The following is a 72,089-nucleotide window of genomic DNA, read 5'->3' on the forward strand; positions in this document are numbered from 1 at the left end:
AATACGTACTGCACACTGCAGTTTAATGTTGCAAAGCACCTCTTTTTAACTTCAGTGGATATTATACATAGTTATGCTCAGGATATGTCAGCCCATTTCTACTGGAAATGCCTTTTGGTTAAATTTTTATAAAGCTTTAATGTACATAAAAACCAGCTTCTTGTTTAAGTGAAAATAAATGGAAGATTGTCTTTTTGCGCTAGTAATGTTGTGGAGTTGTATTTTGTCTCGCATCAATTATATCGTCAGTTATATCGTTATCGCAAATTTTCAAATATATATCGTGATAAATATTTTTGGCCATATCGCCCTGCTCTAGCTACATGTAGCACTTGGTGCACTTTAATTAAATCCTCTCAAGTGCTGGAATGGAGAATATTTTAAGTCAAAGTGCAGCAAATCACAGAATATGAAAGAAAAAGAAATCTGCAGACAAGGATACGTTTTAACATAAATGAAAAGTCTAAGATTAAATCAGTTTAAATTAGTAATTAACAGTGTTGGGACTAACTATTAAGTAACGCGTTACAGTAACTACGTTATTATTGTGGTAACAAGCACGGTAACTAGTTATTATGCCAAAACCGGGAACGCGTTACTCATTACTGGGATTTAAATAGGCTCGTTATTCGTTACTTTATGTGGTGGCTATCGCGGAGCTTCCACAGATTCAATAACATTAGCAAGTGTTGGAGGCGAGCAGGTGGATGAAGGAAAACGGAAGCAAGAGGAGAGACCCGAAGCGGCTGCTGGTCCGAGAGTGTCAGGTGAACTGAACTTCAGGTAAGAAGTTATAACCTGCAGTCCATCTGGGTCAGATATGAACCAAGTTTAGGTGGAGTTTATTTTCGTTATGCTGACTTTTTCGTACTGCGTGCTAGCTAGAATGATGGAGTTTCTACAGCTGGGTGGGTGCTATGTTACTGATGTTGAACTTTATTTTGTTCATAAGGTTAATTATTAGAGTTGCCAACCGTCCCGTAAAAAACGGAATCGCCTCGTATTCAGAGAAAATATTACGCGTTTCGTATTGAGGTGAAAAGGAACACAGTTTGTCCCGGATTTCAGCTAGAATGGAAAAAGACACAAAGCTGGAGTTTTTCTGCATCTTTACGCTGTCAGCTGCCTCTTCTCCTCTCATTCTCTCACCCTCCCTCTCCTGTTTCTACTTCAATCATGAAACTGATCAATGATCAGCTGATCGGCTTTTCTCTCTCGTTTATTTATCGCCCACTTTGCGCCAGAAAGAGGAAACCAGCGGATGTCGCGGTAAACAACAGCAGCACTTTTAAGCTTGATCAGCTGTTGTTAGAATTTATTTCATATTACTTTCTACTATCAGCTGATGTTTGCTGGAGCCACAGCTGTAAACCTGCTGGTCATGATGTCGGTTTGGTTATGTGGTGAGAGGGAAACATGAAGATGAAACCAGGAGATGTCCTTACTGAATCATCAGAGCTGTGATGGAGAAACAGGTTTACCTTTTAGGTGACATGAATGAGTTGAAGAGAAGTTATGAACTGTTTCTGAGAGACAAATAACACCAGGATCCTTTTCTAAGTAGCTGACAGCTGGTAACTGTGCAGGGGCGGGTCTAGCAAAGTGTTGCCAGGGGTCCATGTAGGGCATTAAAAGGGAAAGGGGGGCACAAGGAAATAGTTTCTTATTCTCATTTAAAATGTCTCACTTTTAAAAAAATAATTATCTGAATCTTACAACAAACAATTGATAAATTGATACATATATACCATCAGAACAGTGTACATCACTGTCACAACAGCGTTTATTTTCATTCAAAGGCTTTATGATTTTTCCTATAATGGTGGCCCAGTCTCTAGTCAAAATGCCCGGGATGATTTTTTTGTCCCAGTCCAGCTCTGTATGCAGCTCATCTGCAGTCTGGTGTTACCTACATCTTCCTATTCAGAAGTCAGAATTTCCGAGTTCTGAGTACAATCGAAAGCACCACGACTGCAGTTTTTGTGTTGAATGTAAAAAGGAGGCTTGGATAGAATCAGGTGTGGGATTTCTCTTGTGGAAATGTGCACATTATTTTTTCCTTTCTATAGGTGGCACAGTGCACTTGTGGCAAGTAAGCAAGCTAGAAGACTGGCAAACTTGCTGGGTATCCAGTTACGGAAGCAACACATTAACAAGAGAATTCTGAGTAAAACCAAAGCTACTTTCCAAAGTAACTAGTTACTCTGAAAGTAACGAGTAACTTGAAGTAATTGAGTTACTTTTGATAGAAGTAACTAGTAATGTAACTAAGTTACTAACTTAAAGTAACTTACCCAACACTGGTAATTAAACAGGTTATTTTTCAAATCAGGTGAACAAAACAAAGGCAACAAAGAGAACAAAATAATTATTGTAAAATCTTAAAAATATGAGGGAAATGTTATTGAGAAGTAACTATAAACATTAATAATAACATTTGGGTAAATGAACAAATATTAATATGAATATTAATATTTTTTGTAGTAACAGAAACATAAATGCTTTAAAGGTCACGGTCTACGTCAGCTACATGCCATTGGTGCCACATTCACAGACTATTTTTCAGAGCAGCTTCAGTAAAAGCTAAACTAATAATGGAACAGGAAGCCTCCATCAGTACATATCTTTCTCAAATGAAAAATGCATGGGGAGTGTCCAGCACACCCACACATTTTCACCAAGTATATTTTGAAGGGGAACAAAGGGGAAAATGTCTTCACACCAAACTGTGACTGTTGGTGTGATTAGTATTTCAACAGACTGAAAGTCTGTTGACAGTCAGACAGTCATAGTCATACTCAGTAATCCTCATGCACTACTGAGTTTATTAATCTTAATACATATTGATGGACATTGTTTAATCTGTGACATTAAAGGTAATAAAGTTATTGCTGTATTATCTGCATGTATGAGAAAATGTATAAAAACTAAACTTTTTCACTTTTTAATGGGCATGCTGCAGAATTTCTCCAATCAAATATTAACATGTTAATAACTTTTCAACAAGGTAGCTTGAAATTGCTGACATGAAACAAAATGTTTGACATATACAAAACCAAACCTAATAAATTATTCTCAGAAGCTTACAGCTGCAATTTGTTTGAAGTTTGTTTGAAGTTTTTCCTTCTATCATTTAACAGAATCTTTTGAACCATTAGATGTAAAAATAGAATTGACACAAAAGAAACTGAACTGCCCAGACTACCAAGATTACTGAAGAGGAAGAAGACTAGGGGAATGTTTTGCTGCAACCATGGTGAAAAAACAAAAGCAAAAACATTTCACATACTTAGCCTTTCTCATTTAGACATAGTGAAACCCACACTTACACACAAACACTTGATCTGTGGTGCTTCAGCCATTAATCTTGTACAAACACAGACAGAACACTAACAAAAACATAAATGCTATAAAGTTCATTGTCTTTGTCACTGCACATTTGATTGATGTCTCATTGTCAGACTGTGTTCCAACGCTACAGATTATACAATAGGTTTATTAATCTGAGCTGTTTAATGTTGATGGACATCAATTAGCCTATGACTTTCAACTTGTGACTAGGGCTGGGCCATATCATGCCGTTCACGGTAATACCGGTATAATGTTGGGCAATGATAAGAAAGTGAAATATCACGATAAAATATGGGTAAAACGCACATGCGCAGTGCCTTTGTTTTCATATGCACATGGCGGAAAAAGCATGGCGGCGAATGAGAAGGGCGAAAGTGGATCATAAATGAAACGGATGAACCAGAATTGGTTTGTATAAATGCTGCAACTTCAGTGGTGTGAAACTGTTTTAGCTTTCGTCTGTCAGATACACAACAAAGCACTATTTTTGGTAGAGCATGCTAGCGGCCGTCGTTATTACCGGTTTTTTTTGGAAAATACAACACACTTAAAATCAATCCTTTGATTTTTCTGAAAATCGACAGTGCCGCTTCTGGTTGTGTTTACTGACCTCGAAACAATTTTATGTACATGGCGCTCGAAAATCTGTAAAATGTTTCAGTACGATTTTGCTAAGCTACGAAGCCGCACCGCTTGATGGACTGTCGTAGGCAGGAGCCTCGCGGAGTGATACGTACTGCGCTTCAACATAATATTACTGTATTGTGTGTGTATAACCTCCTTAAGTTTTGTGGATGTTATACATGGTTATGCTGAGGATAGGTTGGCCAATTTCCACTGGAAATGCCTTTTGGTTAAACTGTCAGCAAGGAATTTGCATTTGCACTGTTACATTTTTATATAACTTTAATGGACAAAAACAGCTGCTTGTTTAAGTGAAAATACATTGATGTTTTTTCTTTGCACTAATAAAATTGCGGAGTTGTAAAGTATTTTGTCTCGTGTCAATTATATCGTCAGTTATATCGTTATCGCAAATTTTCAAATGTATATCGTGATAAATATTTTTGGTCATATTGCCCTGCTCTACTTGTGACTATTGTATTTTCTACAGAATGTATGATAAAAAGCATGAAGATAAATTACATTTTTGCTGCACACTTTTCAAAATCAAATAAGTATAGGTATATAGCACCTTGTTGCTTTGTCATCTTGAAGTGGTCATGTTAACCACGGCTACTTTATTCTTCCTCAGCCAAACAGCAGCACCCATGCGATTGTTTTGCCCCTTTAACCCCAGGTGTTGTGCCAAAAAGTGATCGTCTGCCAGAAAGTGATTGCCGACCGTGGGAGCGCAGCTGCACAAAGCTGTAGCGCCCAGATTACTTACGTAGACAGCTACTTCGGTGCAACTGATATAAGGTGTGGTAAGCTGAAGACAGCTTCAACTGTCTGTTTGTTGAAAAATAGTAACGTGACTGCCCCGCATTTTCTTGTTAGTAACCTTGACGGCGTTGTAACGATAGAAAGAGTAATTAATCAGAAGATTACTCGTTACTGAAAAAAGTAACGCCGTTACTTATAACGCTGTTATTCCCATCACTTTACATAAATAGCACAATAACAGATAGTTAATAGCATGATGTACAAGATGGCGCCGAGTATGGCAGCCTTGTCGCGAGCTCCCCCAAGCAACAGCTTTTTTCTGTGTTTAATTTTACTTTTCCTTCATTTTTTCGCGAGTAGCACATGTCTCCTTGTGTACGACCGACAAACCTTACTGGACATAAAAGACGGTCTTTCTTATAACTTTCCGGAGTTCAAGTTTTGCAACACGGACGCTCCGTTTGCAGACCCCCCATTCATCTCACCTGAGACGCCTTTGTTCTCTGGCCCTGGAGGCCGCAAACGCCAACGCAGAGGGAGAAGATCTGGCGTTCTGGTTCGACTGAGACGGCGCACTAACAGACCACCGTTACCCAGTTTATTACTGGCTAATGTGCAGTCTCTGGAGAACAAGCTGTGCGAGCTTCGGGCACGGATCTCATTCCAGCGAGAGATGCGGGACTGCTGCGTGATCTGCCTCACAGAAACCTGGCTATCGGACAAGGTACCGGACTCCGCAATACAACTGCCAGGGTTCTCTGTGCACCGCGCGGACAGGTCACAGGATCTTACTGGGAAAAGCAGAGGCGGTGGTGTGTGTTTCATGATCAACAACAGCTGGTGTGATTATGCGAACGTGCACCCGGTCAAATCCTCCTGCTCACCGGACCTGGAGTACCTGATGATTAAGTGCCGGCCATTCTGGCTACCGAGGGAATTTACAGCAGTGATTATTACGGCTGTTTACATTCCCCCACAAGCCGACACTGACCGTGCACTCAGGGAACTGTACAGCGCGATCAGCAGCGAGGAAACCGCACACCCAGAGGCAGCGTTTATCACAGCTGGAGACTTTAATAAGGGAAACCTGAAGAAAGTCTCACCCAAACTCCACCAACACATCCATTTTAACACTTGTGGAGATCGGCTACTCGACCACTGCTACACCTCTTTCCGGGATGCGTACAAAGCCCTCCCCCGCGCCCCATTCGGCCAATCAGATCACCGCTCCATCCTGCTCCTGCCCGCCTACAGGCAGAAGCTGAAACAGGAAGCTCCAACCCGGAGGGCGGTGCACTGTTGGACGGACCAATCGGAGTCTGCGCTGCGGGACTGTTTTGATCACGCGGACTGGGAAATGTTTCACGTGGCTGCTAGGGACATTGATGAATACACAGACTCAGTCTGCGGATTTATCAGGAAATGCGTGGAAGATGTCGTCCCATCCAGAACAGTTAAATCCTTCCCAAATCAAAAACCCTGGATTAACGGAGATGTTCGCGCGGCACAGAGCACCGCCTTTGCCTCCGCGAACACATCGAACTACAAACACGCACATTACCAACTCCGGAAGACGATCAAAGCAGCCAAACGTGAGTACAGGGACAGGGTGGAGCAACAGTTTGACAACCCTCGGAGTATGTGGCAGGGACTAAACACGATCACAGACTTTAGAGGGAAAACCAGCACACCGCAGACCACGGCCTCTCTGTGTGAGGATCTAAACGTATTCTACGCTAGATTCGACACAGCGAACACCATGAGACCGGACAGTGTGCGCTAGGGCTGGGTATCGTCACTGATTTCTAGAATCGATTCAATTCCGATTCACAAGGTCCCGAATCGATTCGATCCACGATTCGATTTAATTCGATTCGATTCGATTCAATTTAAATCTGGGAAATTTTGACAGTCAGAAATATAATTCAGATCAGTACATTTACATATTTTTGTATCTATAAAAAGGAAGCTGACACTCGCAAGACTTTATCCAAGCTGTGAGCATCACAGCAGATGCCTTTGTGTCAAAGTAGCTGAAGATAAAACACAGAAAAACATGTAGGTGATTTTCCTGGCCTGGGATTTTATAAAAAATATTCTGCAGTACATCAAAAACGAAAGAAAACCATTAATTAATGAACATTACCTCTGACGTTACAGCAGTTTTATTAGAGACACGGCTAAGCATTTTGCATTTTGAATAATTTTAAAAAGTTTAAATTTGTTCAGTATTGAACAGCAGAAATGAGGTTTTCTTTTCGGAAGAATGTAAAAGGGAAAAAAACAGCGGCCGACAGCGCTGTAAACAACAGTAGACTTGTGCGTAACAAGCAAGCGAATAATGAAGAAAGCAAAACTGTTCGAGAGAGAGAGAGAGGGGGAGGGAGAGAGAGAGAGAAAGAGAGAGGGAGAGGGAGAGAGAGAGAGCTGCGCATCGCAATGGAAGCAAAACAGTAAAAGAGTGAATTCATGACGATGTTTATGTGAAGCGTTTGGATCTTCTTTTGCTGCTGGTTCGGTCAATATTGTTTGGAGAGAGATCAAACTAACAGCCTTAGAATCAGCGCATAAAGGGCGTAAACACAAAGCGCGGACCCGGATCAGCGAGCTGTCGGCTTTCAGCCCCGACTGTGAGAAAGGCGACATCTAACTGATTCTGATCCGCGGGTCACGCCCTGTGTTTAAGTCTATGTGAAGAATCCCTGTACCTGCTCTCATTTACTGTTTGGTGGTTCTTGAAATTTTGTGAGATGTCACCAGAGATTCTGGCATTTCAGACAAAATAAATTTATATTAAAAAATCGATTCAGGATTTTAATGAATCGATTTTACGTTATCCAAGCCAGAATCGATTTTAATCGATGAATCGATTATAAAAACCCACCCCTAGTGTGCGCACCGCGGATGACGTCAGTGCGCACACTGTGTCTGAGGAGGATGTGCGGAGGTGCTTCAGGAAGGTGAACGCACGCAAAGCTACTGGTCTGGACGGGATTCCCGGCCGCGTCCTCAAGTCATGCGTGGCTCAGCTGGCTGGAGTGTTCACGCACATCTTCAACCTTTCCCTCTCTCTGTCTGTAGTCCCAGCCTGCTTCAAAATGGCCACCATCGTCCCTGTACCCAAATCCTCCACCATCTCCTCATTGAACGACTGGCGACATGTAGCCCTGACCCCCATCGTGAGCAAATGCTTCGAGAAGCTGGTCAGGGACTTCATCTGCTCTGCACTACCCGACTCACTGGACCCTCTACAGTTCGCATACCGCCACAACAGGTCCACTGATGATGCCATAGCCCTGACACTACACACTGCCCTGTCACACCTGGAGAAGAGAGACACGTATGTGAGAATGCTGTTTGTAGATTACAGCTCAGCATTCAATACCATCGTTCCCTCGAAGCTGGACAGGAAACTGCAGGATTGAAGAAAATATAATCTGATCAAACATTATTCAGCTTTAAATATTGTTCAGCTTTAAAGTTACTGTGCAACTGTGTAATAAAAATGTGCTCACGACTTTGGCCTTGAGAGCGATAAGAAGCGATCGCCTCATCCTGCAGGCGAAAGATATCTGCAAGCGAAGAGGCTAGAACACCCAAGGCCGCTTTCCTTTTATGGAGTTGTTTTTCTGCTAATGCAGCACTTTCCTCACAACCCCCTCCTGTAAGTTTTAGAGAATATATACCCATCCTCACAGCAAATATTGGGAATCTCTTGATGTGAGCTGTGTTGAGAAGTTGTCTCTGTCTCAATAAAAGTTCACTGATTCCCCATCTGCTGCAGGTGTCCGGTTGTCTTCATTCTCCGCCAGCCTGGTTAAGTCAATTCCTCCTTAACATCTAAAAGAACCTATTTAATGAAGGAAGACGGTTCACTTTGTGTTTAATATTATTCTATTGCTGTTGTTGTTTTTTATATCCTTCAATTGGCGTCACGGAACAGGATCCGCTCCAGGCCAAACTGGAACGGGGGGGAGGACATCAGCCGTGGTCTGAGTGAACGGAGTTTGGACAAAAGCTGTGTGCACACAAAAACAAGGTAAGCAGACCTTTTATTTCTGCTATATTGAACATTATAAAAATACTTAGTGTCCAAACTCCTAGTAATTCATAACCAAAATTGTCTGGCTTACTTAAGGCTTGTTGAGAATCAGACAAGTGAATAAGAGATAAGTGAATAAGAAATAAGTGAATAAGTGAATAAAGATAAGAGTGAACTGAGGTCTGACCACGGTTGCAGCCGACGGGTTGCTCTCCGGTGTCGGATAAATACCTCAGTGCAGGTCTGGGACCTTGAAAGGGTTTATTAGTAACGCCTTTCTAAACAAATTAAAAGGTTAAAGGCCTTGAGAATATTTTTTAGTAATATTCTCTAAACTACAGAAGGGTTAGGAAGGCCCAGAGGACTTTATTAGAAAAGATCCTCTAAAACTTAAAAAGGAGAAGTACTGGTTGGAGTCCAAAGGAGGGGTCCCTTTGATCAATAGGAGAAAACGGATCTCTTCTTAAAACCCCGATGATTTTAGTGTTTTAAATGTTTTGATGTTCTGTTTGATATTGGACACACATAAATACACGCTGAATGCTTGCTGTGGAACACTGGGCAGGACAGTTTGTTCTCCGTTGTTCACAGATTACACAATTAAAGGAACTAGGTTCCTCTTTTGGTTAAAATAATACACCACACATAGAATTTTTTTACACATTTATTACATACATAAGGAGGGTAATGAGTGACTGCAGGTAATGTATGAAGTGTGAATGAGACGTGTGAACAAGGTGACAACCAACTAGCACCCCTATCAGGAAGCTCTAGGCAAGGTTACCCGCCAGACTCCGGTTTGGTAGAAGCTTGGTAACACCTGAAGGGATATTTCAGTGCTGACTCACCTTTAAAGCAGCGCCCCAGCTGATTAGTGCCTAACAGAGGCAGAAACCCAGCTGGCCCAAATTCTCCTTTAAAATCAATAAAAGAACACTCCTCCATTGACAGTAAAATGGATGGAGAATTAGATCGACAAACTAATGATGATGGTTGGGGTCCCGGTGTTATTCTTAGCACATTGGGAGAACAATTAACATGTGTTGAGACAGTCATCAACTCCACACACCAGCCTAAAGAAGCAAAAAAGCAGAAAGAGTCACTGAGGAAAACAGCTGAAAGGTTAATGAAAGAAAAGGGAAAGAATGAGGGGAGTAGTGGTAATTGGGGAATAATTTGGCAGAATAAGGCTATGCAGGCAAAAGAGAAAGAGGAAGAAGCCAACTCAGCAGCAGCAGGTGCAGGTGTGATAAGCGGGGTGAGACACAGAAAGGAAGCAGATAAGCACGCAGGCCGCAAAGCTAAATTTAATCACTGGGTGTGTTTATGGGAAACTGCAAAACCACACATGAAGAAAAATAGGTCTCAGCCACCTCCCTATTCTGCCTCAGTCCAGACTCCTCCCTCAGCAGGCATATATCCGGTACTTAATATCTCTGGTGGAATAATGACTATTGGAGAAGAACCGCCCGTAGCTCCAACTCCCATAGATACCAAGCATTTTTGCCCAGGAAGCTCCTCTCTGTCGGCGACACCCTCAGCTAGTAGTAGAGCCCCCTCTTCCATGTCCCATTGTTCTGGAACCGGATCTGAGGGCCTAACTGACCCATTTGCGAGCGCACCATTTGCGGTTCGAATGAACAGACAGGAACCCACTGAACAACAATTAACTGATCTAGAAGCAGCATTACGCAGCTGCTTAAATGAACATAGGTCAGTGGTCCAGGTGAATAATCGTGTTGCGTCAGCCCCTCTTTCCCGGTCCAACCCCTTTGCCAGCACTCCTGTCGCTGTTAAGGGAGATCTGACCGCTACTGCAAAAACTGAGCCTGGCACTTCACCAAATGTCACAGTTACCATGTCTTTGGTGGGCCGTCAGGATCCGGAAACACAGATGAGTTTAGCCCACGTTTTTGCTGACACTGCTACCCCACCAGGCGGGGGAAAAACTGAGGATACTGATGATGAACTCAGTGACCTTAACAATACACCCCCCTCTACCCCTCACAGTTTAGGATATCAGACTAGATCTAAGGGCCCTGTGCCTCAGCCTCCAGGCATGTTTCCCCTGGTCCAGACTAAAGCGCAACGTAGACCAGTGTATCAACCTTATTCATTCGGAGATGTCCAGGCCCTAGTGGACAAACTCCCTGACATAATGGAGGGAGGGAATGCCTGGTTGGCTGGTTTGGATAAATACACAGCTGGACAGGACCTCGCACTGGGAGATTTTAGAGCTATTATAACTAGGTGCACGTCCCGATCTCAGGCAGCGGACCTGGAACAAAATGCGGGTACTACCACGCATGAGAACGAGGTGCCACTAATGCAGGCCTTGAGGTTTATTGGACCGGCCCTGCGCAAACAATTCCCACCCAAAAATCAAGGCACCTTACAGAAATTTAAATGGGAGGGAAAGCAAAATCCCACCCATTATCTAAATCAGGCTGTTGAAGACTGGGTGAACCATACAGGTCATCACCCCAGTAGGACTTGTTCACAGAGCATGTGGTTTAGAAGGGCGGTGCTGAGGGGCATTCCGGAGTCAGTAAGCCAGAAAATGGAGGATAATCCTGATTTGCAGGACTGTGACTTTGCAATCTGGAAGAAACATTTGATTTTTAATCTTAACAAAGTGCAGATTAAGTCTGATGATAAAGCGGAGAGCGTCGAAGATTTACAGTTGCAACTGTTGAAGGTTCAGCTGCAGAAAGCGAAAAACGACCTGGGTGGAAAAGGTGACAAGCCTAAAAAGCAGCTTGTGGCCGCTGCGGCTCCCCCTCCTGGTCCAGTTGCCCCTGATTTGTATCCGAACCCGTGGCCAGCTGATCCACAGCCCCCCCAGTATGGTGCTTATCACTCCCCGGCCCCTTATGGGCAGAGAGGTTCCCCATTTGGAGGAAACAGAGGTGGTTTCAGGGGAAGAGGTCAGATGGGAGGTGGTAGGGGAGCCCAGATGTATGTTTGTTTCCGGTGTGGACAGCCTGGACACTGGGCTAAAGCGTGCCCTTTGAACCCGGCTGCTGGAAGAGGCAGGGGAGCCCGTGGTGGGCCCTATCAGCATCCTGGCCACAGAGGTGGACCTCGTGGTGCTTTAGTTGAAGTGCCCCCGGCCCCACAGATGCCTGTGATGGGGTGGGAGTACTACGAGGGTGGTCCCCAGCTATAGGACACCCCACAGACTGCCCAGGACAGTGAAGGGACAACGGCGGACCCTATGCTGTCCATAACTGTAGATAAAAGAAGAAGCAGCTTTTTAGTGGACACTGGAGCTACGTACTCCACCATTAGGGATGTTGCTCGTGGAAGACTTACTGACACAGTGATTACAGTGGTGGGCATATCTGGGGAACCTAAAACTCTGCCTTACACCGTGCCCCTCCCCACAACGGTTGGAGATCAGACTTTGTTACACAGCTATGTTTGTTCAAAACAGGCGCCTGTGAATTTACTGGGAAGAGACTTGTTGATTAAATTAGGAGCCACAATACTCTGCTCTTCACAAGGCCTAACTGTGACTCTCCCTACTGGTGTTGTGCTTCCCTGTTCTGATGGGCCAGAGGGAGGTGGTCAGTTTCTGCTACAACCCTCCTCCTGTTTAGCGGACTCTGCTGACATCTACTGGGCATTATTGGAAGTTGAAACACCTGCTGAACCAGGAGTTTGGACTGCTTTTCAGCAATGGCGGCCGTGGCTCTCACTCCTGCATCCTTATGTCCCTCCCCCTGACCCACCTCATGTTACACTGTTTTATGACAGGCATGACACCACCTGGTACCAGCACATGTTCCAGGAGCAGTGTGAGGGGCGGGCTTGGTCTTTGAACATGTCGTGCATTTTTGCGGCACCGGAGGGAGTGGCAGCAGCGGTTACTTTTACAACAGATCAATTACAGTGGTACATGATGTCTGATGAGGCAGCTCCCCATGTGTCACTGGCCTTACATCCTGGACACCAGGCTAAGGAGCTGGGTGGAATGGTTAAACGTTCCCTTGCGGCCACTGACTGGACACCTACAAAACTCCCACAGGTTTTGTTTTCTCCATCTACCAACACATACCAAATTTTAAATGATTGCTTTAATTCCGCAACACTGCAACATGGAGTAGTCAGCGGGTCACATGGCAGAGAACACACAGACCACTGTGATGCTGCGCCTTTACTCGACTCTCTTCCAGATTGTTTGTGGTCCCTTGGACCCACAGATGTAGGTTTAGTTGATGTGGAGCCAGTCTCTTTTCAACTGTCATCTGCTACCCCTTTGTGGCAGCCTCAGTACCCACACAAACCGGAGGCTGAGGCTGGGATTGCAGAAACAATTTCTGGTTTGGTCACTGCCGGTGTCCTGGAGCCCTCCTGCTCTAAGTGGAACACGCCCATCCTACCCGTTGAGAAAAAAGGCACGGGGAAGTTCAGAATGGCACATGATTTGAGAAGGATTAATGCCTTACTTGGCACTCGTACTTTGCCTGTGCCTAATCCTTATGTTGCCTTGACCAACCTCCCACCATCTCATGCCTGGTTCACCTGCATTGACTTGGCTAATGCCTTTTTCTGCCTCCCACTTCGTGAGTCACTGCGTGACATTTTCTCATTTACATTTAGAGGCCGACAATGGCGTTACACTCGCTTACCACAGGGATTTGCCCTCTCCCCAGGACTGTTTAATCAGTGTTTGAAAGAACTTTTACAAACCTGCCCACTACCATCTGACTGTATGTTAATACAATATGTGGATGACCTTTTACTGTCTGCTCCCACGGCTGACATCTGTTTGGAGGCCACCAGAGTGGTACTTCACCACCTGGCCAACACAGGTTTTAAAGTGAGCAAAAACAAACTACAGATTGCAAGAAAACAGGTTTCTTTTCTAGGCCGCATGGTCTCACAGTCCGGTATTTCCTTGTCCCCAGAACACAGGAACTCCATTTTGCACCATCCAAAACCTCTAACTGTAAAAGACATGTTGTCATTTTTGGGCCTAACTGGTTACAGCAGGACCTATGTCCCAGACTATGTTGGCCTTACTTCCCCTTTGCGCGCTTTGGTAAATGAACAAGGCATGAGAAACCTCTCTGCTCCCCTCTCATGGACTACAGAAACAGAACAGGCGTTTATAAAGTTAAAACAACAGCTTTCTGTCGCCTCTGACCTTGCTGTGCCAGATTATGCTTTGCCTTTTCATCTTGATGTTTCTGGAACTGGAACCCATATCAATGGTATCCTGTTCCAGAAAAAAGGGGGAGAGAGAAAAGTGTTGACATATGTAAGCGTAATGCTTGACAACACTGAAAAACGCCACCCACCGTGCACACAACACGTTTCTGGACTTGCAAAAATCATTCAGAAAACAGCACACATAGTGATGAACCACCCACTAAAAATTTTGACATCACACAGTGTGGTGGCCTACGTCTCCTCACAGGCCTTCACACTCACTTCACTCAGGCAGAGACGCCTCAGTACCATTTTGGAAGCACCACACATCACCTACTCACATGAAGGCATAAACATGGCGGATCACATGGGATCAGGAGAACCACATATGTGTGAAGAGGTTGTGCAGGTACAGGAGAAAATCAGGCCAGATTTGCAGGCAGAACCTCTAATGGACGCAGAAAAAGATTGGTTCACAGATGGATGTTGTTTCAGAACTGAAAGTGGAATGTTGAAGGCTGCATGGGCAATAGTGGAACAGACAGACATGAGATGGAAAACAGTGAAGGCAGAGCAGTTGACAGGACAACAGTCTGCACAGAGAGCTGAACTGAGAGCGGTGATTGAAGCCTTAAGGATGGGAAAGGGACAGAAAGTGAATATATACAGTGATTCAGCTTATGCTGTGGGAGCAGTGCATGTGGAGCTCAAGCAGTGGCTAAGAGCTGGTTTTTTGACAGCCAGCGGAAAGCCTATTAAACATGAGATAGAAATGAGGGAATTAGCGGAAGCACTGTTGTTACCTGTTAAGGTGGCAGTGGTAAAATGCAAAGGACACAGTGCCGGATTGGATTTAGTGGCATTAGGTAACAAACAGGCCGACTTAGTAGCTAAGCAGACAGCTGGTTACTTACCCTCCCTGATTATGGTAATGGACCCAGAAGCCACACCCCCTCCAGAAAGACCACCCATACAACTAGGCCTAGCCACAATCAGAGAGTTACAGGACAAAGCCAGCCCCCAGGAAAAATCATTATGGGTAACAAGAGGGGCCACAAACACAGATGTCTGGCGTGGCCCAGATGGAAGGCCCATTCTACCGCCAGGGGTCAGACAGACAGCAATGGAAGAGGCACATGGAGTGGGGCATGTGGGACCTGCACAAATGATGAGAAATTTAGCCGTCTGGTGGCACCCTTATCTAAAAGACATGACAAAATACATGGTTAAAACCTGTAAGGAGTGCAACCAATTTGGAATCAAGCCCGCCTTCAAGCCAGTAGCAGGGTACTTCCCCATCCCACTTTGCCCAGGGAAAGAAATAATCATTGATTACACAGACATGGTGGACAGAGTGGGTGGTTACAGGTACCTGCTGGTGGCTGTGGATGCATTTTCAGGTTGGCCAGAAGCCTGGCCGACAGCAAGTGAAAACAGTAGAACTGTGGTGAAGTGTCTGATTAATCATTATATACCACAGCATGGGTTTCCCGAGGTCATAAGGTCGGACAATGGTTCACATTTCAGGAACCACGATCTGCAGAGGGTTGAAGCCGCATTAGGTTTGAAACATAAGTTTGGCTCGGTTTACCACCCCCAGTCCCAGGGGAAAGTGGAAAGGATGAATCAAACTCTAAAAACTAAATTGGCTAAAATCTGTGCACAGACCAAATTAGATTGGGTTAAGGCATTGCCTCTTGCATTAATGTCCATAAGATGCTCAGTAAATCAAACCTCTGGTTACACTCCATTTGAGTTGGAGCATGGCAGGCCTTTTCCTGGCCCCTCCTCTCGCCTGTTAATGTCGGATGAAGCTGATTCAGACCTCGATCCGAGGACATATTATAACATGCTCCGCAGTTTTGTTGCCCAGTATTCCTCACAGGTCGCTGAAAGAAACCAGCAAGAGCTGAAAGAGGCGGCTACACCTGGAATGGACTACGTCCTCCTGAAAGTCACAAAGAGAAAGTGGGCTGAGCCTCGCTGGACAGGCCCTTACCGCATAACAGAGCGGACCTCCCACGCTGTCAGGCTCGAAGGTAAAGGTGACACCTGGTTTCATTACACACAGTGCGCTGCTGCCACCGAACCAGGAAGAACCTTGAGAGAGGTGCAAAAGGACCTGTCAGAAGGAGCTGCAACAGCATCACCAACCACTTGAGGGAGCCAAAACTCAACCTACAAGCCGGCTGGTTACAAAAGGGGGTGTTCTTCACACTGAACTAAACATTTTTATTTTTTTTATTTTTAACATCTTTTATGACTTTGCTTTTATATTGGCTTGAGTTTTTAAGATTTACATTTTACATTGCAATAGTTTTAACCGCTGAAAGCTCATTTAAAGTTGTGTCACTGATACTTTTTGTTGCTCTTTAACTCCTAGAACACGCCCTTGGCGAGGTGGGGGGAACTGGACCACCTTTCTGTGCCCCATCATCCTCTATTAGACGACATCCAAGCTAAGTAAACATGTCTTGGCCCTTTCCCCCTGAAATGACAGGCAGGCAAAGATGTTGCGTCTTTGTTTCCTTCCTGGCCCTGGGTCTCATTCCCATTGGCATAATCCTGATCTGTGAAGGGCCCCCGACACTTCTGACACCTTCAAGTTCAAAAGCTTCGCCCCTTTCTGACAGTCCCAATCTGACAAATGTAGCCCCTAGGGTCTTGCCCACCACTTCCTCTCCAGTTTTGCCCACGCCCGATCCAGTTAGAAAGAAACGAGACACGGTTACCTCCTGTACCCCAAGCACGACTAGAATGATTACTCTTTGTGTCCCCAACAATAAAAGTTGGGTAGTTGAAATAGATTTCGCTAGCTTCCCAGTCACTCCCGTCACCAAAGACCAAGGGGGGGATCTTTTTAACCTGGCAGTACATCTCTCCTCCTCAGTGTGGTATATAACCCTGGGAGGTTGGCATCAGTGGAAGTGGTCCAGTTTAGTGTCAGAAACGGACCTCGATTGGTCCAAGCACTCTAGGGGTCAGGCTTTGCACTGGAGAAACCAAAATATGCTCAGAATAGCAAAAAAACCGGATCTTTCAGGCTTAATTTTTACCCTAAAGGATCTGGCCTTGACCTCCTGTCAACAATTTATACTTGCCCCTTGGACTGATCGCACCGCCCTGTATTGGCAAATGGAAATATGCCCTAGCGTTGGTGCAGCTCCAAGCTCTGTAGTTAAAGATGATAACCCCACCTTTAATGGCCCTCCGGTGACATATACAAACGGGGGGAGAAACGGCCGAATACGCATTGTAGACACGAATAAAATGTCTAAAGATGACCTCTTCCAAATTCTAACCGGTATTTCTGGAGCAACAAACAACTGGTTACTACTAGCTGAACAGGCTGCTGACAAGACGGCTTCCGACTGCATAGTATGTATGGGAGCACGCCCCACTTTAAGAGTTGTACCGGCGCCAGTCAATAGTGCATGCCTCCTGCACCTTATGAACAATACAAAACGAGGTCATTGCTCATATCTGGAAAACCACTTTCCTAAAACTCAACGCTCGGTCTCTAATAAACCACCTTTCTTTTCTTCAGATGTAGCTGTGAACAATTTCACTTGTATTAACCTGACTGGCAATGCAGTAAAACTAGGTAGCTTGAACTCTTCTTGGTGCACTGAGATGACGGTTATGAAACCAAACTTCCGACCTACGGCTAGGGCTGATTTGTGGTGGTGGTGTGGCAATAACAAGTTATATGATGGTTTCCCTCGGGATGCGTCAGGTCTTTGCGCTCTCATAACTCTTATTTTACCTGTTTTAGTCACTCCAGTAGATCTCTCTATAGAAGTACACGAAGTTGGCCTCCCATCTTCCTCTGAACGCCGCTCTAAACGTTCTCTAATCCCAGGTTCAGCTCATAATCCAACCTATATTGATGCTGTAGGTATACCCCGTGGGGTCCCCGATGAATATAAACTGCGAGACCAGGTTAAAGCAGGATGGGCCTCGATACTTTGGATGGTTGAAATAAATGCGAATGTAGACAGAATTAACTACATTCACTTTAATGTGCAACTGTTGGCTAATTACACTCGAGATGGTTTTGAAGCTGTGCATGCACAGTTATCTGCCACTTCCCTAATGGCTTTCCAAAACAGGGTCGCAACGGATTTTCTCCTCGCAGAAAAAGGCGGAGTCTGCAGCCTTTTTGGCCAGGAGTGCTGTACCTATATCCCCAATAACACAGCTCCTGATGGTTCCCTCACTAAAGCTATTACTGGTCTCACAGCTCTTACTGTTAAAATGAAGGAACACTCGGGCGTTGATACTGCCATGTGGGACTCTTGGCTTAACATGTTTGGCAAATATAAGGCCCTTGTAGCTTCCATTCTAGTTTCCATCTCAGTTTTTGTTGCTATCCTAGTCACCTGCGGTTGCTGTTGTATTCCATGCATTCGATCCCTCTTCCAGAGATTGATTGTTACAGCTCTCACTCCTGAGGATAAGGATCTCGCCCGGCAGATGCCTTTATTGGCTAGTCAACTTCCCACCTCCTCGCCAACGGATGATGAAAACTCTGATCGTGAGGGTGACGAACATTATCGTCTTTCTCTTGTTTAAATGCTTCTAGAATGGTTGTTTCTCTGTGGTGTTTTGTATTAGGTTTGTTATTAATTGTTTCCCTCACCCACTTCCTCTTGAAGGATATATCTGGTTGAACTGTGTCTGGTCGGGTTGTGAGGGTTAAGCGATGTGCTCAGGGTCTCCGGACTTAAGCCTGAGCGAATGTGTACTCCCACCACTGGATATAAATTGTTTTTTTTTTTTTTTTTCACACCCCTTCCTCACGTTTTACCATATTTACTTTTCAATGTCCTTAGCAGTTACCATTCTGAGTTTATTTTACGGTTGATTTATTCTTTCACATTTTCACGTTTATATCTTTCATTATTATAGTATACTCTGTACTCTCCACATTTTTATCATTACTTATGTTTTTTGGTTGTTGAGTTACAGGAACTGTTAATTTTGTGTCACTACCCTGGTTGCACTAACTCGTTGTATCCGTGTGTGCAGGACAGCTGTTACTGCTTTCATCGGGAACCGAGACTGCTTGCAGCCGACCCCTGGGCAGGGTGGTGCCTGGACTCTTTTCTCCTCATCTGCAATGACAGATAAAGACAAATGATAAGACCCGAGGAGTTTTTCGAGCCAGGCTTCGACACGTCTCTGTGTTCCTTTGAATGTTACTTATTTTTGTGTGTTGACCCATTTAAGATGGGTCAAAAGGGGGATTTGAAGAAAATATAATCTGATCAAACATTATTCAGCTTTAAATATTGTTCAGCTTTAAAGTTACTGTGCAACTGTGTAATAAAAATGTGCTCACGACTTTGGCCTTGAGAGCGATAAGAAGCGATCGCCTCATCCTGCAGGCGAAAGATATCTGCAAGCGAAGAGGCTAGAACACCCAAGGCCGCTTTCCTTTTATGGAGTTGTTTTTCTGCTAATGCAGCACTTTCCTCACAACCCCCTCCTGTAAGTTTTAGAGAATATATACCCATCCTCACAGCAAATATTGGGAATCTCTTGATGTGAGCTGTGTTGAGAAGTTGTCTCTGTCTCAATAAAAGTTCACTGATTCCCCATCTGCTGCAGGTGTCCGGTTGTCTTCATTCTCCGCCAGCCTGGTTAAGTCAATTCCTCCTTAACATCTAAAAGAACCTATTTAATGAAGGAAGACGGTTCACTTTGTGTTTAATATTATTCTATTGCTGTTGTTGTTTTTTATATCCTTCAGGATCTAGGACTGAGTAGCTCCCTCTGCAGCTGGATCCTTAGCTTCCTGTCTGACAGACGCCAAGTGGTCAGACTGGGCAACATCACCTCATCCCCCGTCACACTGAACACTGGTGCTCCACAGGGGTGTGTACTGAGCCCTCTCCTGTACTCACTCTACACCCACGACTGCACGGCCACTAACAACTCCAACATCATTGTGAAGTTTGCGGACGACACTACAGTGGTGGGTCTTATCACCAACAGTGATGAGACAGCTTACAGGGAGGAGGTCAGCGCCCTGACCCACTGGTGTCAAGACAACCATCTCACCCTCAACGTCGCAAAGACAAAGGAGTTGATAGTGGACTTCCGGAGGTGCAGAGAAGTACACACCCCCATCACCATCAACGGCGCTGCTGTGGAGAGAGTGAGCAGCTTCCGGTTCCTTGGTGTACATCTGGCTGAGGATCTTACGTGGTCAGTACACACAAACAAAACAGTGAAGAAGGCGCAGCAGCGCCTCTTCTTTCTCAGGAGACTGAAAAGATTTGGAATGAGCCCCCGCATCCTCAGGACCTTCTATCACTGTGCCATTGAGAGCATCCTCACTGGATGCATCACCACCTGGTATGGCAACAGCACCGCCTACAACTGCAAAGCTCTCCAGCGAGTAGTGCGGTGCTCTGAACGGATAATTGGAGGTGAGCTTCCCTCCCTCCAAGACATCTACAGGAAGCGCTGCCTGAGGAAAGCGGGGAAGATCATCAAGGACTCCAGTCACCCCAGCCATAAACTGTTCAGACTACTTCCATCAGGAAGGAGGTTCTGCAGCTTCCGGTCCCGCACCAGCAGACTGAGAGACAGCTTTTTCCATCAGGCCATCAGACTGCTGAACACTTCAGACACCTCAGCTTCACTACTGAACTTTAACATTATGCACTCCATACTGTACAGTAACGCCACTGTTTTGCACATGTCTCACTCTGTATATTTTATTTTATATATTTTATTTATTGTTTACTCTATTTAATTTGTAAAATATGTGTACACACACACACACACACACGTAGAAAAATATTTAGTATACACATCCAGAAATGCATATACTATTATATATTGTACATATATTTATTAGTTTCAGATGTAGCCATTCTTGTATTTTGCTTGTTTACATTATTGTATTTTGCACAACTCTGTTGCTTGTGAAGCTCGCACACAAGAATTTCACTCACATGTGCTGTACCAATGTACCTGCACATGTGATGTGACAATAAAAGTGATTTGATTTGATTTGATTAGAGTTTATTCCTGGTGCTTCAGCTCACCCTGCTGGTTAATACATCACTTGTCCAATGCACATTTACAATCACATTGACTACATTCATCCATCAGTATTTTTTTCCAGTGTTTTTTGGATATGTGTGGTACCCCCTAAGGATCAAATAATTATGGGGACAAATGCCCATCGCCATGTGTTTGAAGGCATTTTTGAGGCTCAAAATGTGGTTTTAATGTCAGGGTTACAATTAGGTTATTAGGTAATGTGCAATTCACTTGTATTTTTATTTTTATTCCTATTTATTCTATTTATCCCCTTTATATATTTTATTTATATATGTGTGTATATATATATATATATAATATTCTGTAACTCTGTAACTTCTGTCGGTGCTGTGCTTTTGGAAACCGAATTTCCCAGAGGAACCCACCCGAGGGATTAATAAAGTTTTATCTTATCTTATCTTAGGTTATGGTTAGATATAGTCTAAGGGTTAGGGAATTATATGTCCTGACTAAGATATGAAAATGTGTGTGTGTGTGTGTGTGTGTGTGTGTGTGCAGTGCGGGTAGGTAGGATTTTCTCACAATGACATTAACAGCTTATGCAAGATAGGGGAGGAGCAAACTTATAAAAGCTTCCATGACCCCCTTCTATTTAAATCATTAGTCTTGGTGCACGGTGTACTGTGCAATCTCTATGTTCTCTAAAAAAAATTCCTCTGGGAACAGATTTACTGTCAATGAAATTTTGGCACAAGTCTTTGACAGTGAAAGTGACATAGAAGTGAATGTGTTTGAGACAGAGGATTGTGTTGAGGAGGACGCCGATTTTGAGGAATTCTCATCCGATGAGAATCCCCCAACCCGTTTGTGGCACATTAGTATATGTGAGGGGGCAGACTCCTCACACTGAAAAAAATATGTTGTTGGATTTACTTAATTCAATGGTGGACATTTGTTGCACACAGATGCTTTGGCAGCAAATGAAAAAATTGTGTTAAATTAACACAAGTTATTCGCTTTCAATAAACCTATAAATTTTGTCTTGATAAAATGTGAATGAGACATGTTCTGTTGAAGTAATTTGAAGTCTTGGAATATTTTATTCTTTCATAATTTTCTCACTTTAATCCAACACTATTGAGTAACTTTTACCCAACACTAATTGGTCACTTAAATACTACACGTTATCTTCGTTTAACAATGTGTTATTATATTCTAGTATCAAGTACACATTTTTTAATGTAAGCTTTATAACATATCGCACTCTTTCTTTCAAGATGGTAACCTGAGTGGGGAGAAAAAATAAATAAACTAAAAGGTCTAATATCTATACCATGATTGACTTGACAAAACACAGAAAAACACAGGTTACCTCTTTGAAAGAGAAAAGTAATACAAAAAATTCTGCTTAAGGTTTTAAGATTAAATGAACAATTACAATTGTAAATAATTTAACATAATGTTAGTTACCATTAATTCTAAAATTACTGGATTGGGAAACACCTACCTATTAACCTTATCATTAACATTATGCATTTTGCCCTAATTACTAAAAAAAGAAAAAAATACCACTTGCAAGTCAAAACCTTTATTAAAGAGCCACAGAAATAACAGTGATAGAGTGACTTAAAAAAAAATTAACAAATACGAAAAAAGTTTCAAAAATTCCAGCAATGATCATACTGAAACATCTTGGTTTAAAAGATAAAACCATCAAAGCAATCTTAGACCAACTAAATTAAACCTAAAATGCTGTTTCACACAGCCATGATGGGACTATTTGGGGTGAACAATCCTACATTTCTTCACTTTTAAAAACAAATAAACCAAAATCTAAAAATGCTGCCAATTAGAAAACTTGAACAGAGAGCAAAAAGGAAAAAACAAAACCAAGCCAGGCCCCATCTATATGGCATTTACAAAGTACACAATAGTGAACATTTGTCGTTGATATCGAACCTCCAAAATGCAGGAGAACAAGTGAGAGAGCAAACCACCTCACATGCCGAGCAACAGTGAACTTTCTTTACATGAGCAGTTTTGTCTTTAAATTTTGGGCTTTTCTTGAGAGCTGAGTTGCATCCAATTCCATTACCACCTTCTGAATGACCTCAAAGGTGTAGCGGAGCTGTGATGGGTAGCTCATGTTCAACGAGTAAAACAGTCCAAAAAGCATGGCAACTGCAAGGGCCACACTATCCAAATCCTGAAGAACCACCACACCCTCGATGATGATGCCAACATCAGGACAGTCATTGCCTGGTGTATCTCTGGAGACATAAATGCCCACCGTTGTTTTCTCTATAGCAGTCAGTGCAGTGGCCTCGATCATGTCCTGGTTAAAGATAAAACATTTCTTTAAGATTCCTTTTTTAGGCAAATCCTCTTTTTTACATGCAGTGCCCTGTCCTGCTGCCATTCATGATCTGTTTCTAAACGGAAAAAAAACAACAACAAATAGAACACACACGCACAAAGTTTGTTTTTGTTTTTTTCAAATGAAGGGCATTCAAGGTCTACATTAGTCTTTTGTTAGAAAGACATTGGCCCACCAGCAAGCCAGGCTATGTCACTCAGAAGAATTTAGATTTTCTTTCAGCCTCACAGTTGGGCAATTTTTTTTTCCAAACAAAAGCGATGTAGCGAACAAGTTTAACCTTTTGTTTTAATCTCAGTGTTAGAATCTCTTTGCCATATTATTAAAGAGGACTACTAGGCCTGCCTAGTCCAAGGAGAATTAAATGGCTATCTGAATACATTTTGAAAAACGTTGCAAAGCCACAATCTACTCATAAAACACTCACCATGTACTCCTGCACCAAGATGTCAGGATTTTCATTCAGATAGAAGCACAGTCCTTTGATGAGGGACTCCCTTCGAGCATCAATGTCATCCTTAAGAATTATAACAAAGAAAAAAATAGATACATTTTCAGTAGCATAGAAGAAAGTGATCAAAGACAGTGTTTTTGAACCAGTCATCAACATGCAACACCAGCAAAACAATTTTCAAAAGTTTGACATGATTTTTAAGGAGTGGACTAAATAGTTTCCAGATCATATAAAAAAGATAAATTTTTCACAGTGGGACACTAAATGCATGACAAAAATGATAGGGTCCTTTCAGTAGAATTGGTACTCACAAGTAAAAGTTGAGCTTTGCAAAGGATGCAACGTATAAATCTTTTACTGACCTAATGCAATGCATATACACTTTGTAGTTAAATAATTTAAAAGTTCTTACTGTCATCATGGCAGTTACATCCTTTATCTTCCTGCCCTGCTCCCCTGATTGCGTTGCAAACACTTTCAGGAGACTTTAGGAGAGATAGTCAAGCTGCGACAGAAACCTTGACTGTAAAGTCATGGTTGTGATGCATTTGAACTCTGCGTTTATCTGAAACAACGTGAAATTATTTTAAAATAATGGCTGGTATAGAGCATAGTTCTTCATCTGGACTCTGCTATGCAATATATGGACACACATCCTAATAAAGTCAAGCACTCCCATATAAAAAAGAAATAGAAAAAACTTATTAAAGACTTGCATCAGATTTGGCTTGCTTGATATAGTAAATCACATAAGGCTTATATGATTTACTCATGAAAGTGGCCACTTTCATATATTATTTTAGTAAGTATCCAAAAGTTTCATTTATATAATTTTTCAAGGGATCTTATATCTGTTTTCTCTCTTGTATGCTTTTCATACAAGTTTCACACAAGACAGATACAAACTTTAGAATATTTATATATATCTTTTCCATATGGACTACCTTTACACATTAACACATCTATGACACAACTAGTTAATCCTCTCGAGGCAGGCGTTGCCGATTTGCAACAGTTAAAAACTAACAACCTGATTACCCCACATACATATTTTATGAGGGGTTTTTTTACTCAGAAGTACCACTGCGGGACTTGGTTATGCATTAGCAACAAAAACTTAATTTGAGCCTGAGAGGTTTAATGCATTTTTTTTTTTGCTGTCCTCTTTTCCGTACTTAAATTACCTCTGCTGGGAAGAAAAGAGCTGGCCATCTCTCTTGTACATTTCTGATCATGGGAGCATCAAAAATGACTTCTTGTCTTCTCAATGCATATGTTCTGTTCATTTTATCCATGACTGTCTCTCTGTTGTTGCGCCTCTTCACATCGGAAAGGAGTTCAACCCTCATCTTCTCAAGGGACTGTTCACTTTCTCCAAGTGGAAAAGAGGGGCAGTAATCCACTTCACCCCTCTATGGTCGCTTAACGGCAGAAGCAGGGGAACATTTCTCAGCTGGCTTATTTTTCAAAGAATTCACACATACTTCAGGACATCCTATTTTGCGGAGATGTGTGCGGTAGTTTGATAACTTGTATTTGAGGCTCAACTTCCATCCCGCATAGCCACTGTGTGAGCCTTTTTCTTTTAAACATGGATGCTTCAGGATGAGTGCCTCTGCAACTTGGTCAAACTTACTGTCTGTGAGGTAGACTGTGTGCTTGACTACCTCCTGGATTAAACCCTCCAAAATGTCGGACTTCAGCTTTGGATCAGGGATCAGCAGCATCCCATTTTCTTTGAAAGCTACATGGGCCTGCGCAAGCTTAATTTCAGCATCATATGTGAAACGGGGAATGCAGAACAAATCTGGCCACGAAGACCGTGATGATGTAGACTCTGGAGATGAAAGAGTCACGGTGCTGTCACCAGAAGTAGATGTGTCATCAAGAGCACTGGTTGATGGAAAAGAAAATGTGTCTTCACCTTGGTCTTGAGGTTGGAAGGGTGGTTATACAATTTTGATTGTCACTTTGTCTTGGATTTCTTCCCAAAAAGTGTGTCCATGAACTGCAATCGGAAGGGTTCCATTATTTTGCACTGAGTCTTTATTTCAGCTTCCAGTTCAGCAACAGTTGAAGGCAGACCAGCAGAAATCATGACCCTCTGACTACTGTCTGGTCCAAGGATAACTCTGAGAATAGCTGGAGCTGTCATGGTCATTCTTCACTGTCTGTTAGGAAAGAATAGGAAAATGTAATTACAATCAGTTTTATAACAAACCTCATATTTTATCATTATAACACTATAACAACTTAACTCTGGGGAAAAAAAAAACACCAGTTAGTGTGCCCAAGGTATCCCATACACATTTATATGTGACAGCACCGTGCACACTTTTTCAACAGTCCTTCCTTATCTTTAATCACATCCACCAGTGCATGATGTTGCCAATTCCATCACCATTTCCCACGCAAACAAGGTTAAACATGGAGGTACAACATACTTATCACCCAGCACAATTTTTTTTAAATGATCTTACCCAAAGACACAGATTGATCTCTTCAAGGTCACCATCTGCATACCTCCAACTGCATAGGCAGCCAGTGGGTATTCATCAGCCAGTTCCGAGACTTCCACAAGAGCAAGTTCTCGTGCAGGTGATGGAGTCAGCTGAAAGGCTCCATAATGCTCACAATACCATCCACACAGCAGTTTTAACACAAAAAATAGTCACTGCTGCAAAATGCATATTTGATGGATTTCCCCAAATTCAGGCAAGCCACCACAAGAACCTTATGCCGCTATCATACCAGGCCTGTATTGTATTCCCTTACTACAAACATTTTTTGCAATGTGTATTTCAGATACAAAAGGATTTCTCTGTTTGAAAGCTTGAGCTAGCTCTTCCTTTAAAACATCTAATGGGACAGTGGATGCTTCTGACACATCCAGCAGTGATTTATCAATACTTGGAGAGGACAGGTGATAACCAATCATAAACTGATGCTTCACAGCCAAAGACAGAGGGACGTTTTTAAAACAACTGGTGTGTTTCATAATCTTTTTAAAGAAACTGTGCTTAGCCTAAAATCTAATGGTCCAAAGTCCCACGAGAGGCCCAAAAAGCTGAATTAGTTGTGGGTAATGCTCTATGTAGTGGTGTTTAGGCAGCAATTTGTTGTTAGGAAACACCTCTTGATACCTTTGTCGATGATCTGAAATTTTGCTCTCAAGGTAAGTAATAGACTCTTCACTGTGAAGTGGAGAAACCACTAGCTCAACAATCTGTTTTAGATCCAACAAGACCTGCCATACTGGCTCATGTTCAGGGACTTTGGGGCCTATCAGAAATGGGAGTAGTCTTAACAAGCACCAGTTTTCATGGGCATTGCCCCCTATGGTTTTCCTGCTTGAAAGATTTTGTGGCAAAGCATGAGGCTTATTGGTTTTGTCTGTCCACTTGTATGGGAATGCAATATGGAATTGTTTATATCATCCAAGGAGATATATTTCTTTGATATCAGTAACTTGAGGCAATGTGCTATTTCAACAGGCACAATGCCTTCAAAGAGATCATGGGCAATGTCAGGAGGGTAGCCACTGACAACATGAAACTGAGAAAGTGCTCCAGTAAAAGGACAGCCTCTTTTAACTCCAAAATAGCTAGTGCCACTATCTATGGCTGCTCTGACATGGGTTTCATGTGTTTCTTTTGTTCTGAGAATGAAAGTTCCTGACCTGACCTCATGTGATTGAATGTCTGAAGCAGTTGCTGTACAAAAACAACAAATGAAGGGGCCTGTAAAGTTCTCAACAAAGCCTGCTATTCCATGTGCTCCTAAATTGTCAGCAGCAATAATCTGCACTGTCCTCTTCAGAGATTTGTCCAGTTGAGGGACAAAAATTCCATCAACTTCCAAAGACCTTAGGTCGTGTAATAGGGGCTCTAATACCTTGTCATACCCAAATGATTTTACGTTGTCAGTTTTGCACAAAATGCACAGGAAAATTGAGGATAAATTAGAATGAGAATCTGGGGGTAGATTATTCAGTACCCAGTACACAGCACAAAGTTTGTGAGTTTTGCGGGAGGTGCCCAAAGGGTTACAGACCTCAAAGTCATCAGCGTACAAAGTTATGGATAAACTTAGCTCTTCCCCTGAAAACAAAGTATTTACCTTACAATGCAGACCATCCTTATAAGACCTGTACAATATTTCTTTTCCTATCAAAGTCTCCCTTCGTGTTTCATGAATTCTAACTATCTTGTCCACAATATCTTTCCTACTCAGCAGCACTCGCAGGGATTCTAGGATGGGAATATACTGCAATGTTTTGTTTTCTTTCACATCTAAAATATATTCAACTGGTTCAACAACATTAAAATTTTCCTTGTAATATTGATTACGTTGATATGAAGAACTCAATGGCCCACCCTTTTCTATGGCCTTATTTAGAGGATTTGCTAACCACAGAGAAGTAGTGATTTCCTCTATGACAGCTCTGTCAACTTGAAGGTTGTTCTTCTTAAAAATGTCCACTAGAACACCTTCAGCATGAGATTTTGAGAGACAGTCGCTTAAGTGATGAAGTTCTACCAAAAAATCATTAATTGCTCTGCTTGGTACATTAGAAAAATGTTCCAATTTTAATAAAGATGCTGCCAAACTGTGCTCAATTACATTGGGGAGGTCATGTGAAGCATCAGCACTGCTACCAGACTGAGCACCCTCACCAATGTGTTCATCAAAGGTACTGGAGGCAGATTCTGGATAAGCAACTGTGTCTGATACTACTTACTATTCCTGGTTTAAGATTTTTTACTGAATAACACCTGTGTTTCCTCTTGTGGGATCTAAAAGATCCGAAGACATTTGTTTTGAATTTGCAGTCCAAAAACATACAAGTTACAACCTCATTTTTCTTCAAGTGTGCATGTGAGTCCAGTAATCTCTCTCAGACACAAGATCCTTACAAGAACACAAATGACAGCTATGTACATCCCTGTGACTGATGACTATTTTTAACAACGTGGCATCTATTCAAATGAATTAATAGTGCATTCCATGTTTTAAAACTGCATGGACAGCTTGCATGAACACATGGAATACGATTATTATTTCCAAAGTGCCTATGTCTCACTCGATAATGTTTCAGAATATGTGACCTACTTGGAAAAACGGAAGGGCAGGTCTTACATTGCCACATTTACTATGTCACTGCAACACTTCTAGCACCATTCACTGTAAAAGAGAAAATAAAGAAGGAGTGAGGTGTAGTGAGGATGAACCTTTAAATCTAATGATGATTCTCTAAATTACGTATGACAAGCAATTCACAAAGTGTAATATTAATAACCCAATTTTTGGACAGAGTTAAACAAACTACTGATTGCAAAGAGATTGCATAAATGATAGCTGTACTTAGAATTCATATATTTAATAATGCTTGAGTGTACTGTACTGCATATATTTGCATATTATCTGTATCATAATTAATTACGAAAACTTTGACAAAATACAATGTCACGTTCTTACCACAACAACTCAAACCCCCGATCCAGCAGCTTACTTCAAGTGAAATGCAAATAGACTTTGTCTCTCAATCTGCAGCAAAAAAAAAAAAAAGGCGTTGAGGGGCGTAAGCTAACTTAATGCCGCCGATTACATTAGCAGAGGTGGTTTGATAGCTACGTCCACACGTACCCGAGTATTTTTGAAAACGCAGATTTTTCTATGCGTTTGTGCTGCTTCTGTTTTAAAGATATTAATGAAAAGGTAAAGGTCAAAAGGTCAACCAGCCCCCCCACATTACCCAAATCAAAGAAAATTGATGTTAAACGTTTGTGCTACGTTTGTGCTGGTTTGTGCTGCAAACATTTTTGTTTGTGCTGCTAACATTTTAAACATTTTAATAAAATAACGTCTTGATGCGTGCTTGATCATCCAGGTAAGTAAATCCCAAAAGGTTGATTCTGTCCATCTGGACATTTTCAGTTGGAGAAACGTTTCGTCACTTATCCAAGTGACTTCTTCGGTCTCAGCTAACTGCAGGTTTCCCCAACCTTATAAACAGTACATTTGCATAGTGAAGGAAACTAGCACCACTGAATGAACAAAGTGCTGGGGGGTTAGTTCCATGATTGTTAGTATGCAAATTCTTATGACCATTGATCAACGACAACTAATCAAAGCCTACTGATCAATGGCCATAAGTACCATTCACAGAAAGTGGGGAATGGCTACAATCACAGCATTGTAGGATGGCGAAAGATTTACCCTTGGGCCCCCCTTCTCGATTCAGAGATGGTCAGCATCCTGACAGCCCGATGGACAAAGCTGTCTCTCAGTCTGTGTGTTCTGGCCCGGAGGCTCTTCAGTATCCTTCCTGATGGCAGCAAACTGAAGACGCTGCTGAAGGGATGAGTGTAGTCACCTGTAATGGAGACGACCTTCCAAATGAGGCAGGTGCATTGTCATTTTTTCCTGCAGAACCCAGTGCAGGAGTCATACCACACAGTGCTGGTGAGGATACTCTCAACTGTGCCTCTGTAGAAGGTGCTCATAATGGGGGTTGAATCTCTTGTGCTTCTCAGTTTGCAGAGGAAGTAGAGTCGCTGCTGGTCTTCTCCACATTCAGGGACAGGTTGTTGTTGCTGCACCACTCTGCCAGATGGTTAACTTCACCCCTGTAGTAGAGCTCATCGTGGGTCAGCAGAGTGAAGAGAAGGGGGCCCAACACACATCCTTGGGGAGCCCCCATATTCAGTGTTCTTGGGCTGGAGGTGTTGCTGTCGACCCGTACAATCTGCTGTCTTCCTGTCAAGAAATCTAGCAGCCAGTTATACAGCAAGGTGCTGATCTCCAGCAGATCCAGTTTGTGAATGAGAGGGAATGATGATGCTGAAGGCTGAACTGAAGTCTATGAACAGCACTCTGACATATGAGTCTCTAGTGTTGAGATGCGTGAGGGCTGAGTAAGGGGCAGTTGAAATTCCATCATCACTTGAGCGTTTTGACGAAAGCGATAATTTGATTTGATGCATGACTAACCGTTCAAAGCACTTCATAATGATGGAGGTGAGTTTGACAGGACGGTGGTCCTTAAAGCAGGAGGTAGATGACTTCTTGGGTACAGTAATGATGTTGGAGGCTTTGAGGCACATGGGAACGGCGGTACTGATTTTGGCAAGGGATCTCCACACACTGTCTGGGGATTGTGTCACCACGGTCTGCAGAGTGGGCTTGTAGTCTGTGATGGTTTGTATTCCTTGCCACTGCCTCCAAGTGTCTCTGCTGTCGCTGAAGCTTTGCTGTAGCTGATGCCACGTGACAGGTTTGCCCTTGCTGTTCTTTGGCTCACCTAATTCCCGGCTCTGAAGGCTTGCATTTTTCAACCTTAGGAGCATTTAAACCTGACCTGTGAGCCTTGGTTTCTGATTGGCCCGGACAGTGATAGGCCTGGTGTCACGACCTGCAGGATCGGCAAGGTGCTGATCAGAATCTCTCCACTCCTAGCCCTCCTTCTCTTCTCTTTTTCCCTCTCTCTCCCCCTCTCTACTTCTCTGCCCTGTTTTGCAGGGGGCAGAACTCATGGCGGCTTCACGCCCTCGGTCCACGCCTTCCTGGATTGGGAACACTTGGGCCTCATCAGACCAGCTGGTATATTAGAAGGAGGAGATGAGCTGTTCAACGCTGGATTGTTGTGAAGGCTCTTGTCAGTACACGTCTAGCTCAAGTTTCCTGTGCCTCCATCTCAGAGACTTAACGAGTGTTTCTTTGTTCCTAGATTCCCCGTGGTTCCCCGTGTGGAGTGTGGAAGGAGTGACTGGTCGCTAGCGGAGAAGAGAGAGGCTGAACTGAGCGCGTGTGTGATTTCCCCGTTTTCCCTGGAGCCCTGCCCCTCACGTCTTGTATATAGCACTAACCCCACACTGTCTGTACATACACTTGGTCAAGATCTGTAAATAAACAGTCTCTGTTTAAATGCTACTCAGGAGTCCTGCTAGTGGATCCTCTAAGCAACCCGTGACACCTGGTCTCTGTGACATCATCGATGCATTTTGGGATGTAGGCAGTAACAGTTTCTGTATATTCCTTAAAGTCTGTGGTGTTGTCGTGTGTGGCAGCCTGTGGTGGAAAAGCAGTCTTGCAGTGCCTCTGAGGACCCTTCTGGCCACACCTGTACCTGCTTACGAACTGGTTTGGTGACTTTGACCAGGGGCCTGGGGGAACCCATGGCACACCTAGGTTTCTGCCTGTACTGACCCTTATGCAAAATAAGTGGAATTAAGACACAGTTCCAAAAGCAAACACAACTGATCAGTGCTGAGAGTGGTCCTGTTGTTGAGGTTGGGGTGATCCTGTAATCTCTTATGAACTACCTCCAACGCTTCTATGACTGGGATGCAAGTGAAGACAGATGTAACATCTCTCCCTCACTGTACATGTACTGTTTATAAAATTAGGGAAACATAACCTGCACAAACAAAATAATTTGCAGGACAAATGTTTGACATCAATTTTGTTCGATTTGAAGACGGTAGGGGGGGCAACTTCACTCACATGTGTTTATAAGGTTGGGGAAACCTGCAGTCAGCTGAGACCGAAGAAGTCACTTGGATAAGTGACGAAACGTTTCTCCAACTGAAAATGTCCAGATGGACAGAATCAACCTTTTGGGATTTACAGTACTTACCTGGATGATTAAGCACGCATCAAGATGTTATTTTATTAAAATGTTTAAAATGTTAGCAGCACAAACAAAAATGTTTGCAGCACAAACCAGCACAAACGTAGCACAAACGTTTAACATCAATTTTCTTTGATTTGGGTAATGTGGGGGGGCTGGTTGACCTTTTGACCTTTACCTTTTCATTAATATCTTTAAAACAGAAGCAGCACAAATGACAAATTTAGCAGCACAAACCAGCACAAACATAGCACAGTTGATTGACACCAATTTTGTTTGATTCCATTAATGTGGGGGGGCTGGTTGACCTTTGATGACCTCTAGAAATTTCTATTAATATCTTTAAAATGATAGCAGCACAAACGAAACTTTTTGCAGCACAAACCAGCACAAACGTAGCACAAACGTTTGATACCACTTTTGTTGGATTTGGGTAATGTGGGGGGGCTGGTTGACCTCTGATGACCTCTAGAAATTTTTATTAATATCTTTAAAATGATAGCAGCACAAACGAAACCTTTTGCAGCACAAACCAGCACAAACGTAGCACAAACGTTTGATACCACTTTTGTTGGAATTGAAGAAGGTGGGGGGGCCAACTTCACTCACATCAGTTACTGTCCCTCCACACATACGACTCGGTTCTGCTTCTATGCCCCAGCTTTGTTTACTTTTTCCCACCGAGGCTTCTAGACTTCTGATTGGCCAACATTTCTGCACGGTTAGGAATATATTGCCACCTGTTGCTTTGGCATGTTCATAGCAGCGTTTTCCTTCATTTCTACCTTTATGTGTGGACAGGATTATTTTTTAAAACGAAAACGGAAAATGTCCGTTTTCAAAAATACCCGTGTACGCGTGGACGTAGCCAAAATCTCACCACGGTGCAATACACACTGTTGAATAATGTAACTGAACAGTCATTTTGCAAACTAATTGAAATTCAAGACCAAACAATGTTAGAGTTAAGTTAATTGCAACTTAACGGCTCCTTGTCAAAAAAAAAGAATTCAAATGAAAACACGCCAATTCTTTATTTAACGTTAACGTTACATGGTGACACAATATACATTAAACCACATTTGGGTGTAATTTTGAAAATATTCATTCAGAAAATCAACATATACAGTATACCAAAAAAAAGTAGTGGCAGGCAGCAACTTACCAAAAAAGTAGTGGCAGGCAGCAACTTACCAAAAAAGTAGTGGCGGGCAGCACGACGTTACTGAGATGGCGGCAGTCCTCACCCACGATCAAAAGAACGCAAGATGAAATCACGTGCGATATCGCGAGATTTGACATTGCTTCATTATTGTCTTACTTCACTTGAACGTGATATGAACAAATTAATGTACCTTCTCTGCATATCATGTAGTTTCTACACTAAATAGTTACACCTAACCTTAAAACACGAGGCACTTGTGTTAAATACACGCAAGATGCTAATATAAATCCAAGAGATGGCCAGTCCCTTTTTTTCAGTGCAAGATGGGTGGTGACCATGGTGGCCATTTAGAAGTTGGCCATCTTGGATACAACTTTTGTTTTTTCAATAGGAAGAGGGCCATGTGACACATCAAACTTATTGATAATGTCACAAGAAAAACAATGCTGTGTTTGGTTTCAACGTAACTTTATTCTTTCATGAGTTATTTACAAGTTTCGTGAAACTGGTTCAGTGTTGGATTTGCCAAAATGTGGACGCAAGAAAACTGTCAGTAATGAAGAAAGATCAGTGGCTGTCCTAGCTTCATTCAGCAAGAGCCCACAGCGTAGCACTCGCCGCATGTCACTGGAGAGTGGCATTAGTCGAACATCCCTTCAGCGGATATTAGCTACTCCCAAATGGCACCCTTACAAACTCCAGCTACTGTAGCATCTCAATGAGGATGACCCAGATCGGCGCACAGAATTTGCAGAATGGCCAAAACAAAAATTTGAACAGGACCCTCAGTTCACACAGAAGATTTTGTTCAGTGATGAGGCAAACTTTTATGTGAATGGTGAAGTTAACTAACACAACCACCGCTATTGGTCTGACACTAACCCACATTGGATGGATCACTCCTATTCTGTTGGAACAACAAAAGTGATGGTTTGGTGTGGTATATGGGGTACAACGATAGTGGGTCCATTCTTCATCAATGGAAACCTCAAGGTCACTGGATATTTGAAATTGCTACATGATGATGTGTTTTCCTCTTTATGCACTGAAGCTGGCACGTTCCCTGAGTTTTTCCAGCAAGATGGTGCACCACCACATTATGGGTGCCAGGTCCGAGCATTCCTAGATGAACAGTTTCCTGGGAAGTGGATTGGTCGTCATGGGTCAGTTACATGGCCTCCAGGGTCTCCCGATCTGACCCCCTTAGACTTTTATCTTTGGGGTCATCTGAAGGCAATTGTCTATGGCAGTGGTTCCCAAACTTTTTTTGCTAGGCCCCCCTTTGTTTTACAAGAAAAATGTTCGCTCACTCACATGCACAAACACATCCTCCAACCACACACACCCATATTTTGCTCCATTGCGGTTTCTTTCACACCTCAAACATTTAGTAAACAATTAAGAAAATACAAGTAATCTGCAATAAATGACAGGTAGTAATAAAATAAACTACTAACTCGTTTAGGCTACGTCCGCACCTACATGGGTATTTTTGAAAACGCAGCTGTTTCGTCCACACGTAAACGGCGTTTCCTATCACCGAAAACGGAGATTTTTTAAACTCCTTTTTTGCATTTATGTTTGGACGAGGAATACAGAGTTTGTCGCGCAACGTCAAAGGTATGTGCCTTTTTACACGTCACGCTGTGCGCCACGTTTACATGAGATGAATTGCAGAATGGGAGATAGAGACAAAATACTGTTACTGTTAATCTTACTATCTTCAAGTTTTACACGCTTACATATACACACGCAGTTACTGTCCCTCCATTTACAAAGGCAGAGGCGTCACGGTGTGATTATTTTACTGTAGTTGTTTTTTTTTTCATGTGTAATAATATTCAACATTGCTATCAACACATTTTTCAAAAAATGCCTCTCTGTGCAAAATGGGTTTAAAAACATAAACAACTGCGGGATACTGTTTGTCGTGATTTGAAGAGCCCAGCGGTGCTCCCGACGAAGGGAAAACCAATTCTGCAGGGGAGACCTACCTCGGCACTTATGCAGGTGAAACCAAAGGGAAGATATGCTTCACCATATTTTCTAGTTTTTGGTTTAGAACATAAGTATCAAACTCTGGCCCGTGGGCTCACAGCCTAATTACATTTGGCCCGTGAAGCCATACCAAATTACTATTAGAGCTGGCCTACTGGTATTATACAGCTACTATATATATTGTTTAGTATTAAGCTTTGCTTGTTCCATATTCAGTTTTTCAGCAAAACTTGTTTGAGTCCATAAGAAAAGATTCATTCTTATATCTGGAGGAATAAATATATTTCAATAAATATTAACGTTTGCCCGCGACTTTGTTCCAGTTTTGAATTTTGGCCCACTGTGTATTTGAGTTTGACACCCCTGGCTTAGAATGAAGTTAGTTTGGAAACATATTCAGCTATGCTTCATCTCCTGGTTTGCGTTTCTGTGGGCGCCCCTGTGCTAGCAGTGTCCAAGCGTTTTGTCCCCCCCCCCCCCTTTTCATACTGCGCACCCCCTGCAATGGCTCTGCGCCCCCCCTAGGGGGCGGGCCCCACACTTTGGGAAGGTCTGGTCTATGGTGTGAAGATACGAGATGTTACGTTGAAACCAAGCACACCATTGTTTTTCTTGTGACATTACAAATAAGTTTGATGTGTCACATGGTCCTCTTCCTATTGAAAAAACAAAAGTTTTATCCAAGATGGCCGACTTCTAAATGGCCACCATGGTCACCACCCATATTGAGGAGTTTGCCCCCTCACATATACTAATGTGCCACAAACAGGACTTTAATATCACCAACCATTCCCATGTTATTAAGGTGTATCCATATAAATAGCCCACCTGGTATATACAACGTTCTTCCTCTATGTAATGTTTGAACATTTTGAACTCTTAAATAAATAATAACAAAAAAGAAACACGCCGAGTTGATGGTCTGTTTCTAATGAATTGAAAAGCTGAACATGAATTATCCATGTAGCAAACAAAAAATGTAGTGAGCCGTCATCCTTATATTGCCTGTGGGCTTTTGGAGCATATAGCGGAGCCTTGACCTGAACTTAAAAAATAAATTGGAAAAAGCACTATGTCACTAAATAATGAAAAATAAATAAATATAAATATTTATTTTACCTGGTAAATGGGACTTCTGCTCCTGAACCTCTGTGCACAGCGTTTGCAAATCGGGGCTGTACGAAGTCACTTTCATCTTTACGCAGGACTGTAAACTGCCGTCTGTGAGGCGTGAGCGGTGTTTGTTTTTAACATAGTTCATGGTGAAAAATAGCTGCTCACATACATATGTGGATCCGAAGATTGACAGGACTCCAAATGCATATTTCTTCATGTTTATGTAGGTGTTGGGGATGGCATTCCATGTTTCAAATACGAGTTTGTCCGGTCTTTGAAGGTTCTTAATATCACTCCATTTGTGATTCTGAATGGTAGTCAGGTCAGGGGAGTGACTGGGGAAGGTTGATGTATGTTTTTTTTCCTCTCTGATCACAAATGATGCTTGCATTGTGATGACTGCAGACTGCAAATTCTCCAAATGTATCACCTCTGATCTCCCTTAAAAGAGGGGAAGTGAGACAGTGTGCCTCCCTGTAAATGGCTAAAACTGTGAGTTTGCGCTCAGACACTAACACCTCCTCCAGCATGTGTAGCGCTGTGCCTCCTCTCCCCTGAAGAGTTGTATTCAGCTTGTTCAGGTTCGCTGTCATGTCCACCATGAAGTGCAGCCTTTCCAGCCACTCTGGCTGTTCCAGCTCAGAAAAGGTGAGCCTTTTGGTGCTCATGAAAGTTTTCATGAGCAGCAAAGGGCATGAAGCAAAGCATTTCAGCACCTCTCCTCTGAACAGCCACAGGACTCTGTTATACAGGAGGAGATCATAGTACGTGCTCTCTACCTCATCCAGCAAGGAATGGAACTTACGGTGATTTAAACCTTTTGCCATTATTTTATAGATAATCTGAATGACAACATTTATGGCCTCTGTGCATTCTGGAAGAAAGGTTTGTGCGCACAATGCCTTTTGGCGCAGGATACAGTGAAACTGCCATTTTTATGGTTCTGTGTTTGACAGTCTTCACAGAGAGAGGCGTCTCTCTGATTTTCTGCAAAATTTCACTCTTGTTTTTAAAGTCCGTGAATAGGTGTTCTAAAATCTTAATGAATGATTCCTTCATATATTCTCTGTCCGTGAATGGATTCCCATGCCTGACTATTTCCTGAGTGGCAACAAAACTTGCATATGTAGTTGAATTTGCAGACTTCATCCACTTCTTGAATTGATTTTTCCTCAGATCAGCCTTCCTCATTAGTCCCAAAATGCCTTTATTTCCCCTCTCTTCTCCCTCCTGATATTTTTTCAGCAAAGGCTGTGTGTTTATTTTGGAAATGTCTTGCAATATTTGACCTTTTATTGTTAGCCAGTGCCTCTCCACAAATTAGGCATACTGGTAGGCTACTCTCGTCAGAAGTAAATGCAAATGAATCTGCCCAGACATCATTAAATGTTCTATTTTCTTCAGATATTACTCTTTTCTTACATTTCTCCATACTTGGCCTACCTGGTGTTGAAAGACTCTATAAATGCATGGCATTTTGGCGGGTATACTGGCTTCCGTGAGTGTGATGCATATTTTGAGCAATGAAATAAATAAAATATAATTTTATTTTAATATTTCAAGATCACAATAATCTTCCAAATTAGAACTACAATTTAAAAAAAGAACTAACACAAATAAAATACACTTCAATTAAATACCAATTTATTTTCCCAAGCCAGGTGGAGCCACAGGATGAAAGAGCCACATGTGGCTCCGGAGCCCCGGGTTGCCAACCTCTGGTTCAGGGTTACAATAATCATAAGGATTCATTCTAAAGGGCATGGATGTGCACCCAAAATTAGAAAGAAAGTTGGATGAAAGACTTTGAAGATACAATAAATCTAAAATTGAAAATTTGACCTGATGGTGGTGCTAGAGAAAAGGTCATGTCATCACCAAAACATTACCCAAAAATAGGGTTCATCCTTGTTATCCTTAATGTTGTCAGTAATTTTAAAAGGATTTGAATGCAAACTTTTCAAGATAAATTTATTCTAAATTAAAAGTTTTGCCTGACTAGCCTTATTAAGGGGCTATTTATGTATTCAATAAATAAACAAAGTGCCTGACACAACAATTGTTGTTCAACACTATGTATGTAAACCTTTTTCTTGTGGAAAATATTACCAAGGGTAAAATGTGTTAGTAATATTTGAGAAGAATAGGGGGGGTTAAAGATAAAAGCAGTAAAGTTACTGACAGACTGGTTGTTTGGTTCATCAGCTGACATTCTGGGCAAGATGCACACCACAAAAAACTGTATAATGAATAACCTATACTTACCATTCATCTTGGACATACAACATAATAGCAGTTTATCAGAAAATAATCTCCCCAACAATGCCCAGTCCAACTGGAAATTGTTGTTATGGATCTCCCTAGCCAACGTGCCGATTTCAAACTTTCTCACCGAAAGAATTTAAGATGTCCTTCTTAATTAACAAATAATCCAGTAGGGCTGTGTCAAGCTTTGGTTCTCCTCAGGACTGTGTTCTTTCACCCCTTCTTTTTATTATTTTTATAAGGAAGTGATTATTGACTTCAGACACTGAAAAACTGAGTATAAAGTCAGAGTTGCTCAAAACACTGATGTCCAGATTTATAAGACTGCACTATCTTTGACCATCAACTCAAGTTCGATGTGAAGACAGATTTCATTGTAAAATGGAGTCTATAAAGAATGTATTTGTATAGGAGGCTGAACTCGTGTAATAAGAAAAATTTTTATCGTTCATTTGTTAAAAGTCTTTTAACATTTTCTTTTATTTGCAGTGTTTTGTCTGGTAAGGTAGTAAGGATACAAACTCCCTCAACAGTATTGTTAACACCTGGTCCAAAATCACAGGGGTCAGGCAGACAGATAATGAATGACAGAAAATCAGGTGATAAAGAAGGCAAAAAACATCATTATCCATCCTGAACATGTTTTGTCATCTGAGTTCATGACTTCCTTCTCACAGCTAGCAAGGCAACCACATGAAGATGAGAGAAGAGGACCCAAATACAGACAAAGGAGATGAAGGTGGATGTTTAACTGAACACAAGCCTTTATTTGTGGCTGAAATAAAACACTACAAAACAACTAGTTAAAACTTAAACTGGGGACAGCTAAACAAGAAACTGGAAACATAGAACTAAACATCCTGAAACCTGGAAACATAGCTGGTGAGACCCTGGGTAAGAAGAATAGAATGATGAAACACCAGGGATGATACACAGATGCTCTGATGAAGAACAGTGTGTATATTTGGTTTGTGTTTACACAAACCAAATATACACACAAAGTAATGAGGTGAATGCACAACAGGAGGAAGACATGGCTGAACCTAATAGACATGACGAGACAGGGAGGAAGCAAAATAGAATACAATGACATAGGACACGGACTTTGCTTTTTTAGAAAGGATCGAAGCAGAAGAACTTCCTGGTATAACTCTGAAATGCGCCCCTTGAAGCAGAACACTGGTAAGCTGGACAGGAAATGGCATCTCACTAATTTAGACAATCCTCACTTGGCTTGGAAAAGTTGGCTGCTTTATTCAAAAAAAGCCATCTGTGAAACTAAAACATCTCACTATTCATCACAGACTGAAGAAAATAAAAACAATCCTAGATTTTTCTTCGCACTGTAGCAAGGCTGAATTTTAGCATGTATATTTTCCTTTCCATCCAAAGATACAAAATCATATGAGACAAAAGGTCAGGGAAGCTTAATTAATGGACATTCGTCTTCTCAATGTCTGTTACTGATACAGCAGTGACTGATTTTAGTAGGATCAAACTTTCCAGTCATTTCACCAGAACATCTTGCTGCAATGAGTAGACTCACAGGACCCCTGGAGATCTATTACATGTACACCTAAAATTCTCCTTTTGCTTCCATTCTGGGCGCTATTTTCTCATCATTTGTCAAAAATAATAATTGATCATAACAGAAGCTTCAGAAGCTGTGTTCACCATACTTTCTTCAATACAAGTGAAGCAGGTGAGCAGGCAGAGTCCCCAAGCAAAATACACCATAGACAACACATAAGAAACAAACAGCCTTGGAAAAAAAGAAAGCCTCCCCCCCAGCAACTATGGCTTATGGAATAATTGCTGTTATTACCTGTCGGCAAACACAACAAATGTGTCCGCCAGACAGAAAAAGATGCAAAACTATCACCAGTGCTGTATAATCGATAATCAATTTATTCATTATAAACTGAAAAAAGAACAAAAGAACACGTTGACTCTTCACATTAGATTCAATCACAGAAGTCCACCTTTATACAGTCTAGGTGTTGAAAACTAGCCATGATAGCATGTTCTTATAGCTTGGTGAATTCAGCTGGCTAAATCCACAAAGAGAAGCAGCACAGGTCAGATGATCAGGGCTGAGCCAAGCACCACCACTCACATCCTGGGCCATCTGATCTCAGGAATTCGCATGATAAGGTGGGGCCAGGTTTCACAATGAACTCACCCGAAACTCTGGCTGATTGGGACCCACACCCAGTTTCACACCTTGGCTCAGTGGATTAGAGGATCATCAGGGGGTCCTTTTGTCCCTCTGTGGGGGGATACTCCCACTAGGTTTATATCTGGGACTCCTCACCATTTGACCTTAGAACTGAAGAAGCTTCTCGGATGAGAGGTGAAACGTCTTCAAGTAACTTAAAGAAGTCCAGACGCTTTTCTTTGCAAGCTCCTTTGAATTCAGCTTTGATATTAATAAGTTTTTTGGGTTCATTGAGAACATGGTTGTTGTTCAATAATAAAATTATTCCTCAAAAATACAACTTGCCTAATAATAATAGATTGGATTTATATATATTTCATTTCAAGGCACCCAAAGCGCTTTACAATGCCACTATTCATTCACTCTCACATTCACACACTGGTGGAGGCAGCTACGGTTGTAGCCACAGCTGCCCTGGGGCAGGCTGACAGAAGCGAGGCTGCCATATCGCGCCATCGGCCCCTCTGGCCAACACCAGTAGGCGGTAGGGTAAAGTGTCTTACCCAAGGACACAACGACTAGGACAGAGAGCCCGGGGACCGAACCGGCGACCTTCCGGTTACAGATACACTTCCCAACCCCCTGAGCCACAGTCGCCTGAACGGTCTGCACTCCCTGTACAGTGTTATCTTCATTTTAGATGTCAAAAAGTATTTGCGGCTCCCAGTGTTTTCTTTTCTGTGGAAACCAGTTCCAAAAGGCTCTTTGGGTGTTTAAGGTTGCTGAACCATGCCCTAGACGCTTTGCTCTCGCTCCACAACATCGCTTTCACTCATCTCTCCTCTTTTCTTATCCGGGCTTGAGACTGGCAGTGGCAGAGTTAAAGAGATGGCTGACTATGTATCTGGTGGTGACTGGAACCATTTTGATAATAATTGGCAGCAATAAGTCTACCCTGTTGTTGGAGTTGGGAAAGGGACCATATTATCTTTCCATTTTTGGAAGGGATTGTCCCTGCCGTGGTTGAGAGACAACAGGAGGGTTAACACTATCATTCAAGGTTCTTTATTTGTCACATGCATAGTTATACAAGTATAACACACAGTGAAATGTAACCTGACACGCTCCTCGACTTGTGCAAGGGGGGGGGGGGGGGGGGGGGGGGGTAGAGGAAGAACATTATATTATACACGGTGGGCCATTTATATGGATACACCGTAATAAAATGGGAATGGTTGGTGATATTAAAGTCCTGTCGGTGGCACATTAGTATATGTGAGGGGGCAAACTCCTCAAGATGGGTGGTGACCATGGTGGCCATTTACATTAGGTGAATGTGCAGTAGTAGCATGTATGCAGCAAGCAGGTAAACTCTGTACATTAAGTGAATTGAATAAGAATTGACAATCTGACTGTTTTACAGAATAGACAATGTAAACATATTTAAATTTAAAGGAATTTGAAATTTACATTGTGCCAGTGGGTTTAGAGTGTCTGGAAGAGAGTCCTGTCTCAGTCACTTATGGACTTATGGATGATGTGAGAGGGTGTGTGTGTGTGGGGGGGGGGATTCTCATCAGATGAGAATTCCTCAAAATCGGCGTCCTCCTCAACACAATCCTCTGTCTCAAACACATTCACTTTATGTCACTTTCACTGTCAAAGACTTGTGCCAAAATTTCATTGACAGTAAATCTGTTCCCAGAGGAATTTTTTTTAGGGAACATAGAGATTGCACAGTACACCGTGCACCAAGACTAATGATTTAAATAGAAGGGGGTCATGGAAGCTTTTATAAGTTTGCTCCTCCCTTATCTTGCATAAGCTGTTAATATCCTTGTGAGAAAATCCTACCTACCCGCCACCGTCATCTAGGGTTTGAGAGTAACGAAATTTCTATTCTCTGTATGTCCTGTACATGTGGCAGAATTGACAAATAAAGTTGACTTTGACTTTGACTTTGACCGCACGAGAAATATCTGTTCTAATTCTGCAGGTGTGAGTATAGTAGGTCACACACACACACACACACACACACACACACACACACACACACACACACACACGTTTTCATATCTTAGTCAGGACATATAATTGACATAATGCTTACCCTAGCTGTTTACCCTAACCCTAACCATCAAAATTCAATGGCTTTCCCTAACCCTTAGACTATATCTAACCATAACCTAATTGTAACCCTGACATTAAAACCACATTTTGAGCCTCAAAAATGCCTTCAAACACATGGGGATGGGCATTTGTCCCCATATTTATTTGATCCTCGACCAGTAACGCCACTGTTTTGCACATGTCTCACTCTGTATATTTTATTTTATATATTTTATTTATTGTTTACTCTATTTAATTTGTAAAATATGTGTACACACACACACACACACACACACACACACACACACACACACACACACACACACACACGTAGAAAAATATTTAGTATACACATCCAGAAATGCATATACTATTATATATTGTACATATATTTATTAGTTTCAGATGTAGCCATTCTTGTATTTTGCTTGTTTACATTATTGTATTTTGCACAACTCTGTTGCTTGTGAAGCTCGCACACAAGAATTTCACTCACATGTGCTGTACCAATGTACCTGCACATGTGATGTGACAATAAAAGTGATTTGATTTGATTTGATTTGAAGTGTACCACACATATCCAAAAAACACTGAATAAAATACTGATGGATGAATACAGTCACTGTGATTGTAAATGTGCATTGGACAAGTGATGTATTATCCAGCAGGGTGAGCTGAAGCACCAGGAATAAACTCTAGCTATTAACTATCTGTTATTGTGCTATTTATGTAAAGTGATGGGAATAACAGCGTTATAAGTAACGGCTTTACTTTTTTCATTAACGAGTAATCTTCTGATTAATTACTCTTTCTATCGTTACAACGCTGTTACTAACAAGAAAATGCGGGGCAGTCACGTTACTATTTTCAACAAACAGACAGGTGAAGCTGTCTTCAGCTTACCACACCTTATATTAGTTGCACCGAAGTAGCTGTCTACGTAAGTAATCTGGGCGCTACAGCTTTGTGCAGCTGCGCTCCCACGGTCGGCAATCACTTTCTGGCAGACGATCACTTTTTGGCACAACACCTGGGGTTAAAGGGGCAAAACAATCGCATGGGTGCTGCTGTTTGGCTGAGGAAGAATAAAGTAGCCGTGGTTAACATGACCACTTCAAGATGACAAAGCAACAAGGTGCTATATACCTATACTTATTTGATTTTGAAAAGTGTGCAGCAAAAATGTAATTTATCTTTATGCTTTTTATCATACATTCTGTAGAAAATACAATAGTCACAAGTTGAAAGCCATGTGCGTATGAAAACAAAGGCACTGCGCATGTGCGTTTTACCCATATTTTATCGTGATATTTCACTTTCTTATCATTGCCCAACATTATACCGGTATTACCGTGAACGGCATGATATGGCCCAGCCCTAGTCACAAGTTGAAAGTCATAGATGTCCATCAACATTAAACAGCTCAGATTAATAAACCTATTGTATAATCTGTAGCGTTGGAACACAGTCTGACAATGAGACATCAATCAAATGTGCAGTGACAAAGACAATGAACTTTATAGCATTTATGTTTTTGTTAGTGTTCTGTCTGTGTTTGTACAAGATTAATGGCTGAAGCACCACAGATCAAGTGTTTGTGTGTAAGTGTGGGTTTCACTATGTCTAAATGAGAAAGGCTAAGTATGTTAAATGTTTTTGCTTTTGTTTTTTCACCATGGTTGCAGCAAAACATTCCCCTAGTCTTCTTCCTCTTCAGTAATCTTGGTAGTCTGGGCAGTTCAGTTTCTTTTGTGTCAATTCTATTTTTACATCTAATGGTTCAAAAGATTCTGTTAAATGATAGAAGGAAAAACTTCAAACAAACTTCAAACAAATTGCAGCTGTAAGCTTCTGAGAATAATTTATTAGGTTTGGTTTTGTATATGTCAAACATTTTGTTTCATGTCAGCAATTTCAAGCTACCTTGTTGAAAAGTTATTAACATGTTAATATTTGATTGGAGAAATTCTGCAGCATGCCCATTAAAAAGTGAAAAAGTTTAGTTTTTATACATTTTCTCATACATGCAGATAATACAGCAATAACTTTATTACCTTTAATGTCACAGATTAAACAATGTCCATCAATATGTATTAAGATTAATAAACTCAGTAGTGCATGAGGATTACTGAGTATGACTATGACTGTCTGACTGTCAACAGACTTTCAGTCTGTTGAAATACTAATCACACCAACAATCACAGTTTGGTGTGACGACATTTTCCCCTTTGTTCCCCTTCAAAATATACTTGGTGAAAATGTGTGGGTGTGCTGGACACTCCCCATGCATTTTTCATTTGAGAAAAATATGTACTGATGGAGGCTTCCTGTTTCACTATTAGTTTAGCTTTTACTGAAGCTGCTCTGAAAAATAGTCTGCGAATGTGGCGCCAATGGCATGTAGCTGACGTAGACCGTGACCTTTAAAGCATTTATGTTTCTGTTACTACAAAAAATATTAATATTCATATTAATATTTGTTCATTTACCCAAATGTTGGGTAAATGAATGTTTATGTTTATAGTTACTTCTCAATAACATTTCCCTCATATTTTTAAGATTTTACAATAATTATTTTGTTCTCTTTGTTGCCTTTGTTTTGTTCACCTGATTTGAAAAATAACCTGTTTAATTACTAATTTAAACTGATTTAAACTTACACTTTTCATTTATGGTAAAACGCATCCTTGTCTGCAGATTTCTTTTTCTTTCATATTCTGTGATTTGCTGCACTTTGACTTAAAATATTCTCCATTCCAGCACTTGAGAGGATTTAATTAAAGTGCACCAAGTGCTACATGTAGCTATATTACAGGTATCCATATTTCTAATTAAGTTGCATTTTTCTTTGTACAAAATGTCATCACATCTACCAGTGTAAGTTAGATGTACTAAAATCACAAACTAAAGGGTCAGAATTTACCTGAGTGGATTAGAAATGTAAAAACAATGTGATAGATACCATTTGTCTACGTGATTGTTCACTGGCATGAAGCTGTTTCACAAGAAATAACCCCACCTTGTTATAAACAATATTGAAAGTGACGCACATGTACCTGCTCGATTCTAAAAATAAATGTGAAAAGATCTGGTTACATAACATACTAGATCTCAATGATGATGATTACTTTTATCCAGACAAAAGGCCTTTCTTTATGTTTGCTCAAGTGTTTATGGTATTAAATCAGTCCTGAACCTTATTGTTAGGCAGTTTATGCAAGCTTTGATTGGCGACACCATAATTTGTATATTCCTTGGCTGATTCAAACCCACATAATGAGGTTCAGTAACTCAAAAGTGGAACAGATTCCATTAAATACTGAAGCCACCAATCAAGAACAAAGTAATTTCCGGCAGGTCATGCAAACAGACTCAGCTGCAATCTTTGCAGATCAACTGATCTCAAGTCAATTTGTCAAATTTCTTCTTTCCTAGATATTACATGATCAAGTGTAAGTGGTGTTATGGCAAAATTAAAGTGTTTAGGAACATTGACAGTGACAGATCATTTAAGAGTGGTTGTTTACTGCTGAGACATATGCATGAAGGTCACAAATGCTCTGCTGACTCAATAACCACATTTCCAAGCTTTCTTTTGCATAAACATTAACACAAAAAATGCACCAGGAGCTTCATGGCAAAGATTTCCATGACCAAGCTGCTCCTGTAGGCTCATGTAGGTTTTATCTGAGTATGTAAGAAACGGTTTCACTTCCACCCCAGTTTGAATGAATGTGTCATTGTAGTAGCAATGGCTTATTCATGAATACGAAAACCTATCTCTGACAAATGATGTTCTGGAGTACTTGCAGTCTTTTAGAAGATATATATAATTTTTATAGTGCATGTTAGAGTTTGAGATATTGTGAGCCATGTGCCAATGCATTAAAAAAAAGGCAGTCAAGGTACAAGGTAGACCTAATAATTTGGTATTTATTTTATTGTACAAAATACTGCCTTTTTGTTTCTTTGAGTGTGGAATGTGTAGATTTTTTTTAGATGACAATAGCACTAAACCTTTAGCCTACTTAATGATTTAATAAGTAAACTGCTTATTGAGTTGATGTAGCAATGCATAAAATACATAAAAATAACAAACAATTGTTAAGCTGGACCAATATTCTTAATGTCTTGTTCGTGTTTCTTTGTTTCTTTATCCTTTTTTTTTTAAACTCTTCCAGAAAACTGTCGTTTGAAAATATGAGAAAGGAGTTAAATTAGAATTTTTGGGCAAATGAGTGTGGTATATATGTAGAGACAAAGACAAATATCTCTAATTTTAAAAAAAAAGTTTCGTATTACAAGGTACAGTGAAAACATTTTGAAAACTCATACTCTATAATAAACAAAGGTGTCTGCTTACTTTGATTATGTTACATTTCTTCCAACTGCTTTTCGCTCTACTGGATTTCATTTTTTGTTTGTCTGCCTTGACGTCTATGAGTAACTATCAGTGAGGTCACTAACAAAAAGAAGGGAGAGGCTGTGATCCTAAGACAAGATACTTTCAGGTTGATCACTTGACAAACTTGTGAATCCTTTGATGTGACGCTGTTCCTCAATATGTCACAGACTCTTCTATCATCTCTCACATACGTCATTAGCCCTCACTCTTCTGAAATATATAAGGCCACAAGAGGTGTGAACATAAGGTTTAACAGAGCAAAGAGGTGAACTGCACTGGTTAAAACGTAATAATTTTAAAAATCTACAGGAGATTAAAAAAGAGAATTAATACATTTTCATCTGATCTCAGTTTTGGTAAGTAAAATATATAAAATAAAATAGATTTCATGTACTGTGAATATGACTTTTCATTTTTTCACTAACTTGTTAAACTAATTCTAATGAATTATTTTACATATGTTATTTTAAAATTGTCATACATAGATTTTTTTTATTGAGAAGTGTTATGATGAGTACAGTTAATGATCAAAACCTTTTGTATTTTTGTAAAATTCTGTTATCCTGCGTTTTTAACTCGTTTTTTTTTTTTTTTGGTTTATTAATCTGTGCGCATAACCTTGACATATGTTTCTTTTACAGATTTAACTGATTAAACAATGGCCGTTGGACTGATGATATCAATTTTGTTGCTTCTTATAGGTAAGTTAAGTGATGCTAAACTTACTGTTGATACAAAATAAATGAACTGCTTTAGCATAGCTATATATACCCTCATAAATAATTGCTACAGACAATATGTAGACTGTAAGAACACTGATTGTTATAATACTTTAATGGTTAGGCACTTATTACCTTGAGTTCAATGTGTAATTTTTTAAATTTCTACAAAAAGTGGGTTTAGTAACAACTTTGAGTGTGGTATAGATGAGATGAGGACATTTTGCATACTTGTTGAAAGTTTTGCTTTGAAAAAAAAACAGTGTAGTTTCTCTGTCGCTCTTGTATGTGAGAGTCAAGAGAGAAAGCTTCTCTCTCTTGAGTGGTTTTCCTCATGCTCAGTATGCAGTATGCAGTAACACAGCACACATGGATCATTCCATTTAAAATCACTAATTTCTGAAAAAGGTTAAAAGGTTCCCACTAAGCCCCCTCATAATCAGCTTTGATACAGCCTTATCATATTCAATGAAGCAGTACAAAATATTGCCTTCATACTTTTAAAGTATTTGGAGTTACCACAACTTAAAATGTAATTACTAAGCTGAAATTTCCTATTTTTGTCCAATGTTTTTGAGCCCTCATAACATTAAGCTATAAAATAAAACCTTGTAACATTTTCAAGGCCGAGAAAATCCATTTCAGCTCTGTTAATTACTGTAATCAATTAACTAATTTCTTATTATTATTATTTTACAAACAATATAATTCAGTGTAAAAATAATTATATTAAGAGATTATTTTAGAGTGTTACAGAAGGAATAATAGGTAAAGGTTGCTTTCCATGAAAATGTGGATAGAAGTGAGACCTTTCATGCAGTAATGAATTTTGGCCAGCTATCTATGCCACAATGTGATATGACCCTTGAAAGTTTAACCAGACTTCACATTATGATGTTGTCAGAGAGTAAATAATAATATTTAGGGTACCATATTTATCTTACTCTACTTTATAGAAGTTATTGTAATTAATTAACCATGATTAATCGCATTTAATCGCACAAGAAAATTTGCCCCAAAGCGCAAATGTTTTTTTTTTTTATTTAAAAGGGATTTAGTGGGCGAAAGAATCAAGACATGGACATGAATATTGTAAACTCAAGCTCTTTTAATTTTGGGGGAAAAATATTTAAACTGCAAAACAGAGAAACAAAAATAATATCCCTGGCCAAAATTGGGCAGACTTAAAAATAAAGTGCTATTTTAAGTAGTTTAAGTACGTTTTCAAAATGGTATTGTCTTTAAATAATAATGAAAACTGTCAACATAAAGTGCAGTTTTTCTTTTTAAACAAAATAAGCCAGAAACATAAAAGGGTATTTGAACAGCTTCACCTTTAAACTCTGAATAACCTTAGCCAAAATTATTTTGTACATTAGGCTAAAACAGTGTGATCATCGAACATTTTAGTGCAAAACATAGCAAACCCATTGGACTCACAGTACGTCCATGCTTATTTACTGTCCATCTATTTCAGCCAGTTACTTAGACAAACTAGAGTGTTCACATTTTCTCAAGGCAGCTCTCTTTTTTGTTACTATGTGACCTGCAAGTGAGAACAGTCTCTCACATGGGACAGAAGAGGCAGGACTAATCAAATACTTGTGGGCCAGGACAGACAGCTGTGGGTGGGTCCATGCTCGACTGGACCACCACTGCAGCGGGCAGTCTTTCTTGCTAATGGTGGATTCTGTTCTGTACAAACTCAGGGCCCTGTTACACAGGGCTTCCTCATCTGAATAAGAGTCTGAAGACAATGAAGAGAGGAGGAGGCTCTTTGCCTTTGCTGGCTCCTTTGTGGTGGCATCTTTACACGTTTCCTGCAGTAGGGCCTCAAGGCTGGTCTAAACCTCTTCCCCTTGCAAGTCACTTTAAATCTTTAAAGCATGGGTCAAGGACAGTAGCTATCTTGAGCCACTGATGGTTGAGTGTAGCTACACATTGGGACAGGTCCTTTGTGAGGGCAGTCTTAAATTTCACCATGTAGTTTAAGTCATCAAAGGAGACCTCGATGGTGTGATGCAGGTGGCAGAAAGCAGGTAGAACCACTGAACATGAGACACATGTCTCACCTCCAAGAAGCTCAGTCACAAACCTGTAGTAGACAGTTCAAGAAAGTAATTATTAATCTGCGCAATAATTGTCAACTACAGAGCTTTTTGAAGAAACAGTACCAATAAGTTAAAAAATATCTGCATGGGTCAAGGACAGCCACCAGCTTTTGGAGTTTTACCAGCTCTAATGGAGTTAAAATGAGTAGCTTGTGCCTTAGTTTGTCTAAAGCAGCAAAAACCGCCTCTTGATTCTTTAGTAGATGAGAAACCATATGATATCAACTGCATTTGGGTCCACATTCTCTCCACTCCATGCTGCCTCAGTAGAGTTGACATTTACTGTTTGTTATTGGTTTGCTCAGCATCAAATAAAACAGCTCTTTTTCAGTTTGGGTTAGGCTAGGTTAAATGAAGTTTGTTTCCACGCTTCGTTTTGTCTGCGTTTGGGTACACTATTCTCCACTCCACATGGTCTGCAGATCGTGAAGTGGAGCCAAAGGGAATGAATAAGGAATCGATAAGTGATAATAATAATAGAATCATAATTGCAAAATTCTTATCAATTCCCGCCCGTATTGGTGTTGCGTAATGACTGAAAAAAAAGAGTAATGCATTACATATATTACACAGAACATTTTACTTAAAAGCATACTTGATATATTAAGTACTAAAAGGTATTATGTAATGTATTTAATGCAGTATGTAACTTAATTACTCCAAGGAGGAAGTATTTATTGAACTACTCATGACATTACTTTTGCGCTTCTCAGTAAACTGACTTAAAACACGTTGTAATATAACATTTATAAAATATAAAATATAAAACTATAGGCGATGTTCCCACACAACAACCAAATCCTTATCCTAATGAGAACACGTATACTCTCTTATCATTTATGTATAAACACAAAACCAATATGATAAAACAAAATAAAAAGCAACACAAAGAGACTTCAAAACAATTACCACAGTAATTCTACTGAAAAAACATGGGAGGAAAATATGAAGGCTGTAGCATGAGTGCGCATGGCTGCTGTTGTTACGTGTTGAAGGACAGGGTGTGGCTGCTGGCTTTGGGTCAGCATTCACTCATCTTTAGCAGCAGTCTTGGTTCTACTGTAAAAATTATTTAGCTCTACGGGGTATCATAGATTACTTGAGTGGGCAGTTTATATGAAACACAAGAATTACTAAAACTTCTTGTGTAAACTGTTGCAATGAATTCATGACATGATATTTGAATTGGGAAGACATAAACATATTACGCACTGATTTGGGAATGGTGACTCAGAATAGGTTAATTTACATTTGTATGACTACATGTAAATGCCGTCACTACAACCACAGGCCGAGCCACAGAGACGGATGCCACAACCACCACAGCCCCAACCACTAACACAGCGATGGATGCCACAACCACCACAGCCCCAGACACTACAACAACGATGGCTGCCACCACCACCACTGCAGCCACAACCACCACAGCCCCAGACACTACAACAACGATGGCTGCCACCACCACCACTGCAGCCACCACCACCACAGCCCCAGAAACTACAACAACGATGGCAGCCACAACCACCAAAGCCCCAGACACTACAACAGCGACGGATGCCACAACCACCACTGCAGCCACAACCACCACAGCCCCACCCACTACAACAACGATGGCTGCCACCACCACCACTGCAGCCACTACCACCAAAGCCCCAGAAACTACAACAACAATGGCAGCAACAACCACCACAGCCCCACCCACTACAACAGCGACGGACGCCACAACCACCACAGCCCCAGCCACTACAACAACGATGGGTACCACCACCACCACTGCAGCCACAACCAACACAGCCCCAGCCACTACAACAACGACGGATGCCACAACCACCACAGCCCCAGACACTACAACAACGATGGCTGCCACCATCACCACTGCAGCCACAACCACCACAGCCCCAGACACTACAACAACGATGGTTGCCACCACCACCACTGCAGCCACTACCACCACAGCCCCACCCACTACAACAGCAACGGATGCCACAACCACCACTGCAGCCACAACCACCACAGCCCCAGAAACTACAACAACGATGGCTGCCACCACCACCACTGCAGCCACTACCACCAAAGCCCGAGAAACTACAACAACAATGGCAGCCACAACCACCACAGCCCCACCCACTACAACAACGACGGATGCTACAACCACTACAGCCCCAGCCACTACAACAACGATGGCTGCCACCACCACCACTGCAGCCACAACTACCACAGCCCCAGACACTACAACAACGATGGCTGCCACCACCACCACTGCAACCACTACCACCACAGCCCCTGAAACTACAACAACTATGGCAGCCACAACCACCACAGCCCCACCCACTACAACAGCGACAGATGCCACAACCATCACTGCAGCCACAACCACCACAGCCCCAGACATTACAACAACAACGGCTGACACGACCACCACTGCAGCCACCACCACCACTGCCACCACTACCACCACAGCCCCAGAAACTACAACAACGGTGGCAGCCACAACCACCACAGCCCCACCCACTACAACAGCGACGGATGCCACAACCACCACAGCCCCAGCCACTACAACAACGACGGATGCCACAACCACCGCAGCCCCACCCACTACAACAGCGACGGATGCCACAACCACCACCAAAGAAGCCCCAGCCACTACAACAACGACAGCTGCCACCACCACCACTGCAGCCACAACCACCACAGGCCAAGAAACTACAACAATGATGGCAGCCACCACCACCACTGCCACCACTACCACCACAGCCCCAGAAACTACAACAACGGTGGCAGCCACAACCACCACAGCCCCACCCACTACAACAGCGACGGATGCCACAACCACCACAGCCCCAGCCACTACAACAACTATGGCTGCCACCACCACAACTGCAGCCACAACCACCACAGCCCCACCCACTACAACAGCGACGGATGCCACAACCACCACAGCCCCACCCACTACAACAACGGCAGCCACAACCACCACAGCCCCAGACACTACAACAACAATGGCTGCCACCACCACCACTGCAGCCACAACCACCACAGGCTCACCCACTACAACAGCGACGGATGCCACAACCACCACTGCAGCCACAACCACCACAGCCCCAGGCACTACAACAACGATGGCTGCCACCACCACCACAGCAACCACTACCACCACAGCCCCAGACACTACAACAACGACGGATGCCACAACCACCGCAGCCCCACCCACTACAACAGCGACGGATGCCACAACCACCACCAAAGAAGCCCCAGCCACTACAACAACGACAGCTGCCACCACCACCACTGCAGCCACAACCACCACAGCCCCAGACACTACAACAACAACGGCTGCCACCACCACCACAGCAGCCTCAACCACCACAACCTTAGCCACTACAACAACGACGGCAGCCACAACCACCACAGCCCCAGACACTACAACAACGACGGCTGCCACCACCACCACAGCGGCCACAACCACCACAGCCCCAGACACTACAACAACGACGGAAGCAACTACCACCACAGCCCCAGCCACTACAACGATGGCAGCCACAACCACCACAGCCCCAGACACTACAACAACAATGGCTGCCACCACTGCATCCACAACCACCACAGGCCCAGACACTACAACAACGACGGAAGCAACTACCACCACAGCCCCAGCCACTACAACGATGGCAGCCACAACCACCACAGCCCCAGACACTACAACAACAATGGCTGCCACCACTGCATCCACAACCACCACAGGCCCAGACACTACAACAACGATGGCTGCCACCACGACCACTGCAGCCACTACCACCACAGCCGCAGACACTACAACAACGATGGCTGCCACCACAACCACTGCAGGCACAACCACCACAGCCCCAGCCACTACAACAGCGACAGATGCCACCACCACCACAGCCCCAGACACTACAACAACGATGGCTGCAACCACCACCACTGCAGCCACAACCACCACAGCCCCAGCCACTACAACAGCGACGGATGCCACAACCACCACAGCCCCAGACCTAACAACAATGATGGCTGCCACCACCACAACTACAGCCACAACCACCACAGCCCCAGAAACTACAACAACAATAACAGCCACAACCACCACAGCCCCACCCACTACAGCAGCGACGGCTGCCACCAGTACCACTGCAGCCACAACCACCACAGCCCCAGACACTACAACAACGACGGCTGCCACCACCACCACAGCAGCCACAACCACCACAGCCCCAGACACTACAACAACGACGGAAGCAACTACCACCACAGCCCCAGCCACTACCACCACAGCCCCAGACCTAACAACAATGATGGCTGCCACCACCACAACTACAGCCACAACCACCACAGCCCCAGAAACTACAACAACAATAACAGCCACAACCACCACAGCCCCACCCACTACAGCAGCGACGGATGCCACAACCACCACCAAAGAAGCCCCAGCCACTACAACAACGATGGCTGCCACCAGCACCACTGCAGCCACAACCACCACAGCCCCAGACACTACAACAACGACGGCTGCCACCACCACCACAGCAGCCACAACCACCACAGCCCCAGACACTACAACAACGACGGAAGCAACTACCACCTCAGCCCCAGCCACTACCACCACAGTAGCCACAACCACCACAGCCGCAGACACTATAACAACGATGGCTGCCACCACCACCACAGCAGCCACTACCACCACAGAGCCAGACACGACAACAACGACGGCTGCCACAACCACCACAGCAGCCACAACCACCACAGCCACAGACACTACAACAACGACGGAAGCAACTACCACCACAGCCCCAGACACTAAAACAACAATGGCTGCCACAACCACCACAGCCCCAGACACTACAACAACAATGGCTGCCACCACTGCAGCCACAACCACCACAGCCCCAGACACAACAACACTGATGGCTGCCACCACCACCACTGCAACCACTACCACCACAGCCCCAGACACTACAACAACGACGGCTGCCACCACCACCATAGCAGCCACAACCACCACAGCCCCAGACACTACAACAACGACAGAAGCAACTACTACCACAGCCCCAGCCACTACAACGACGGCAGCCACAACCACCACAGCCCCAGACACTACAACAACAACGGCTGCCACCACTGCAGCCACCACCACCACTGCAGCCACTACCACCACAGCCCCAGACACTACAACAAAGACGGTAGCCACAACCACCACAGCCCCAGACACTACAACAACGATGGCTGCCACCACCACCACTGCAGCCACTACCACCACAGCCCCAGAAAAAACAACAACAATAACAGCCACCACCACCACAGCCCCACCCACTACAACAGCGACGGATGCCACAACCACCACTGCAGCCACAACCACCACAGCCCCAGACACTACAACAACGACGGCTGCCACCACCACCACTGCAGCCACTATCACCACAGCCCCAGAAACTACAACAAAGACGGCAGCCACAACCACCACAGCCCCAGACACTACAACAACAATAGCTGCCACAACCACCACTGCAGCCACAACCACCACAGCCCCAGCGACTACAACAACGATGGCTGCCACCACCACCACTGCAGCCAATACCACCACAGCCCCAGACACTACAACAACGATGGCTGCAACCACCACCACTGCAGCCACAACCACCACAGCCCCAGCCACTACAACAAAGACGGCAGCCACAACCACCACAGCCCCAGACACTACAACAACAATGGCTGCCACAACCACCACTGCAGCCACTACCACCACAGCCCCAGAAACTACAACAACGACGGATGACACAACCACCACAGCCCCACCCACTACAACAGCGACGGATGCCACAACCACCACCAAAGAAGCCCCAGCCACTACAACAACAACGGCTGCCACCACCACCACTGCAGCCACAACCACCACAGCCCCAGACACTACAACAACGACGGCTGCAGCCACCACCACAGCAGCCACAGCCACCACAGCCCCAGACACTACAACAACGACGGAAGCAACTACCACCAAAACCCAGGCCACTTCAACAACAATGGCAGCCACAACCACCACAGCCCCAGCCACTACAACAACGACGGCAGCAACAACCACCACATCCCCAGACACTACAACAACGACGGCTGTCACCACCACCACCACCCCAGCAACTACAACAACGACGGCTGCCACCACCACAGCCGTCCCAGCCACTACAACAACGACGGCCGCCACCACCACCACAGCTCCAACCACTACAACAACAACGGCTGCCACCACCATCACAGCCCCAGCAACTACAACAACAACAGCAGCCGCAACAACGACGACGGTTGCCACCACCACAGCAGCCACCACAATCATCTGTGTTGGTGGCTGCCCAGCCACTACAACAACGGCTGCCACCACCACCACAGCAGCCACCACCACCACATCCCCAACCACAACAAAACTGACGGCAGCCACCACCTCCACATCCACAGCCACTACAACAACGACAGCTGCCACCACGACCACCACAGCAGCCACAACAACAACGACGGTTGCCACCACCACCACATCAGCCACCACCACCACATCCCCAGTCACTACAACAACGACGGCTGCCACCACCACCACGTCCCCAGCCACTACAATGACGACAGCCACTACCAACACAGCCCCAGCGACCACAATAGCAACGGCTGCCACCACCACAAGAACGACGGCTTCAACCACCACCACCACCACCACAGCCCCCACCACAATCACAGGTGCCACCACCACAACAACGACAGCTTCAACCACCACTACCACATCCCCCACCACAATCACAGGTGCCACCACCACAAAAACGACGGCTTCAACCACCACCACCACCACAGCCCCAGCCACAACTACGGCTTCCACCACCACCTCAGCCCCGACCTCCACCTCAGCCCCGACCTTCACCACCCCCATATTTGTTGAATTCAGATCCATTCAAAGCAATTTTACAACAGACTTGTTGAATTCATTATCTGAAGCTTTTAAAACGCGAGCTGCATCCATAAAGGCACAGGTAAGTGTTTTACTTTGTGGAAAGTAGCATGAACGGTGTGTCTAAAGAACAGCTATTAAAGTACTAAATGCTCAGAATTTCACTGAATTACAGCAGGAATAAGTCAACTATAGAATCTTTGCTTGCACTTTGATGCATGCTCAATCATCCAGGTAAGTAAATCGCCAAAGGTTGATTCTCTTCATCTGGATGAAGCGTTTTGTGGCAGAAACGTTTCATCAGTCATCCAAAACTCTACGTCCAGATGAACAGAATCAACTTATGGAGATTTACTTTCACTGTTAAAAACTTTGGAACACTTTGTCCCAAGATTTACACATGTGCTTTTGAGCTATTGATCTGCAGTCTTTTGTACTTGTGGCAAAGCACTTTACGTCAGTATTATTGCTGGATGTTTATTTTTCTCTCAAAGGAGAAAAGCTCTTAAGATGTTGGTTCTCACTTCATATTTGAACAAACCTTTTCACTTTAACAAATACAGATAAAGACTCTCTTTCTTTCACTTGTCTACTGTCTTTCTCATCTCCAACTCATACATTGAACCTGACTTTACAGGACATATTCAAGACAAAAAGCACTACATTTCTCTCACTAGAAGATGGATAATATACTTATGATAAAATTGCATAAAGTAATTAAACTGCATCAATTTAAAATCTGTGAAAGTTTTCCCAGTTTTACCCAGTTTTTTTAGTTAGTGAGTTATCCCTGGAGCAGGATGGTTTTGAGCTTGAATTTTAAGAAAATTCTCCTTTGTGTCTGCAGATTGAACCTCCTTACAGATTGGCGTTCCCTTCTTCTTTTGTCTTCTTGAATGTTGTGAGCTTCAGGTGATTTCAGTATTTTGACATATAATGTTAAGAGCACTCACCTAAAGCCCTAAATATTCCAATCTATAATTTTTGTCTCTGCATTTACAGGCAAGGATCAGTCATCAACACGATGGAACTTCGGTTTGTAAACACATCTGTTCCAAACAAAGCTGAGATTAGAAATGTTTTGAACAGTACAGCCTCAAACGTTACAGGCTTTGACATTGAAAGGGATTCCATCCTTGTCAATGACACAGGTGAGTAATCATAGTCGTTATGTTTGATCAAAAAGTCTCAAATGTTTTAGAGTGACTTGGTTAAAAATGTTTTGTACATTTTTTCTACCACAGCTGCTGCATCAACTACTACAACTGTTGTTCCAACAACTACACCTAGTGCAACAACTACTACATCAACTACTAAAACTATTGTAACAACATCTACAACTACTGCAACAACTACTACATCTACTGCAACTACAGCTTCAAGTGGAGTATGCCACAAGATTAATTCCAGCACTGTTTTCCCCCTGGTGCTGCTGTTATGGCTTCTATTAAGCCAGCAATAGCATCTGTGCTGGTTTTCATTTGAAAGACAAGCAGCAGATGATCTCTTTCACTGCAGCTCTTTATTTATTGGACACATCGGAACGAGTAGAATTGCTATTTTTTTCAATATGAAAATATTTCTTGGTGGGAATAGCGCTGTAGTGAAAAGAATGACACAGACTTCTTTTATGCATGCGGTTAATTGAATCATGAATAGAAAAATTGAACTAACAACACAAAGGCAAAAGATAAAACAAAATGGGTGCTTTATCTTAGAGGCTTAGAAGTTTATGCTGCTCAGTTTAATTAAATTCAAGTTTATTTATATGGCACCAAACCACACTAAAAGTCACCTCGAGGTGCTTTAAATTGTTAAGTTAGGGTAAAGACCCTACAAAGACCCTCTTGCTTTTAAGTGTGTCTCTGCCTACATGTCTGTTAACTGTTCCTCTTTTATATAGAAAAAGACTAAACATTAAATATATATAGAAACAACTTCTTGACTTTGTAACAAAATTATCTGCAACAGCTCTTCTTATACTTTTTAAATGCTTGTAAATTAAAGGTCTCAGGTTTCCCTTCATATAGAGCATACACAGTATATATATCACAAAAAATTTATAATAAAGTGTAAAGAGTGGGTCTACGTGTGGTCCCCCCCCAAATAAAAAGCACTGGCACTTTTCTTATTTATATGAATTGTATGTTTATAAAAAGATATATATTTATATTTTTATTCTGTGAAGTGTATTTTAATTTTTACATTTTCTGTAAGAAAGTCACAATAACCAGAATATAGAATGTATAAGAAATTTACACTGTCTCCTGTGATGTTTTGCTGTTTGAGTAGGTAAAGATAAGGTTGAAATAACCTAAAGGTATACAATTTAGATCCCTCACCCAGGACCAGGGTGAGGGACCAGGCAAAGAGCGATTCAGAAGACCCTTATGAAGAGAACATCGAGGGAACAGTTTACCCTGCCCGGGATAGGGTTACCGCGGCCTCGCCCTGTAGCCAGGCCTGGGGAGAGTACCCGAGGGCGAGCGTCTGGTGGCCGGGCCTTAGTCCATGGGGACTGCCCGAAGAGGAGACATGGGCCCATCCTCCCACAGGCCCACCACCTGCAGGAGGCGCCATAGGGGTCGGGTGCATTGTGTGCCGGGTGGCGGCCAGGAGCGGAGGCCCTGGCGGACTGATCCCCGGCTGCCAAGACTGGCAAAAGGGACAAGACTTTCGGACTGCCTCGAAGAGATTCTGGCAAATCGTCAGGCGTCTCAGGAGGGGAAAGCGGTGCTCTACCTGCACTGTGTATAGTGCTGGCGGAGCGCTGCTGACGTCGACTGAGAAAATTGTCAGGCGGTGGAAGGAATACTTCGAGGACCTCCTTAATCCCACTGACACGTCTTCCGAGGAGGAAGCAGAGTCTGGGGATGATGGGGAATGACCCGCCAATTTCAGGGGGCAAGGTCACTGAGGCAGTTAAACAACTCCTTGGTGGCAGAGCCCCTGGTGTTGATGAGGTCCACCCCGAGTTCCTGAAGGCTCTGGATGTTGTAGGGCTGTCCTGGTTGACACGCCTCTACAATGTTGCGTGGAGATCAGGGTCAGTACCCCTGGACTGGCAGACCGGTGTGGTGGTCCCCATCTTTAAGAAAGGAGACCGGAGGGTGTGTTCCAACTACAGGAGGATCACACTCATCAGCCTCCCTGGGAAAGTCTATGCCAGGGTGCTGGAAAGGAGAGTTCATCTGCTAGTTGAACCTCGGATACAGGAGGAACAATGCTGGTCGCGGAACACTGGACCAGCTTTTTATCCTCTCAAGGAAACTTGAGGGTGCGTGGGAGTTTGCCCAACCAGTCTACATGTGTTTTGTGGACTTGGAGAAGGCATTCAACTGTGTCCCTCGGGGTGTCCTGTAGGAGGTGCTGCGGGAGTATGGAGTGTCTGGCCCATTGCTACAGGCCATTCGATCCCTATACAACCGTTACAAGAGCTTGGTTCGCATTGCCGGCAATAAGTCGGACTCATTCCCGGTGGGTGATGGGCTCCGCCAGGGCTGCCCTTTGTCACCGGTTCTGTTCATAATTTTTATGGACAGGATTTCTAGGCGCAGCCAAGTAGCGGGGGGCTTTCGCTTTGGTGGCCTCAGAATCTCATCTCTGCTTTTCGTGGATGATGTGGTTCTGTTGGCTTCATCGGGTGAAGGCCTCCAGCTCGCACTGGAATGGTTCGCAGCCGAGTGTGAAGCAGCGGGAATGAGGATCAGCACCTCCAAATCTGAGGCCATGGTTCTCAGCCAGGAAAGGGTGGAGTGCCCACTCCGGGTCGGGGATGAGTTCCTGCCCCAAGTGGAGGAGTTCAAGTATCTCGGGGTCTTGTTCGCGAGTGATGGGAGAATGGGAGATTGTTGCTGCGGCTGCAGTGATGCGGACACTGCACCGGTCCGTCGTGGTGAAGAGGGAGCTGAGTGTAAAAGCGAAGCTCTCAATTTACCAGTCGATCTACGTCCCTACCCTCACCTATGGCCACGAGCTGTGGGTAGTGACCGAAAGAACGAGATTGTGGATACAAGCGGTGGAAATTAGCTTCCTCCGAAGGGTGGCTGGCCTCTCCCTTAGAGATAGAGTGAGAAGTTCGGCCATCCGGGAGGGGCTCAGAGTAGAGCCTCTGCTGCTCCACATCAAAAGGAGCCAGCTGAGGTGGTTCGGGCATCTGACAAAGATGCCTCCTGGACGTCTCCTGGGTGAGGTGTTCTGGGCATGTCCCACCGGGAGGAGGCCCCGGGGCAGACCCAGGACACGCTGGAGAGATTATATCTCTCGGTTGGCCTGGGAACGCCTTGGTGTTTCCCCAGATAAGCTGGAGGAGGTGGCTGGGGAGAGGGAGGTCTGGGCTTCTCTGCTTAGGCTGCTGCCCCCGCGACCCGGCCTCGGATAAAGCGGATGAAGATGGATGGATGGATGGATGGATAGATGGATGTTTTTTTATAGAATGTAATAAAGATGATTCAGAAAGCTAAAAGTCTAAACTATTTTATGTTGACTCGTATGTTTTTAAAAAAAAATTATTTATTATTTAAAGAGTTTAATTTCTATTGTTTGTCCACTCAAGGTTTATAGGGAAGTATTTAGTTAAATTACTTATTGAGTAATTAAGTTATTTTTCAAACACAGTAATTAGATAAGTATTTTAAATACAATATTGATTAAGTAATTAGTAATTAATTACTTTTTTAAAGTAACTTATCCAACACTGTTTGTAGCATACCATTAAAAAAAATTGTATGGTCATTCTTTTTCTGCCCGTATATTTATGAGTTCTTTTCAAGTGTGGAGCAGGTAAATTATTTTACTGCTATTGTTAAATAATCATCATTATTACCATTGCATTAATAATATAATCTGCAGCATTGATATTGTATTCAGAGGTTTAAACAGTGTGTGTCTTTCAGAAAGACTAAGTTGCAGTTGACAGGAAGTTGCAGAGAGTTTGCAGAACTGAAACCGAAAGTTATTCTGAGGAGCAGGTTAGACGAGGCTATTTGAATTACTAGTTTATTCAAATTGTCTGTTACACTTTTATATTCTTTTAGTAAGCTCTTAGTAGAGGTTCTTGATTAAAACATTTATTCAACATAGTTGCAGTTAGGTTATTACACATAAGGATGAGCCTCTGGTCTGGTAAAAGGTCAGAAGTGCAACGGGTGAATTGAGAGAGCATTTGAGGACGACATAGACACACACACACACTCAGTTAGAGCGAATCATTTATAGGTGGAAGTTTAATCATGTTTTGCTTGGGGTTGCAAAAGAGCAGTTTGTCGCAGAACTGCTGCTGAGGTGTCAAGATGACAAGCGAGCATCCGGCAGTGACAGGATGTACCTGCCATGAAGACGAAGACAACGTTCTTTTAAACTGTGTTAAAAGTCATTGTGGTTTTGATTTGACGTATGTATATATTCTGTCTGTGACGTATGAAGGGGCGTCATTAATTCAAACCCTGATGCTATAAAAATCTGTGTATGCTTTGATTAAGTCGAAGATTAATCCCTGTCTGCGTACAGAGTGGTCTTCCCACGCGTGTATTCATTAAAATCAATTGTTTGACCAAGATCTTCTTGACCAATGGTTGTTTGTACTCTTCTTCCTCAATTATGTGAACCTTAACATTTGGGGGCTTCATCTGGTGGATGAGGAGGGAGAGAATTGGAGGCGTATACGGTGAAATTCGGTGGTCCGTTGTGGTCAGACAGGCAGGTGTGACCCGGCAACCAAACTGAGGGGACAGGCGCCTTTAAAAAAGAGGTAGGCACAGGCCTGTTGATTTTATCCAAAGTGTGCTGAATTGGATGACAAAATTAAATGTCTATTCAGTAAAAGTTGCCGGTAAATGTCTGCTTTGATTTTGATGAGAATCTCATGACAGTACTGAGGACTTAAAGCAGTTGGACTGCTGAAAATGATTGAATTCGGTTGGACCGCGGAAGGATTTAATGCAGCTGGACTGCTGAGTGGATTTAGTTTAATAGGTAATTGGTGAAGTGTTTGTGACAGTAAAGTCTCAATTGAATATAAAGCCGGGCTTGGACATCAATAGAATTGCTGGTGTGATTTTATGGGGTGTTTTCAAAGTAATTAAAGTTTTTAGGACGGGAGCGGGGCTCCTAGGACTGCACCAAGTTCAGGGGTGGGAACCCCCTCCCTTTTCCAGACGTGGGAAAGGGTCCTCCGGCGTGAGGTTATCCCAGGTGGAACCTGCCAATGACTTGGGACCTTGGTTCAAAATAGCCACTGGTATCTCCCAGTTTGTCGTCCGGGACGACGGGGTGCAGTGTTTGGACAGTAGAAACCTTAACTTAAAACTTCGGGGAAAGCCTTGGCTGTGTAATGCCAAAAATAGAGCTTCAGGCAAAGTTTGGGTTGGTTAACGCTTATAAATTTATTTAGGAAATAGAAATCGGGCCACGGTCCGGGACCGAGACTGGTTAATTGGTCGCAAAAAACTCAGGGAGTTTATCGGTTGGACTGTTATGTTAAATTTATCGAAATTCGGTAGGTGTTAAAAGGCCTAAAATCTGTGCAGTTGTAATTATAAGACGTCTTTGTAATATAAAATAAGAGACTTTGGTGTGAGAGGAGGCTGTGTGTCGAGTCAGCAATGCACTGACTGCTTGCTGCTATTTTTAGACGGTGTGTGTGTGAGTGTGAAAATGCAAATGAGTAAGTAGTGAACTGTTTAAACCACAGTTGGTTTTACAAATACTGCTGCATACATTGTTGAGTGTGTGTTTAAGATGCCATTTATGTTCATTAGAATGCTATAAATAAAGTTTTGAGTTGCCGTAGTGGATGTATAGTAATTGACTGAGTTTGAATGTAGATATATAAATATATTGAGTGCACTGTATATATTTAAGATTAACATATTACTTTCAGTAGTAACTTCTCTCCAGCAATAGTTGCTGGTGTGTTTTATTTTTTCAATTTCTTGTGTGTGCTGTGAGAATTAATAGAGGTTTCAATCTTTTTCTTCTTTGTTTTTGTTGACTTGCTCTTTCTGATTATGACAAGCATGTCTAAAATACTCTTAGGAAAGCGTGTTTTGAGTATATTCCTCAACTCTGGTCACAGTTTAAGTGTGTGAATGCGGTGAGTAGAAGGTTTTGAATGATAAATAAAGGTGTGAGAGGTATTTTTTGGTGATGCAAAGTAGGATGTTTTAAAGTTTGAAAGTGTTTTTAATTTAAGAGATGCATGAGTGATGTTATAAGAGTTTGAGTTTCTTTTTCTTTCAGTTCAAAAACACATAAGTACATACACTTGGTACACCCGCTTACTCTTTGACTTTATTAAAACAAACGGTGTATTTCAATTTGAATTTCAGTAATTGTATGTTGATATGGTAATTTAGTTTTATGTTAGGTGAAGGAGATGTCCATCTCCGCGTCTTGCAGGATTGAAAGTGAGCACGTTGAAGGCTGTGATGAATGCTGACAAATGCAAAGAATTTAGTATATTTAAAAGTGTGTGTGCGTGAAATAAGGGTCCATTGTTTTTAGATCAAGACTTAGTAAAACTAAACAGTTTGATTAGGTTGTAAAATAGGAAAGAGAAACCGAAAATATTGCTCTGAGTGCTGTGTGTGTGTAACAGGAAATGGTGTGTGTGACAGGAAGTTTGCATGCCCATAGAAGGAGAGAGATGAGTTAAACTCTAGGCAGATAAAGCGAATGGAGGTTTTGAGAAAAGAAATGAAAAGGATATTAATTGTATGTTTTAGTGTGTCAATACAGGTTACAGATAAATAAAGGTGGACTTCTCTCAACCTGGAATTTTGAGTACGGCGCCAAAACCAGTAGAGTAGCATAATTGGGAGAAAACAGGCCAGATTTTGGCTTAAAATTTTATAGCTTGACAGACCTGGATCAATTCTCCACGTGCAGCGGTCAGAAGAAAGTTATAGGTCAACATGACTGGATATGTTAAGGCAAGTTTCTGGTTGAATTGTTCACAGCGCCATGTCTCCATAAACCTGACAAGTGGGCCCTAACTTGTGGCTGAGGACCAGGAATGCTGTTAATAAGGTGGGAACTTAAAATTTGGGTTAGCAAATTTGGGAAAGAAAACTGACTGCTTAAGCGGAGAATTGTGCTGGAGTCTGAATCACTGCAAAAGCAACATATGCAAATTCACATACACAAGCAGAAAATGCATTAACCTTACAAGGACAAGCTCGTGCAGATTAATGCATAGACATTGATTAAACCTGGCTAAGAACACAAACATACGCAATGAAGAACAGCTTGCTATTTGTATGAGTGATAGAATGGTGTGAATGTTTAATAAAATACATTTGAGTTTGAAGGTGAGGAATAACTCAAAGAAGCTATATGACAAAGGGAGTGAGTTATGAAAAAAGAAAAAGTGATTAAAGTAGTTTTTAAAAGAGTGACTTAGGAGTGCCCTGGTACTGAGTGATCAAAACCAGTGATCACTGTGGAAAGAAATAAAATAATTCAATAAGTTGGTAATGTTTAAACATATGTTTCTTTTGTTACGGCAACTTCTTGATATATGACTCAGTATGCAAATTAGCTGGAGTGAGTGGTGACGAAGGAGCTTCCTGTGTGTGTGACTGAGGCTTTCAGGAGAGGAAGCATGGCAGAGAAGAGGAGTGCAGATTTGGATAGGAAATTTATAGTTTAGTGATGATATGTTGTCGTAAGGGGGTTATGTCTTATGTTGAATCTAAGTATGTTAAAGTGCATAAAGGGGGTGATTGTTGTGTGCAAATTGTGTGGTTTTAACGAGACTTTCGGTGTATTGAGGAGGTGAAATTATGTGGTGGCAATACTTGTGTGTTTAAGGTTGTTGAGGTTGTTGTGGTGATGGGTTGATTCTGTCAGTTAGGTTCGGGTTGTTGTTGTTTTTGTTTTTAATAGAGGGAGTTTTAGTAAACATGGACATGTCTAAGAGGGGGCCCATTATTTTTGTAACAGTGCACTTAGAGAAAACCTGTCAGGTGATTTTGTTTGTGTTTTCATGAGCTAATAATCAGCTCTATTTTTTCTCATTTTTGTTCTAAGCAGGCCTGCAACAGTGAATAACAGCGCTGACAAATTCTCGGCAAGAGCAAATATAAGGTGGGCTTTCCAGATTACAACTGGCTGAGGAGAAAGCTCCCTGTGGGGACCTGATGCGGTCGTAAGTCCCTGTCTAAAAGGATTGTAGCCAGTCAATCCAGTCCAAAAACATAAGGAACTATTTTCCTATGGAAAATAAAAAATGAATGAGCTCATTTTGCTGAGGGTGGAAAATCTGATCACTTGCGCAGGAGGCTCTACTATTAGCAAATATATGGTGTGACTGCATGTGAGTGAATGTGTGATTGGATGAAGGTGGGGATGAATAAATGTGGACAAACAATTTGCTTTTACCAGAGAAAATTTCTGTTTTATTGAGTGGGGTTAGATTATGGGATTATAGTATATTGTTGGGAGAATGCCAAATGCTAAAGGGGAAACATTTTTTGATATAACTCATGTTACCATTAATTGAAGAAACACATGACTGATAACGGTTCTGTTTTAAGTTTATTTTTATGACATAGATTGGATGATGAGTGGGGAAAACTGAGCATTTTAAGTTTTGTATAGTATTTTGACATATGAAATGTGTCAAAATAAAGGGGGAATTTAGGGTTTAATAATTTAATTGTTTAATAATTTAGGATCATTTTAGGACTTTTTGGGGTTTTTGGTCATTTGGATATGGTAAAACGGAAACTACGGTAAAACTGAAACTGTTATTTTTATGTTAAGGTTAAAGGATTAAAGTGAACTGAATCCTGTTTAGTAGATACGATGCCAGTGTTTTAAAGCTGTGTACAAATCTTAGAGGGAAATTGGGGGACATGTTGACAAAAATATATGCTTTGGGGAAAATTGGTGAAGGTTGTAGGAGTAGAACAGGTTTGATTTCTTTTTTGATTTCTAGAAGTAGTGGTTATAATGTAGGCTTACATACAGATATTACATAGATTTATTTTTAGGTTAAAGGGGAGAGCTTATAAATAGAAATGATTTTATACATATTGCATTTTGTGCCTTTAAAGGAGTTGTGGCTCAATTCGTCTCTTGAGGGTCATGAGCCTTTGGCTAGCGCTATGATTGGCCAATCTACTGTGAGGATGATATGAGTTATTAAAGGATTGCACACGCTTACAGACACAGAGTCCAGAAACACACATGACAGTATTGATTCCAGGCAAAAGGCCTCAAATTCATTTAGCTTTTAACTGAACTTAAAGAAGGACCAAAGGAAGGAAAGCATATATTTTGGTTAAGTCTGATAAACTAGAATTAGAAGGTATTTTTACATTAAAAGGAGCAAAATGAAATAAAAAGGGCTATATCAAAAACAGGTTATAACATAGGAAATGTGAGGTTAAAATGAAGTTAGTGTTAACACACAGGAGTTGTTTCAAGGCAGCGTTTAGCTATGATGAAATTTATGCAGGAGTAATTGCTTATATGCTTAAACTTAATTGATTAAAGTGGTTGTTTTCTTTTGGAGCTTTTAGTAGAATAGGCGTTTATAATGATTTTCTTGTTAAAAAGGTGACTTTAGATTAGAGTGGAGGAACTTGCAGCAGCAACAGTTTGTGTACAGGATGTTGATGATCAGATAAGGGAAAATAGAGCGAGCAACCAGACGTGAAAGCAGCGCTTAAAGAGTTTTAAAATGATGAGTAACGTTGAAGAATATATAAATATATTTTTCAAATATAAATGCTCAAACACAGTGGTGTTTCTGAGTAGCTTATTTGCTTAGCAATTTAATTAACAACTTTTAAATACATTCTTTTTCATAGTATAATCTTCACGTGCTTCATCCGAAGCACACTTTCTGTGTACTCACTACCTAATTTATAGCCAAAGTATTCACTCACTGTCTCTGTACTGTTTCGCTAGCTTAGCTTAGCTCGTAGCCGACTCGTTAGCACCATGGCTACTTCACCTGTCCCTCCTGCACTTTCTTGCTCATTGTGTCAGATGTTTAGTTACTCCTCGGCCTCCTTTAGCAGTAATGATATCTCTAACAAATGTAGCATATTTGCAGCTCTGGAGGCCAGGATTACTGAATTGGAGACTCGGCTTCGCACCCTTCATTCACCCATAGCTAGCCAGGCCCCTGTAGCTGGTGCAGCCGAAGATAGCGTAGGCCCCGCTAGCTGTTCCCCGGCAGACCCCAAGCAGCTGGGGAAAGAGGGCGGCTGGGTCACGGTGAGGAGGAAGCATAGTCCTAAACAGAAGTCCCAGGTACACCACCAACCCGTTCATGTGTCTAACCGTTTTTCCCCACTCGGCGACACACCCGCCGGGGGTCAAACTCTGGTAATTGGTGATTCTGTTCTCAGACATGTGAAGCTAGAGACACCGTCAACCATAGTCAATTGTCTTCCAGGGGCCAGAGCAGGCGACACTGAAGGAAATTTAAAACTGCTGGCTAAGGGTAAACGTAAATTCAGTAAGATCATAATTCACGTCGGCAGTAATGACACCCGGTTACGCCAATCGGAGGTCACTAAAATCAATATTGAATCGGTGTGCAACTTTGCCAAAACAATGTCGGACTCTGTAGTTTTCTCTGGTCCCCTCCCCAATCAGACCAGGAGTGACATGTTTAGCCGCATGTTCTCCTTAAATTGCTGGCTGTCTGAGTGGTGGCCCAGAAACAATGTGGGCTTCATAGATAATTGGCAAACCTTCTGGAGGAAACCTGGTCTTGTTAGGAGAGACGGCATCCATCCCACTTTGAATGGAGCAGCTCTCATTTCTAGAAATATGGACAAATTTATTAAACCCCCCAAAATATGACTATCCAGAGTTGGGACCAGGAAGCAGAGTTGCAGTCTCTGCAGCTTCTCTCCTCCTGCTACCCCCCCCCCCCCCCAAAAACCCCCCCCCATCTCCATAGAGACTGTGTCAGCTCCCAAACAGACAAAAAACAAACTAAAAACCAGCAACATACAACTTAAACATAAACAATTACAAAGAAAGAACAATAAAGTATCCACATCTGAACCAAAGAGTAAAACAGTGAAATGTGGATTATTAACTATTAGGTCTCTCTCCTCCAAGTCTCTGTTAGTACATGACTTAATAATTGATCAACAAATCAATTTACTCTGCCTTACAGAAACCTGGTTGCAGCAGGATGATTATGTTAGTTTAAATGAATCAACACCCCCGAGTCATTCTAACTACCAGAAATCTCGAAGCACAGGCCGAGGGGGCGGCGTGGCAGCAATTTTTCACACCAGCCTATTAATTAATGAAAGACCAAGACAGACTTTTAATTCATTTGAAAGCCTGATGCTTAGCCTCGTCCACCCCAGCTGTAAAACTCAGAAACCAGTCTTACTTGTTATCATTTATCGTCCACCTGGGCCTTACACAGAGTTTCTGTCTGATTTCTCAGACTTTTTATCTAATTTAGTTCTGAGCTCAGATAAAATAATTATTGTGGGTGATTTTAACATCCATGTAGATGCTAAAAATGACAGCCTCTACATGGCATTTAATCTGTTATTAGACTCAATTCGCTTCTCTCAAACTGTAAAAGAACCCACCCACCACTTTAATCACACTCTAGATCTTGTTTTAACATATGGCATAGAAACTGAACATTTAACAGTGTTTCCTGAAAACCCTCTCCTGTCTGATCATTTCCTGATAACATTTACATTTACAATAATTGATTACACAGCGGTGGAGAGTAGACTTTATCAAAGTAGATGTCTTTCTGAAAGCGCTGTAACTAAGTTTAAGAATATAATCCACCCACTGTTATCATCTTCAATGCCCTGTACCAACATAGAGCAGAGCAGCTATCTGAACGCTACCCCAACAGAGGTCGATTATCTTGTTAATAATTTCACCTCCTCACTACGTACGACTCTGGATACTGTAGCTCCTGTGAAAACTAAGGTCTCTAATCAGAAGTACCTGACTCCGTGGTATAATTCTCAAACACGTACCCTAAAGCAGATGACTCGTAATCTGGAGAGGAAATGGCGTGTCACAAATTTAGAGGATCATCATTTAGCCTGGAGAAAAAGTTTGCTGCTTTATAAGAAAGCCCTCCGCAAAGCCAGAACATCTTACTATTCATCACTGATTGAAGAAAATAAGAACAACCCCAGGTTTCTCTTCAGCACTGTAGCCAGGCTGACAAAAAGTCAGAGCTCTTTTGAGCCAACCATCCCTTTAACGTTAACTAGTAATGACTTCATGAACTTCTTCACAAATAAAATTTTTATCATTAGAGAAAAAATTACCAGTAATCATCCCACAGATGTAATATTATCTACAGCTACTCTTAGTACCATTGATGTTAAGTTAGACTCTTTTTCTCTAATTGATCTTTCTGAGTTAACTTCAATATTTACTTCCTCCAAACCATCAACGTGTCTTTTAGACCCCATTCCTACAAAACTGCTCAAAGAAGTCCTGCCATTAATTAATTCTTTGATACGATCAACCTATCTCTAATAATCAGCTATGTACCACAGGCCTTCAAGCTGGCTGTAGTTAAACCTTTACTCAAAAAGCCATCTCTAGACCCAGCAGTCTTAGTTAATTATAGGTCAATCTCCAACCTTCCTTTCATATCAAAAATCCTTGAAAGAGTAGTTGTCAAACAGCTAACAGATCATCTGCAGAGGAATGGCTTATTTGAAGAGTTTCAGTCAGGTTTCAGAGCTCATCACAGCACAGAAACAGCTTTAGTGAAGGTTACAAATGATCTTCTTATGGCCTCTGACAGTGGACTCATCTCTGTGCTTGTCCTGCTAGACCTCAGTGCAGCATTCGATACTGTCGACCAGTGTTGGTCAAGTTACTTGAAAAAAGTAATCAGTAACTAATTACTGACCCTGAATTGAATTGAATGTCCAAAGACATGCAACTTGTGGGGATAGGTTAATTGGATAATCCAAATTGCCACTAGGTGTGAATGTGCGAGTGAATGTGAGTGTGAATGGTTGTCTGTCCCTATGTGTTAGCCCTGCGACAGACTGGCAACCTGTCCAGGGTGTACCCTGCCTCTCGCCCTATGACAGCTGGGATAGGCTCCAGCGCCCCCCGCGACCCTGAAAAGGATAAGCGGAAGCGAATGGATGGATGGAATGGATGGATGGATGGATGAATTGAATTGAAGTCAATAAGTTAAGAAGACAATTAGGATAAGGCTTTTGATTACAGAGTCCCAAATATGATAAGTTAGGGAGGTGCAGGAAAAGGTGTTTTGTTTCCTTTGCAGAAGATCTCGGCGACCACAGGGGGTGAGGATCCTGGAGGCCCGAGACAAGAGAGGGACGCAGAAAAAACCTAAGCTTACGCATGGAGTGTTCTCGAGTGGGAGCTGGTGTTTATTACTGGACCAATTAGATGACATGAGGTTGTCTCATTTGCTGAGCCAGAGGACGGCTAGAGAGGGTCAGAGCGAGGACACAATGTATTGCGACCTCTGGTGTTCCAGGAGTGTGGAGCAGGGAAATTATTTTACTGCTATTGTTAAATAATCATCATTATTACCATTGCATTAATAATATAATCTGCAGCATTGATATTGTATTCAGAGGTTTAAACAGTGTGTGTCTTTCAGAAAGACTAAGTTGCAGTTGACAGGAAGTTGCAGAGAGTTTGCAGAACTGAAACCGAAAGTTATTCTGAGGAGCAGG

The 72,089-nt window shown here is 42.4% G+C and overlaps 2 protein-coding genes across 4 annotated transcripts; both read left to right on the forward strand.

Moving 5' to 3' along the window:
- The first annotated feature begins 8,164 nt into the window (after positions 1-8,164).
- On the forward strand, positions 8,165-12,058 carry LOC143416529 (uncharacterized). Of its 3 annotated transcripts, XM_076881831.1 has the most exons (3): positions 8,165-8,401; positions 8,522-8,553; positions 8,681-12,058. In XM_076881831.1, exon 3 carries the CDS (start codon positions 9,735-9,737, stop codon positions 11,946-11,948), a length of 2,214 nt encoding a protein of 737 aa, XP_076737946.1. In that variant the 5' UTR covers positions 8,165-8,401; positions 8,522-8,553; positions 8,681-9,734; the 3' UTR covers positions 11,949-12,058. The 3 variants fall into 3 exon arrangements, with proteins under 3 accessions (XP_076737946.1, XP_076737944.1, XP_076737945.1); XM_076881829.1 differs by having other exon boundaries at positions 8,165-8,553; XM_076881830.1 differs by having other exon boundaries at positions 8,522-12,058.
- Positions 12,059-47,942: 35,884 nt separating this feature from the next.
- LOC105940635 (uncharacterized) lies at positions 47,943-59,628 on the forward strand. The gene is made up of 6 exons (XM_076882239.1): positions 47,943-47,991; positions 48,277-48,336; positions 51,756-57,481; positions 58,247-58,311; positions 58,402-58,550; positions 58,644-59,628. The coding sequence occupies exons 2-6, from the start codon at positions 48,294-48,296 to the stop codon at positions 58,859-58,861; spliced, it is 6,201 nt and encodes a 2,066-aa protein (XP_076738354.1). The 5' UTR covers positions 47,943-47,991; positions 48,277-48,293; the 3' UTR covers positions 58,862-59,628.
- Positions 59,629-72,089: the final 12,461 nt, after the last annotated feature.

This window comes from Maylandia zebra, linkage group LG3 (assembly GCF_041146795.1).
Source record: "Maylandia zebra isolate NMK-2024a linkage group LG3, Mzebra_GT3a, whole genome shotgun sequence".
Classification (NCBI taxonomy): Eukaryota; Metazoa; Chordata; class Actinopteri; order Cichliformes; family Cichlidae; genus Maylandia; species Maylandia zebra.

Coding starts and splice junctions, on each gene's coding strand:
- LOC143416529 (XM_076881829.1), top strand. CDS start 9,735: ATGGATGGAGAATTAGATCGACAAACTAATGATGATGGTTGGGGTCCC.
- LOC105940635 (XM_076882239.1), top strand. CDS start 48,294: ATGGCCGTTGGACTGATGATATCAATTTTGTTGCTTCTTATAG. Junction 58,312..58,401: donor TTGAATGTTGTGAGCTTCAG/GTGATTTCAGTA, acceptor CTGCATTTACAG/GCAAGGATCAGTCATCAACA. Junction 58,551..58,643: donor CATCCTTGTCAATGACACAG/GTGAGTAATCAT, acceptor TTTCTACCACAG/CTGCTGCATCAACTACTACA.